At 44.3% G+C, this 72089-nt stretch overlaps 2 protein-coding genes across 3 annotated transcripts; one reads left to right on the top strand and one right to left on the bottom strand.

The window, feature by feature from the left end:
- The first annotated feature begins 26285 nt into the window (after positions 1-26285).
- LOC147990100 (reticulon-like protein B1) lies at positions 26286-28730 on the top strand. Of its 2 annotated transcripts, none has more exons than XM_087547581.1 (6): positions 26286-26439; positions 26777-26981; positions 27074-27254; positions 27588-27729; positions 27829-27898; positions 28224-28730. In XM_087547581.1, exons 2-6 carry the CDS (start codon positions 26789-26791, stop codon positions 28385-28387), a joined length of 750 nt encoding a protein of 249 aa, XP_087403707.1. In that variant the 5' UTR covers positions 26286-26439; positions 26777-26788; the 3' UTR covers positions 28388-28730. The 2 variants fall into 2 exon arrangements, with proteins under 2 accessions (XP_087403707.1, XP_087403708.1); XM_087547582.1 differs by having other exon boundaries at positions 26305-26439; positions 26772-26981.
- A 12382-nt stretch (positions 28731-41112) lies between these two features.
- DGAT3 (diacylglycerol acyltransferase) lies at positions 41113-42923 on the bottom strand. The gene is made up of 2 exons (XM_048711463.2): positions 42586-42923; positions 41113-42244 (listed from the first exon to the last, which is right to left on the bottom strand). The coding sequence occupies exons 1-2, from the start codon at positions 42853-42855 to the stop codon at positions 41306-41308; spliced, it is 1209 nt and encodes a 402-aa protein (XP_048567420.2). The 5' UTR covers positions 42856-42923; the 3' UTR covers positions 41113-41305.
- Positions 42924-72089: the final 29166 nt, after the last annotated feature.

The raw sequence follows: 72089 nt of genomic DNA, 5'->3' as shown, positions 1-72089 counted from the left end.
AGTTTTATTTTTAAGAAATAGATGAACTCTCATGCTTCACTTATATTATTTTGAGAGTCTTAAATAGCATGGTAATTTGCTTAAAATCCTAATATGCTAGGTATTCAAGAATAATAAAAATTCTCTTATGAGTGTGTTGAATACTAAGAGAAGTTTGATGCTTGATGATTGTTTTGAGATATGGAGATGGTGATATTAGAGTCATGCTAGTTGAGTAGTTGGGAATTTGAGAGATACTTGTGTTGAAGTTTGTGATTCCCGTAGCATGCACATATGGTGAACCGTTATGTAACGAAGTCGGAGCATGAGGTGTTTATTGATTGTCTTCCTTATGAGCGGCGGTCGGGGACGAGCGATGGTCTTTTCCTACCAATCTATCCCCCTAGGAGCATGCGCGTAGTACTTTTTTCGATAACTAATAGATTTTTGCAATAAGTATGTGAGTTCTTTATGACTAATGTTGAGTCCATGGATTATACGCACTCTCACCCTTCCACCTTTGCTAGCCTCTCTAGTACCACGCAACTTTCACCGGTACCATAAACCCACCATATATCTTCCTCAAAACAGCCACCATACCTACCTATTATGGCATTTCCATAGCCATTCCGAGATATATTGCCATGCAACTTTCCACTATTCCGTTTATGACACGCTTCATCATTGTCATATTGCTTTGCATGATCATGTAGTTGACATTGTATTTGTGGCAAAGCCACCATTCATAATTATTTCATACATGTCACCTTGATTCATTGCATATCCCGGTACACCGCCGGAGGCATTCATATAGAATCATCTTTGTTCTAGTATCGAGTTGTAATTCTTGAGTTGTAAATAAATAGAAGTGTGATGATCACCATTCAATAGAGCATTGTCCCAAAAAAGGCAAAAAAAAAGGAAAGGCCCAAAAAAAGAAAATAAATAAAAAGGGCCAATGCTACTATCCTTTTTTCCACACTTGTGCTTCAAAGTAGCACCATGATATTGCGAGTCTCATATATAGTGCTTCAAAGTAGCACCATGTTCTTCATATAGAGAGTCTCATATGTTGTCACTTTCATATACTAGTGGGAATTTTATGTTATAGAACTTGGCTTGTATATTCCAATGATGGGCTTCCTCAAATTGCCCTAGGTCTTCGTGAGCAAGCAAGTTGGATGCACACCCACTAGTTTCTTTTGTTGAGCTTTCATACATTTATAGCTCTAGTGCATCCGTTGCATGACAATCCCTACTCACTCACATTGATATCTATTGATGGGCATCTCCATAGCCCGTCGATATGCCTAGTTGATGTGAGACTATGTTCTCCCTTTTTGTCTTCTCCACAACCACCATTCTATTCCACCTATAGTGCTATATCCATGGCTCACGCTCATGTATTGCGTGAAGATTGAAAAAGTTTGAGAACATCAAAAGTATGAAACAATTGCTTGGCTTGTCATCGGGGTTGTGCATGATTTAAATATTTTGTGTGGTGAAGATGGAACATAGCCAGACTATATGATTTTGTGGGGATGAACTTTCTTTGGCCATGTTATTTTGAGAAGACATAATTGCTTTGTTAGTATGCTTGAAGTATTATTATTTTTATGTCAATATTAAACTTTTTTCTTGAATCTTATGGATCTGAACATTCATGCCACAATTAAGAAGAATTACATTGAAATTATGCCAACTAGCATTCCACATCAAAAATTATCGTTTTATCATTTACCTACTCGAGGACGAGCGGGAATTAAGCTTGGGGATGCTTGATACGTCTCCAACGTATCTATAATTTTTGATTGCTCCATGCTATATTATCTACTGTTTTGGGCAATATTGGACTTTATTATCCACTTTTATATTACTTTTGGGACTAACCTATTAACCGGAGGCCCAGCCCAGATTTGCTGTTTTTTTTGCCTATTTCAGTGTTTCGAAGAAAAGGAATATCAAACGAAGTCGAAACAGAACGAAATCAACTGGAGAAGTTATTTTTGGAAGGAAAGCAACCCAGGGAACTTGGAGTGCACGTCAGGGGAGACACGGGCTGCCCACGAGGGTGGGGGGCGCGCCCACCCCCCAGGGCGCGCCCCCTGCCTCATGGGGCCCCCGTGGCTCCTCCAACGTACTTCCTGCACCCATATATATCGTCGTACCCTAAAACTTCCAGAACGCAAGATAGATCGGGAGTTCCGCCGCCAGAAGCCTCCGTAGCCACCAAAAGTCAATCGGGACCCTATTCCGGCACCCTGCCGGAGGGAGGAACCCTCACCGGTGGCCATCTTCATCATCCCGGCGCTCTCCGTAACGAGGAGGGAGTAGTTCTCCCTCGGGGATGAGGGTATGTACTAGTAGCTATGTGTTTGATCTCTCTCTCTCTCGTGTTCTTGAGATGATACGATCTTGATGTATCGCGAGCTTTGCTATTATATTTGGATCCTATGATGTTTCTTCCCCCCTCTTCTCTCTTGTAATGAATCGAGTTTCCCCTTTGAAGTAATCTTATCGGATTGAGTCTTTAAAGATTTGAGAACACTTGATGTATGTCTTGCCGTGGATATCTATGGTGACAATGGGATACCGCGTGCGACTTGATGTATGTTTTGGTGACCAACTTGCGGGTTCCTCCCATGAACCTATGCATAGGGGTTGGCACACGTTTTCTTCGTGATTCTCCGGTAGAACTTTGGGGCACTCTCGAGGTCCTTTGTGTTGGTTGAATAGATGAATCTGAGATTGTGTGATGCATATCGTATAATCATACCCACAGATACTTGAGGTGACATTGGAGTATCTAGGTGACATTAGGGTTTTGGTTGATTTGTGTCTTAAGGTGTTATTCTAGTACGAACTCTAGGGCTGTTTGTGACACTTATAGGAGTAGCCCAACGGATTGATTGGAAAGAATAACTTTGAGGTGGTTTCGTACCCTACCATAATCTCTTCGTTCGTTCTCCGCTATTAGTGACTTTGGAGTGACTCTTTGTTGCATGTTGAGGGATAGTTTTATGATCTAATTATGTTACTATTGTTGAGGGAACTTACACTAGCGAAAGTATGAACCCTAGGCCTTATTTCCACACATTGCAATACCGTTTACGCTCACTTTTATCACTTGCTACCTTGCTGTTTTTATAATTTCAGATTACAAATACCTTTATCTACCATCCATATACCACTTGTATCACCATCTCTTCACCGAACTAGTGCACCTATACAATTTACCATTGTATTGGGTGTGTTGGGGACACAAGAGACTCTTTGTTATTTGGTTGCAGGGTTGCTTGAGAGAGACCATCTTCATCCTACGCCTCCTACGGATTGATAAACCTTAGGTCATCCACTTGAGGGAAATTTGCTACTGTCCTACAAACCTATGCACTTGCAGGCCCAACAATGTCTACAAGAAGAAGGTTGTGTAGTAGACATCAGTCGTCACATTCCAACTCGGAGTACCAGCCCAATGTGTGGAACAAAGAGTGAAACAGCTTCCATTCTCTTATTACAAGCCCTCATGCAAGCACTAGTAGAAAAAGGGCCATTTGTCCCAGTTCATAAGGCCCATCTGTCCCGGTTGGGGAACCGGGACTAAAGGTTCGTTACTAATGCCCTAGGCCTTTAAGAACCGGGACAGATGGGCCTCCACGTGGCCTGTGCTGCGAGCCCAGGAAGGAGGCCCTTTAGTCCTGGTTGGTGGCACCAACCGGGACCAATAGGCATCCACGCGTCATCTGTTCAGGGGCTAGGGTTTTTGTTTTTTTTCTGAAGAGGGGGGGGGATTTGGGGGTTTTGTATAGTTAATTAAGGTGTTTCATATATTGTGTTAGGTAGCTAATTAATTAATAGAGAGAAGTGTCCTCTCTTTTCTCCGTGCTTGGTCGACGCTACGTACTATACATATAGAGAGGCCCTCGACACGCTAGCTAGTAAGAAAATGAAGGAAACCATTAAGTACAGAAGTTTGTCATGCATACCGAGAGAAGTGATCGACCTCTCCTTCTCCGAGAGATTGGTCGAACAACAAGTTTTTGTATATCTATCCGACGCTACTGGCTACATATATACAATATAAGATCTCTTACAATATAATCCCCTAATTATATATGAACTCAGGGTCCACATGGTATTCTCCGGCTTTATTGATGACGTGGTCAAGAAAGAATCCCGCTAATTCCTCTTGAATTGCTTTCATGCGATCTTCTGGTAGGAGTTCTTCCGCTTCTCCCACGTCTAATTTGAAGAAGGGGGTTAATACATATATATGAATGAAACTCAACAGAAATGATGGTGTAATAAAATGAAATTGTGAATATTATTGCTTACGCACATCAAATTGTCTTTTAGAGTAGCCCCGCTTATATTTGCAAGTCGCGTTGTAGATGAACTCGCACACGTAGTATCCACAGTAATCATTCCCTTGTTCCTGCCACAAGCACTTTACGAGAAATAGAGGTCAATCAAACTGATAATGAAGCATTATAAATGGCATTGATGAAAGTAGCTACAATCAACAGGAGATGCGCGGAACTAGCTAGCTAGTAGTACTTACTTTCAGGTATGTATATCGCAGCTCCTTTGGCAGTCCCGGAGCTTCTTCGGTGAACTTTTTCCAAACCCTGCAAGTCAAAGAAAATAATTATTACTTGAGATATCAGGAAATGAACAAAAAGTTGCCGATATGGTGCGATAATGATCGATTGAACTTACTTGTTGAGAATTTTAGTCATGTCCGCATAGGTCTCGGGATCTTTTCGTCTCGAGTCTAAGACGGTTACTAGTCCCTGCTCAAGCTTAATCTCCAAGAGAATATAGTGGAATCTGCGCATGCATGCATAACTCATCAATTACATTACTATAACCTCGCTCGAGTAATAAGGGAAATCGAATATGCACAAGACAGTAACACTCACTCGAAGTTGTAAGGAAAGAGTATTTTATCTTTGTTTTGATTTATTATCAATGATTTGAGCAAGTTGGCCTCAGCATCATCGGCGTTCTTTTTAACCTGAAATTCATCTATGAGATTTGTGTTAATGAACCCAATATCATACTTTTCTGCTTTTCTACACTCGATGATCTTCAATCTGCATAATATAGTGAGGATAATCATATATACATGCAATGAAAGAGCTGAGCTATATATAGAGACTTAATGACAGAAGTAGTACTTATAGACAGTAGCAAGTGACCGTTAATTTATCGAGGGCCTTTTGATTGAAGCACTGGAAGAACTCCTCAAATGGAACAGTCAACAAATCAATTCCAACGAGGTCGTGCTCCTCTTTAACTCTTAGATACAAAGTATCTGTCCCCCCAGACTCTCTGCAGGTTTTCATGTACCAATCATGGAATCTTCACATCATCGTTGTTAGAGATTTTTCATCTTTGACAAGAGACTTCCCGTAATGGTATTGGTGTTCTTCCACCTCTAAGAAATCATAATGTACATCGTCGGGCAGGTAATCTTCAAGATTGCTATAACCAGGCACCATCCTTGGATCATTACCGACGATATCGCTAGATACCTTGAGCGGGGGGCACGATTGGTCCGCTTGTTCTCCGAGCTGGGCAATTTTTTCCCAACTCGTCGTTCTGCTAACCTTCGATCACTGATAGTATTTCCCGACTGCTCCGCTTCGATATATACTGATATGTCTCCAATGTATCTATAATTTTTGATTGCTCCATGCTATATTATCTACTGTTTTGGACATTATTGGGCTTTATTATCCACTTTTATATTATTTTTGGGACTAACCTATTAATCGGAGGCCCAGCCCAGAATTGTTGTTTTTTGCCTGTTTTAGGGTTTCGAAGAAAAGGAATATCAAATGGAGTCCAAACGGAATGAAACCTTCGGGAACGTGGTTTTCTCAACGAAGACCCAGGAGACTTGGACCCTACGTCAAGACACAAAAGAGGAGGCCACGAGGTAGGGGGCGCGCCTACCTCCCCCAGGCGCAGCCTCCACCCTCATGGGCCCCCTGTTGCTCCACCGATGTACTCCTTCCTCCTATATATACCTACGTACCCCCAAACGATCAGAACGGGAGCCAAAACCCTAATTCCACCGTCGCAACTTTCTGTATCCACGAGATCCCATCTTGGGGCCTATTCCAGAGCTCCGTCGGAGGGGGGCATCGATCACGGAGGGCTTCTACATCAACACCATAGCCCCTCCGATGAAGTGTGAGTAGTTTACTTCAGACCTACGGGTCCATAGTTAGTAGCTTGATGGCTTCTTCTCTCTTTTTGGATCTCAATACAAAGTTCTCCCCCTCTCGTGTGGAGATCTATTCGATGTAATCTTCTTTTTGCGGTGTGTTTGTTGAGATCGATGAATTGTGGGTTTATGATCAAGTCTACCTATGAACAATATTTGAATCTTCTCTGAATTCTTTTATGTATGATTGGTTATCTTTGTAAGTCTCTTCAAATTATTAGTTTGGTTTGGCCTACTAGATTGATCTTTCTTGCAATGGGAGAAGTTCTTGGCTTTGGGTTCAATCTTGCGGTGTCCTTTCCTAGTGACAGTAGGGGCAACAAGGCACGTATTGTATTGTTGCCATCGAGGATAACAAGATGGGGTTTTCATCATATTGCATGAGTTTATCCCTCTACATCATGTCATCTTGCTTAAGGCGTTACTTTGTTTTCATTAACTTAATACTCTAGATGCATGCTGGATAGCGGTCGATGAGTGGAGTAATAGTAGTAGATGCAGGCAGGAGTCGGTCTACTTGTCTCGGACGTGATGCCTATATACATGATCATACCTAGATATTCTCATAACTATGCTCAATTCTGTCAATTGCTCAACAGTAATTTGTTCACCCACCATAGAATACTTATGCTCTCGAGAGAAGCCACTAGTGAATATGGCCCCCTGGTCTATCTTCATCATATTAATCTATCATTACTTAGTTATTTCCTTTTGCTTTTATTTTACTTTGCATATTTATTATAAAAATACCAAAAATATTATCTTATCATATCTATTAGATCTCACTCTCATAAGTGGCCGAGTAGGGATTGACAACCCCTATTTGCGTTGGTTGCGAGGATTTATTTGTTTTGTGCAGGTACGAGGGACTCACGCGTAGCCTCCTACTGGATTGATACCTTGATTCTCAAAAACTGAGGGAAATACTTACGCTACTTTGCTGCATCATCCCTTCCTCTTCGGGGAAAACCAACGCAGTGCTCAAGAGGTAGCAAGAAGGATTTCTGGCGTCGTTGCTAGGGAGGTCTACGCAAAAGTCAATATACCAAGTACCCATCACATACCCTTATCTCCCGCATTACATTATTTTCCATTTGCCTCTCATTTTCCTCTCCCCCACTTCATCCTTGTCGTTTTATTCGCCCTCTCTCTATCCTCCCTCTCTTTCTCTTTTTTCCTCTTTTTGCCCGCTTGCTTCTTGTTTGCTCGTATGGTTGGAATAATTGTTTATTTATTACTATACAGAGAACCTAAGATCTATGGATCCTCATCCGCTTGCTAATCTTTTTAAGAGATCCAATTATGATGAAGCAATTACTAGTGAGTTTCGTGCACTAGACTATCTTTATGAGGTTTTGCTTCAAATTCGTGAATATGAAAAGTGTGATGAATTACTTTATGAAGCAATTCACGATAGATCTTTGAATAAAAAGCATGATTGCAATGATTTTATTATAAATTGTATTTATGTAAGTTGTGCTAATAATATGCAAAACCCTAAGCTTGGGGATGCTAGTTTTGTTGTGTCCTCTGCTTGTTGCAACGATCATGATTGGGGTGATTCTTCTTGTGATCTTCATAATTTATTTAAGCCCCATGATGAATATGAGATTGATAATAGTGTTTGCAATATTATTGAAAGTGGGTTTGGAAGAGTGTCAACTTTAGATCCCACATATTTGGAGAATGTTCAATCTTATGAAATTTTTGATAAAAATGGGTTTGGAATGGTCATGACTTTAGTTAATGTTAATCCCACTATTTTGGAAGAGTGTCAACTTTGCATGCATGTGGATCGTGTTGAAAATATTTTATGTGATAGCTATTTTGTTGAATTTGCTTATGATTCTACATGTAATTATTACGAGAGAGGAAAATATGGTGGTAGAAATTTTCATATTACTAAATTCCCTCTCGTTATGTTGAGATTGCTATTGTTTCTTTCCGCTTCCTTGCATATGCTAGTTTTTGCTTGCCTTGGTAATTTCTTTGCCTATAAGATGCCTATGCATAGGAATTATGTTAGACTTAGATGTGTTTGTCACGTGTTTTATGATGCTCTCTTTGTGCTTCAATTCTTGTCTTTCATGTGAGCATCATTGAAATATTATGCCTAGCTATAAGGCTTTAAAGAAAAGCGCTTGTTGGGAGACAATCCAATATTTTTCCTTGCTGTTATTCAATAAATAATTTATATAGCCTCTGTTTTGGTTGTGTTTTTGTGTTTAATTAGTGTTTGTGCCAAGTAGAACCATTGGGAAGACTTGGGGAAAGTCTTGTTGAACTTGCTGTAAAAAACAGAAACTTTAGCGCTCATGAGAACTGCTGTCATTTTTATTTGTAAAGTGCTATTTAGTTAATTATTTTTGCATATGATTAATAGATAAATTCCTCACGTCCAGAAATTTATTTTAGAATTTTTGGGGTTCCAGATCTTGCGCTAGCTACAGAGTACTACAGACTGTTCTGTTTTTGACAGATTCTATTTTTCGTGTGTTGTTTGCTTATTTTGATGAATCTATGGCTAGTAAAATAGTTTATAAACCATAGAGAAGTTGGAATACAGTAGGTATAACACCAATATAAATAAATAATGAGTTCATTACAGTACCTTTAACTTGAAGTGGTCTTTTGTTTTCTTTCGCTAACGGAGCACACGAGATTTTCTACTTTGAGTTTTGTGTTGTGAAGTTTTTAAGTTTTGGGTAAAGATTTGATGGATTATGGAACAAGGAGTGGCAAGAGCCTAAGCTTGGGGATGCCCATGGCACCCCCAAGATAATCTAAGTACACCTAAAAGCCAAAGCTTGGGGATACCCCGGAAGGCATCCCCTCTTTCGTCTACTTCTATCGGTAACTTTACTTGGAGCTATATTTTTATTCGCCACATGATATGTGTTTTGCTTGGAGCGTCTTGTATGATTTGAGTCTTTACTTTTTAGTTTAACACAATCATCCTTCCTTACACACCTTTTGAGAGAGCCATACATGATTTGGAATTTGTTAGAATACTCTATGTGCTTCACTTATATGTTTTGAGTTATACAGTTTTGCTCTAGTACTTCACTTATATCTTTTAGAGCACGGTGGTGGATTTGTTTTATAGAAACTATTGATCTCTCATGATTCACTTATATTATTTTGAGAGTCTTAAATATCATGGTAATTTCCTTAAAATCCTAATATGCTAGGTATTCAAGATTAATAAAATTTTCTTATGAGTGATTTGAATACTAAGATAAGTTTGATGCTTGATGATTATTTTGAGGTAAGGAGGTAATAATATCAAAGTCGTGCTAGTTGAGTAGTTGTGAAATTGAGAAATGCTTGTATTGAAGTTTGCAAGTCCCGTAGCATGCACGTATGGTAAACGTTATGTAACAAATTTGAAACATGAGGTGTTATTTGATTGTCCTCCTTATGAGTGGCGGTCGGGGACGAGCGGTGGTCTTTTCCTACCAATCTATCCCCCTAGGAGCATGCTCGTAGTGCCGAGGTTTTTGATGACTTGTAGATTTTTGCAATAAGTATGTGAGTTCTTTATGACTAATGTTGAGTCCATGGATTATACACACTCTTACCCTTCCATCCTTGCTAGCCTCATCGGTACTGTGCATTTCCCTTTCTCACATTGAGAGTTGGTGCAAACTTCGCCAGTGCATCCAAAACCCGTGATATGATACGCTCTTTCACACATAAACCTCCTTATATTTTCCTCAAAACAGCCACCATACCTACCTATTATGGCATTTCCATAGCCATTCCGAGATATATTGCCATGCAACTTTCCACCATTCCGTTTATCATGACACATTCATTATTGTCATATTGCTTAGCATGATCATGTAGTTGACATCGTATTTGTGGCAAAGCCACCATTCATAATTCTTTCATACATGTCACTCATGAATCATTTCATATCCCGGTACACCACCGGAGGCATTCATATAGAGTCATATTTTGTTCTAGTATCGAGTTGTAATCATTGAGTTGTAAATAAATAGAAGTGTAATGATCATCGTTTTCTAGAGCATTGTCCCAAGTGAGGAATAAAAAAGGCCATAAAAAAGAGAAGGCCCAAAAAAAGAGAAAGGCCATACATAAAAAAAGAGAAGGCCCCAAAAATGAGAGAAAAAGAGAGAAGGGACAATGTTACTATCCTTTGCCACACTTGTGCTTCAAAGTAGCACCGTAATCTTCATGATAGAGAGTCTCTTGTTTTGTCACTTTCATATACTAGTGGGAATTTTCATTATAGAACTTGGCTTGTATATTCCAACAATGGACCTCCTCAAGTGCCCTATGTCTTCGTGAGCAAGCAAGTTGGATGCACACCCACCAGTTTCTTTTGTTGAGCTTTCATACATTTATAGCTCTAGTGCATCTGTTGCATGGCAATCCCTACTCCTTGCATTAACATCAATCGGTGGGCATCTCCATAGCCCATTAATTAGCCTCGTTGATGTGAGACTTTCTCCTTTTTTTGTCTTCTCCACATAACCCCCCTCATTATATTCTATTCCACCCATAGTGCTATGTCCATGGCTCGCACTCATATATTGCGTGAAAGTTTATAGGTTTGAGATTACTAAAGTATGAAACAATTGCTTGGCTTGTCATCGGGGTTGTGCATGATGAGAGCATTCTTGTGTGACGAGAATGAAGCATGAATAAACTATATGATTTTGTAGGGATGAACTTTCTTTGGCCATGTTATTTTGAGAAGACATAATTGCTTTGTTAGTATGCTTGAAGTATTATTATTTTTATGTCAATATGAACTTTTGTCTTGAATCTTTCGGATCTGAATATTCATACCACAATTAAGAAGAATTACATTAAAATTATGCCAAGTAGCACTCCGCATCAAAAATTATTTTTTTTCATTTACCTACTCGAGGACGAGCAGGAATTAAGCTTGGGGATGCTTGATACGTCTCCAACGTATCTATAATTTTTGATTGATCCATGCTATATTATCTACTGTTTTGGACATTATTGGGCTTTATTATCCACTTTTATATTATTTTTGGTACTAACCTATTAACCGGAGGCCTAGCCCAGAATTGCTGTTTTTTGCCTGTTTTAGGGTTTTGAAGAAAAGGAATATCAAACGGAGTCCAAACAGAATGAAACCTTCGGGAACGTGATTTTCTCAACGAACAAGACCCAGGAGACTTGGACCCTACGTCAAGACACAAAAGAGGAGGCCACGAGGTAGGGGGCGCGCCTACCTCCCCCAGGCGCGCCCTCCACCCTCGTGGGCCTCCTGTTGCTCCACCGACGTACTCCTTCCTCCTATATATACCTACGTACCCCCAAACAATCAGATACGGAGCCAAAACCTTAATTCCACCGCTGCAACTTTCTGTATCCACGAGATCCCATCTTGGGGCCTGTTCTGGAGCTCTGCCGGAGGGGGCATCGATCACGGAGGGCTTCTACATCAACACCATAGCCCCTCCGATGAAGTGTGAGTAGTTTACTTCAGACCTACGGGTCCATAGTTAGTAGCTTGATGGCTTCTTCTCTCTTTTTGGATCTCAATACAAAGTTCCCCCCTCTCTCTTGTGGAGATCTATTCGATGTAATCTTCTTTTTGTGGTGTGTTTGTTGAGACTGATGAATTGTGGGTTTATGATCAAGTCTATCTATGAACAATATTTGAATCTTCTCTGAATTCTTTTATGTATGATTGGTTATCTTTGCAAGCCTCTTCGAATTATCATTTTGGTTTGGCCTACTAGATTGATCTTTCTTGCAATGGGAGAAGTGCTTAGCTTTGGGTTCAATCTTGCGGTGTCCTTTCCCAGTGACAGTAGGGGCAGCAAGGCACGTATTGTATTGTTGCCATCGAGGATAACAAGATGGGGTTTTCATCATATTGCATGAGTTTATCCCTCTACATCATGTCATCTTGCTTAAGGCGTTACTCTGTTTTCATTAACTTAATACTCTAGATGCATGCTAGATAGCGGTCGATGAGTGGAGTAATAGTAGTAGATGCAGGCAGGAGTCGGTCTACTTGTCTCGGACGTGATGCCTATATACATGATCATACCTATATATTCTCTTAACTATGCTCAATTCTGTCAATTGCTCAACAGTAATTTGTTCACCCACCGTAGAATACTTATGCTCTCGAGAGAAGCCACTAGTGAAACCTACGGCCCCCAGGTCTATCTTCATCATATTAATCTATCAATACTTAGTTATTTCCTTTTGCTTTTATTTTACTTTGCATCTTTCTTATAAAAAACCAAAAATATTATCTTATCATATCTATCAGATCTCACTCTCGTAAGTGGCCCAGTAGGGATTGACAACCCCTATTTGCGTTGGTTGCGAGGATTTATTTGTTTTGTGCAGGTACGAGGGACTCGCGCGTAGCCTCCTACTGGAATGATACCTTGGTTCTCAAAAACTGAGGGAAATACTTACGGTACTTTGCTGCATCATCCCTTCCTCTTCGAGGAAAACCAACGCAGTGCTCAAGAGGTAGCATATACCTTTGCAGTAATGCGCTCATAGTTGTTTTTCAGCGGAGACTTTGGTGGTTTCCTCAGGGCATCGATAGTGCGCTTTGCTTTCACCCGGTCTACCTTCTCCTCCGGAGGTGGATCTCTCTTTGCTTTCAACCCTTCAAAGAAATCATTCACTTCTTTTTCCATGATCTTCGCGTTTTCTTCCACGGTCCTCTTGTATGGTAACTTCTCTAGAGGCTTGAGAGGTGGACCGAATCTGTATTGCCTCCTGCCTCTGGCTGTACTACTAGACACCGGAGCAGACGGAGCGGCCGCGGCTGTCTTCTTTAGTGCTTGCTTATGAGGCGGAGGAGAAGGACTACGACGCGCCGGAGCAGCCAGGGCGGCGGCGGGTCTCTTCCGCCCTTGCTGGCAAGGCGGAGAAGGAGGAGGCTGGTGGCTGCTCGGGCGCGCCGGCGCAGGTGGAGAAGGAGGCGGAGTGCCGCCACGCGCCGGAGAAGGAGGCTGAGTGCCCTGATCACTCACTGGAGGAGGAGGCGGTGGAGGAGGCGGAGTGCCCTGACTCGCCGGAGGAGGAGGAGGAGGCGTCCAGTTCGGAAGGTTGATGAGCTCCTTCCGCCATAGGCATGGAGTCTTCAGACAAGAACCCAGCCGAGTCTCACCGTCACCCATAGGGTGGTCAAGATGGAGGTCCTCAAATCCTTCTGTGATTTCATCCACCATCACCCTAGCATATCCTTCTGGAATCGGCCGGCAGTGAAAAGTTGCGCCAGGTTCAGGAGGTGCAACAGAGCCAACAACTGCCTTGACTTTAAATTCCATCCACCGCGTCATAAGGTGGCAATTCTGAGACTCCGTGATAGCATCCATGGGGTAGCTAGCATGAGCCGTGAAGACAGGCTCCTGAAGTAGCTCCGTGGAAGCCACACTGCTTCTCCGCTGAGATGGCGAGGTAGCTTCGGGTGTAGCAGCTTCGGCAGGTCGCGTGCTGCGGGCCTCGTCTCATTCCTCTAGCGCTTGTACCCTTGCGTGCAGCGCCTGTAGTTGGGTCAACTCCTTTTTCTTCTTCCTCTCCCGGCGTTTGTAACCGCCTGCGTCGTGAAATCCAGCCTTCCACGAAAGGGAGCCTGGCGTGTCTCGGGTCCGTCCAGGATGCTCAGGATTCCCGAGGGCCTCTGTGAGCTCGCCGTTCTCTCTGTCTGGAACGAACGTCCCTTCCTGCGCCTTTTTGATATACTCCTGAAGCTTCTCGATGGGTGTGTTCAGCTGCTCGTTGGTCCAAACGCACTTCCTTGTTACATGGTCCAATTTTCCCCAACCCCGAAGAACCAAGTACTGCAACGGTCTGGCCAGCGTCGCGTATCTGGTTCGATCCCTTTATCAATGAGGTCATTCTCAGCCTTGTCCCACAACGGCCGGGCTTTCAGGTAGCCACCTGACCCCGTGCGATGGTGATGCTTCTTCTTTGCAGCATTTTTCTTGTTTGTCGCTGACATCTTCGCTGCTCTCTCAGATTTCTTTTTGGTGACAAATGCGGGCCACTGATCTTTGATCTTCTCAAATCGGCCGATGAATTCTGGAGTCTTGTCTTGGTCGACAAGCGATGATTTCAGCTCATTCTTCCACCTCCTGAATAGCTCAACCATCTTCTTAAGAGCATAAGCTTTGATCATTGGCTTTTTAACTGGATTCTCCGGATCCTCCTCTGGCAGGAAGGTGAAATTTTCCTGCAGCGCGGTCCAAAGATCAGCTTTCTGCCTATCACTGACATAAGACACCTGAGAGTCTTTGTCCTTAGGCTTCAACCATTGATCGATGTTGATCGGGATCATGTCCCTAACTAGAACCCCGCACTGAGCATTAAATTTTTGATTGGTCCAAAGGGGTTCAATCGGTTGGCCAGCGCGATCAATTTCGATGATCATGTACCTTTCATCCGCGCGCAATTTTCTTTTTGGGCCTCGTCTCGTTACTGAAGTGTTGCTCGATCCGGAGGGCTAGAAAAGAAGAAAAAGAAGAGAGTTAATATGTGTAAATACCAAAAACAATTAATGCATCAATTAGCTATAGTCAGCACATGCTTAATTAATTAATATATATACCTGGCCGGACTCCGTTCGGTCACCGGAGCCGTCATCACGGTGTCCTTCCCCCTCCATTCGGTCACCGGAGCCGTCATCACGGTGTCCTTCCTCCTCCATTGTTTGATCATCGTCGTCGTAGCCTGCTTCTTCATCCTGTCTTTCCAGACCATCGGTGCATGTGTCGTTGAGAAGCGACAAGACGGCATCACTTCTGTGCGCGATTATCTCCCCCCAACACCGCTTCTGTTGCTTCGTCTCGGGGATGCAGATCCATAGTTTCTGAAAATATTTACAATATGGCAATTGTTATTCAAACATGACAGATGGATATATTAGTGGAAAACGTAGAACTAGCTAGCTAAGCACAATAAGGAATCATATTAGTGGCCTGGCCTCGACGCTTCTCTAGGGTTTGGGGTGGCCTCGGCAACGCTTCGAGGGTCCAGGGTGGCCTCAACAATGCTTCAAGGGTTTGGGGTGGCCTCGACGACAACGCTTTTTAACTTGGTAAATTTGGGTGGCCTCAAGAGAGTTTGTCGATCGGGTAGGGGCGCGGCGGGAGGGGGTAGGAGACCGACATCGTTTTTTTCTAGGGTTTGGGTGTCCTCTGGAGTTTTGGTCGAGCGAGAGGGCCGGGGGGTGCTCCCGACGCCCCCCTCACTTTAACAAATAACTACCTTAAAAAAAGACTTGCTTCGCCGCGGGTGCTCGATCGGTGCGATGTGGACTCATCGGTGGAAACACTTTATGAAAATCCGGTGGTGGCCGGGCCGGGCGGTTTTCTTTTCCTTCTTCATTTTTCCTTTGTTTTTTCTTATATGTTTTTTTTCGTTTTCATTCTACATTTTCGTACATATGAAAAAAATAAAGTTTCTATACAAAAGTGCACAGAATTTTATGAACAAATTACAACATCTAAATTAACTATACATCTAAATAAATATAACTACACATCTGAAATTTTCCTAATCTTAAAACTAAACTAAACATAAACTAAAATAATATAACTACACATCCATCCATACATACATACACTACATATACATCTACATTATATATGGAAAAAAATCTAACTTTTGCATATTCATTTATGAACAAATTATAACAACTCAATTAACTACACATCTAAATTAGGAAAATTCATATGAGCTCACTAAGGGGGTGGCGATCGACGAGGAGGTAGGGCATGCACAGGGGCGACGGTGAGGGGCGCGGCGATGGCGACGGTGAGGGGCGCGTCGACAGGCGACGAGGAGGCAGGGGGCGGCGACGGTGAGGGGCACTACGGTGACGGGCGATGATTAGGCAGGCCGGGGGCGGGTGGGGCGCGGCAACGGGCGACGAGGAGGAAGGGGGCGTGGGGCGGCGACGGCGTTTGGGCGGCATGGGATGGCGTCAGAGGCAGGGGCGACGACGGCGACGGCGAGGCGCAGAGGGGCAGCCTGGCGGCGTCGTCGGGGCGAACCGGGATGAATGCGACCTTTAGTACCGGTTGGTGCCACCAACCGGGACCAAAGGCCTCTTTTCAGCAGCCCAAAGGGCGGGAAGCGGCGGCCTTTAGTCCCGGTTGGTGGCACGAACCGGGACTGAAGGGGGGGGGCATTGGTACCGGTTGGTGCCACCAACCGGGACCAATGCACCCCTTTAGTCCCGGTTGGTGCCACCAACCGGGACCAAAGGGATTCTGCTGCCCGGGTCAAAAGTTTAGTCCCACCTCGCTAGTTGAAAGAGCTCGAGAGTGGTTTATAAGCCTGCTATGCCCACCCTCTCGAGCTCCTCTAAACTGCAGGCTTTCGGGCCTAATCCGTCACTTGTGCCTATGGGCCTGCTGGACCAGCCGCGGGCCTGAAACCCGGCCGAATGGGGTTTTTAGTCGTATTCCGGCCGTTGTGGCCCAGTAGGTGGCATTTTTTAGTTTTTTGTTTTGTTTTTTGCATTATTTATTTTCTTTTCTTTTTTTCTTTATTTCTTTAAATTTTTTTGTTGTAGTGTCACTAAAATTATAGACTTTCTGTTAGTGTCATTAATTTTCAAATTTGAATTCTTTTAAATTAGTGTGAATTACTAGTTTGTGAATAAGTTTACTGAAAATAGATTTTTTAGTGATTCTTTTCCAGCTATTTAACATTATTGTGTTTTATCATTATATTAAATTTGGTAATTTTTAGGTAATTTGAAATCTCTGTTTTAATCAAGAACAAATTTTGTTATTTTAGTTTTCTATTAAAGTTTTTAACAAAATAATTTCTTTATGAAAATTCTTTTTGCCATTAATGTTTTGAACAAAAAATACTTTGATAATTTTAGTTGCATAAATTTTATATAATTGTAGTTTAAAAAATACTAGAGGTTTATAAAAACTTTTTAGTTGATTTCTTTTGCTATTAGAGTTTTATAAAAACTTTTTAGTTTATTGTTTTTTCTATTGAAGAATATTATAGTTTTGTTTTAGTTGATCATAACATAATATTATAATTGATTATTTTAAGTTCATTATTTTTGCTATTAGTTCATTCTTTTTGCACTAAATGACCCTAAAATTAAAAGGCATTTCAAATGAACTCTAAAAATGTTGAAAGTTGGCATGGTATCATCATTTCACCCACATAGCATGTGCATAAAAGTTTAGAGGGTTAAGGCAAAAACTAGATGCACTTCGTGGATAAAACAGACAATCTCTTTCGAAGTATAAGAGTTTCATACGGACACTCATCTGTTACAAAGGGATTTTATTTTCTTGAACTTATTTGAACTCCAGACTTTTTGTGTTTTCAAAATGCACCATTCAAAGCCACATCATCAATTTTCAACCCTTTCTGACTTCATTTGTTATTTTTCATGCATTTACTGATTTTTTTAGCTAAATGACCTTGATATTGAAAAGCACTACAAATGAACTCTAAAAAGGTTGAAAGTTGGCATGGTATCATCATTTCACCCACATAGCATGTGCTAAAAAGTTGAGAGGGTTACGGAAAAAACTGGATGCACTTCGTGTACAAAATGGACAATTTCTTTTGAAGTATCAGGGGTTTGGACGAAAACTCATCTGTTACAAAGGGATTTCATTTTTTTGAACTTATTTCAACTCCAGACTTTTTGTGTGTTCAAAATGCACCATTCAAAGCCACATGGATAGATAAGTGACAAAAATAATAGAAGTTCATCATCACATTATGTGTCAAAAACCATTACAGATTCACATGGATAGATAAGTGACCAAATTAATAGAAGTTTATCATCACATTAAAAACAAAGTACATACATAGTTCTCATTGAACAACATATAGCTCTAAAAGCATCTAGTTAAACCATCCATTGAAACTATGTGAAACCTTTCAATGCAACAATAAATGCGATCATAATCACAACCAAGGTAAAAATTGATCCAACGGCATAATGATACCAAGCCTCGGTATGAATGGCACATTTTCTAATCTTTCTCATCTTCAAACGCATTGCATTCATCTTGATCTTGTGATCATCGACGACATCTGCAACATGCAACTCCAATATCATCTTCTCCTCCTCAATTTTTTTATTTTTTCCTTCAAGTAATTGTTTTCTTCTTCAACTAAATTTAACCTCTCGACAATAGGGTCGGTTGGAATTTTGGGTTCAACTACCTCCTACATAAATAAAATCTATGTCAACTTGATGGGAAACATTGTCATAAACAATAAATGAACCAAATAGTTGTAAAAGATAATATATACCACATCCGAATCATAGCCAGGACGAGGGCTGACGGGGGCGGATACCAAAACCATCGCACTATATAATAACAAGCAATAATAAAAGTAAGAAAATTAGACAAGTATATATCTATCTAAAGTAATAATATTTTTCTTTCAGAAGAAGATAAGAGGCTCACCACAGTGGTGCAGGCGACGAGATCGGCGCGTGCGATCGACGGCGGTGAAGACGGGGACGGGACGTGACAAACCACTAAACCTAGACAAATCTCGGGGAAAATGGAGCTTCGAGGTCGAGCTTCGAGAGGAGAAAGCTTAACTAGCGTGGCTCGGGCATTTCATCGAACACCTCGTGTGCATAGGAGGTGAGCTAGAACACCCAAATTCCCTCTCCTCGCCGGCCAGAAAAAACAGAGCACTGTGGAGTGCTCTACTCATGGGCGAGGGGTATATATAGGCAACTCATTTGTCCCGGTTCGTGGTTGGAACCGGGACTAAAGCCCAGCCTTCTGTCCCGGTTCGAGCCAAGAACCGGGACCGATGGTTGTGGACCAGGAGCGAGGACCATTGGTCCCGGTTCGTGCCTAGAACCGGGACAAATGGGTCCATACGAACCGGGACCAATGCCCACGAGGCCCCGGCCGGCCCCCTGGGCTCACGAACCAGGACAAATGCATCCATTGGTCCCAGTTCGTGGAAGAACCGAGACTAATGGGCTGGCCAGGCCCGAACGAAAGCCCCCTTTTCTACTAGTGAAGGGAAGTATGGGACGGCCTGCGCAAAATCTGGTCGCTCCCTCATGAGTCTGCACTTACTGATTCTGGTCAAGATTGGCTACTGCAGTTTCTTTCAAAGTGTTCAGCTCAAACAAGGGATATGGTGATTATGACTATTTGGTGCATATGGCAGTTACGTAATGATTTTGCACATGGCAAGTGTGAGACCCCTGTGGATGTGACTGTTGATTATCTGGACAGTTACTATAAGTCCATCAATTTGGTCAGGATGTATAGTGTGGATGAGATCATCAAAGGAAAGATGTCACTGGGTAACATACATCGTACAGAGAACATACAGTGTTTACAAATTCCCGAGTCGTGGCCTCACCCACCTGAAGGTTGGGTTGCTCTTTCAGTAGATGGTTCGTACTCTCAACAGGATGGACGTGCATCGGCTAGGGTGGTTTTACAGAACGAGGATGGAGCTATGATTTTTGCGGCGTACATGTATATATTTAATTGTAATGATGCACTGGAGTCGGAGATCCATGCTCTTATGCAAGGACTGGAACTGGCCAGTCAGCATTCTGACAAACCGATGATCGTTCAATCAGATTCTATCAACTTGTTGGCTATCCTCTCGGGTGACACTCTTTCTAAGTCTGCATATGGTCATTTAGATGCAGAGATTAAAGCAATTTTGGTTGATAGGGTTTTTGTTCCTATGAAAATTAGTAGAGTATAAAACAGGGTAGCACATCTTTTGACACATTATAGCCGTACCGAGTGTTGTACTGCGGTATGGTTGAATTCAAGTCCTCCGTGTTGTGAGGAGCAGCTGGCTCGAGATTGTAACCCTGTGACAATGGAATAAAGCTCTTTCACCCTGCAAAAAATAATAATCTATATCTATACCTACTATTAAAGGGAATAGGTATTCTTGGTTTGGTTTAATCCTTTTCGTTTGGTTTATACATGCTAAGCAATCTGGCCCAGGTACTTGTATGTTGATGGGCCTCTAATGAGCTTTCGTGAAAAAAATATTTGGGTCAAAATAGATTAACATTGTGAGAATTGAACACATGACCTCATGTCTATAGCTCTTTAATGTAAAAACCAACGACCTATGCGCCTTTCACATTTACTAATCCCAACTCATTCTAAATATACGAGTGGCAGTCGTCATGTTTAGGGTGAGCTAATTAAGAGAATAAGCTAATAAAGGAAGGATTGTGGGCTTAAATAGAATATTTAAATGAATGTGGCTAATTAAAGAAAGGATTATGGGTAAACCGGTGGAATAACTAAAAGAAAGATTGCGGTCTTAATAAATTCTACATGAAGGATTTGAGGTAAAAAGGTAGGATAATTAAAAGGAAGGATCTGCAGGCTTCAATTTGTTGGGGCTACTAAATTAGAAAAGGAAGGATTTTATTCCCGACTAAAACGAGTAAGGACGTCATGGTAATTAATGAAAGAATTATACTTAAATGTAATTAAAAATGATTATAGTTAAATAGAATCAGTGGGAGATTAGGCTCGTCAAAGAAAATATGAACACGGCTAAATTGCAATGTATTTTTTATGTTCATTTTGTAGAAGGATGTTGTGTTGCAGTATGTGTTGGAAATATGCCCTAGAGGCAATAATAACATGGTTATTATTATATTTCCTTGTTCATGATAATTGTCTATTGTTCATGCTATAATTGTGTTATCCGGAAATCGTAATACATGTGTGAATACATAGACCACAACACGTCCCTAGTGAGCCTCTAGTTGACTAGCTCGTTGATCAAAAGATAGTCATGGTTTCCTGACTATGGACATTAGATGTCATTGATAACGTGATCACATCATTAGGAGAATGATGTGATGGACAAGACCCAATCTTAAGCATAGCACAAGATCGTGTAGTTCGTTTGCTAGAGCTTTTCCGAATGTCAAGTATCATTTCCTTAGACCATGAGATTGTGCAACTCCCGGTTACCGTAGGAGTGCTTTGGGTGTGCCAAACGTCACAACGTAACTGGGTGACTATAAAGGTGCACTACGGGTATCTCCGAAAGTGTCTGTTGGGTTGGCATGAATCAAGACTGGGATTGGTCACTCCGTATGACGGAGAGGTATCTCTGGGCCCACTCGGTAATGCATCATCATAATGAGCTCAATGTGACCAAGTGGTTGATCACGGGATCATGCATTACGGTACGAGTAAAGTGACTTGCCGGTAACGAGATTAAACGAGGTATTGGGATACCGACGATCGAGTCTCGGGCGAGTAACGTACCGATTGACAAAGGGAATTGTATACAGGATTGATTGAATCCTCGACATCGTGGTTCATCCGTTGAGATCATCGAGGAGCATGTGGGAGCCAACATGGGTATCCAGATCCCGCTGTTGGTTAGTGACCGGAGAGTCGTCTCAGTCATGTCTGCGTGTCTCCCGAACCCGTAGGGTCTACACTCTTAAGGTTCGGTGACGCTAGGGTTGTTGAGATATTAGTATGCGGTAACCCGAAAGTTGTTTGGAGTCCCGGATGAGATCCTGGACGTCACGAGGAGTTCCGGAATGGTCCGGAGGTGAAGAATTGTATATAGGAAGTCCAGTTTCGGCCACCGGGAAAGTTTCGGGGGTCACCGGTATTGTATCGGGACCACCGGAAGGGTCCCGGGGGTCCACCGGGTGGGGCCACCTATCCCGGAGGGCCCCATGGGCTGAAGTGGGAGGGGAACCAGCCCCTGATGGGCTGGTGCACCCCCCTTGGGCCTCCCTGCGCCTAGGGTTGGAAACCCTAGGGGTGGGGGCGCCCCACTTGGCTTGGGGGGGCAAGCCACCCCCCTTGGCCGCCGCCCCCCATCTAGATGGGATCTAGAGGGGCCGGCGCCCCCCCGCCCCTCCCGGACCCCTATATAAAGACGGGGGAGGGAGGGCTGCGGACCCAAGCCCCTGGCGCCTCCCTCTAACTCCCGTGACACCTCTCCCTCTCGCTGAGCTTGGCGAAGCCCTGCCGAGATCATCGTTGCTTCCACCACCACGTCGTTGTGCTGCTGGATCTCCATCAACCTCTCCTTCCCCCTTGCTGGATCAAGAAGGAGGAGATGTCTTCCCCAACCGTACGTGTGTTGAACGCGGAGGTGCCGTCCGTTCGGCGCTCGGTCATCGGTGATTTGGATCACGACGAGTACGACTCCATCAACCACGTTCTCTTGAACGCTTCCGCTCGTGATCTACAAGGGTATGTAGATGCACTCCCCTTTCCCTCGTTGCTAGATAACTCCATAGATTGATCTTGGTGATGCGTAGAAAATTTTAAATTCTGCTACGTTCCCCAACAGTATGTTCTTCATAGTGAATCCGGTGCTGTGGGACATTATGCTTGCACAAAATATCAATTTTTCCCGTTGCAACACACGGGCGTATGTGCTAGTAATAATAATAAAAGATGATTGGGTTTCGGTCGTCCGTCATGGCATTTTTCAGAAAAGTCCTTGTGTTTTGATGAAATCAATCCGCAGTCTGGATTTAAGTCACACCCGAACAGTTATTTTACAGTTTTCGAAAAACCCCTGATGTTTTAGGTAATTGATCCGCGGATCATATCTAAGTCAAACAAATGCTTTTTTAAATCATCCATATCTTTTAAACCGTAACTCCGATTTGAACATGTTATATATGAAATTTGATTAGAAAAATATGTAGAATATGAATATGAGATTATTTTTACCTATTAGATATTTTAAATATTATTTTGGAATATATTTAAGTCAAACAAATGATTTTCTAAATTATCTGTATCTTTTAAACCGTAACTTCGGTTTGAACATATTATATATGAAATTTTATTACAAAAATGTGTGGAATCTAAATATGTTGTGAATTTTACCTGTTAAATATTTTTTAAATGTTGTTTTGGAAGGAAACTTATAATTTATAGCGCAAGATCCATTTTTCTTTCATACCGGCGGCAATCCGGATTATAAATAAACACCCCACTATAACCATATAGAGAAAAGAAAAATCGATAACTACACATGCATACCTCTGAAAAATGTCACAGGAGAAAACAACATATTTCTCATCGCGGGAGTGAGAGAAAGCGAGAGAGAGAGAGACGCCTTAGGATTAACCATATTCAAACATGTTTTTATTTTATTTTGTGTGAACACCGAGGCCATCGCCGGCGAGGGTGAGAAGGAGAATAAGCGGCAACACAAATATGATGCCTCGCAAAAAATAAAGAAGATGGTCCTATTTATGGTCTTGAGTGATGATTGTTGGGTTAAGAGCATGTGTTATGTTTTCTCTCCCGTTGCAACGCACGGGCTCTTTTACTAGTAATAAAAGATGATGCATTTCTCTGGTTTTTGGTCCGTTCATCCATATAATTATTTTTGAGATTTTTTTCCACGCAAGGTGGTACTAAATATTTTACGCCTCCGTCCTTCCACTTCTACCTCAATCTTATGTTTGGTTCGTGCAGCTGCACCTTCGATAGCTGCCTGGGCTGAGCCCATCGAACCTATCAGCTGGCCCGACTCCATTGGGGCCTGGCAACCCGGGAGTGTAGGCATTAAAGAGATATAAGGATTAATTATCGTTTATTATGTCCACCATGAGATTGAACCAGAATCCACGGACAACGAGTGGTCTGGCGTTGGCTTCCTATCAGTAGTAGACTACTGATAGGAAGTGTTTTCCTTAATTAGCACTACGGCACTACCTGGCTTTGCAGGCTGCAGCTCCACACGGCTCCACGCCAGGCTTTGCTTCACACCATTGTTGCCGACGATGTCAATCAAACCTCTAGTAGTGTTCGGGGAAATATCTGGTACTCCCACCCTTAGGGTGCTTCCAATGCTCCAAACTCGCTAGAATATTTTAAAATGTTCAAAAAGTTCTGAAAACAATCTAGCACATTGACACAACATTAATATATGTTGTTAAAAAAATTCAAATCAAAATTTAAAACATTACTCGAGATACAAAAATGACAAAATGTACACCAATGTGATATGGGCCTGATCTAAAGCCCAACTTATGTTGTGTACTATTTACTGTGGAATTTGTCATTTATGTTTCTGAAGCTATATTTTGAATTTTGATTTCATATTTTTTGACAACATACTTTGATGTTGTGTCAATGTGCTGAATTTTTTTCAGATATTTTTGAACAGTCACAAATGTGCTACCGAGTTTTGGAGCACCGGGAGCACCCTAGGATTGGGAGTACTAAATATTTTCCCAGTAGTGTTCTTCGGTTCTGGTGGTAGTTCTTGCACACAAGGTAGACCACGGACTGTGCCACCAGCGTCACCACCACCACCACGCACAACATTGCTGTCATCGCAGCCGTCGCAGCACAAAATTGTGAATATTCATCACATATGTGTCTACAACCTTTAAAAAATTCAGATCAAAATCCGAAATACACAAAGAGAAACAAAAAAGAGAGATCCAGATGTGACACATCTAAAATAAAAAAAATTCAAACGGTTATCATGGTAGCACTCAAGTGATGGTATTACTTGATATTCTCCCAGTGATAAAGAGCATGAATAAAATTACAGGTATTTCTAAGAAAATATCGGTGAGCAATCTTTGTTCGCATGTAAGAAGCAAGTTGTAGTTTTATAGTTTTCTTTACCATCTATATAATGTGGTACTTAGAGCATCTCCAACGGTTTCCCAAGAACCTTCCCTTATAAGTGCATTTTGGGGCTCTCTCAATAAATTATCGGATTTCTCAGATACAGATACACTGCTATAGCAGATCCCCAATACAAATTTCCCTGCAATTAGCCTGACATGTGTGCCTTATCTGTCTGTGTCTAAAATCTCTCGCGCGCGTGCGTGCGTGCATGCATGGAAGACTCTGGTGGAGCTCCGATGATCTGTGGTGTGCAGCGGCGAGGCCGCGGAGCTTCCGTAGCCGGCGACGTGCGGCAGCAAGGCGGCGGGCTGATGTGGCATGTATTAAAAAAATATAAGGGAAGATGAGGTGTTTTTTTGGGTGAGATTCTAAAAATTATTGGGTTTAGAAAAACTGTCTAAGCATGTTTTTTACGTCAACTTCCCCTATACATTACCTGCAAAAAAAAAAAAATCCCCTATACATGATTTTTTTGGGGAATAGGGGAGCTGTTCGAGATGCTCTTAGTACATCGCTTTGTAACTTGGTTGAGAAGAAACAAAATAAGTTTGTCTTAAATTAACTATCAACTTAACAATCTCCGAAGTACATTTTATTTTTGAAGACAATTCATGTTTACTTGGACGGCAGGTGGTGCGGTCGGCGGCCCGCCGGGGATCGCGATGGAGGGAGGCGGCGTAGCATAGGGATACCACTCGCGGGAGGGAGGGAAAGGAGCGGGATTGCGGACGTGCGGATAGGCATCTTGTAGGGGGTTCAAGTAGGTTTCATCGGCCGGCTTTTTTCGGAGGTTTTCTCCACCGGTTCGTGCGAGGATAGAAAAGATCGGTGGGAGGGTGGGTTTCCATCGATGGGAGGGTAGGGTACTGACGAAATTAGGTACTAACTCCCCTTTTAGTTAACACAATATATCCCTTTGTAACTTGATTGAGAAGAAACAAAACAAGTCTGGCTTAACTTAAACTATCAAAAAAAACAAGACCAACATGGGCTAGACTAACCTGTTGGCATTTTTTTTATAGAAGAAAACTTTATGAGCATCAAATGCTCAAGTCGAGACTTGAACCCTGGTGGACTGGTTGTGAACTCTCGCGCCTTGCTAGCTGAGCTATGTTCAATTCTCCTTAACTTTTTTTTTTGAAACTCCAATTCTCCTTAACTTAAACTATCAACTTATAACAATATCTGAAGTAAATAGTAATTACTACACTTTTTTATGAGACAATTCCTGTTTACCTGGAAGGCCACAGGCCTACATCCCGACCCCAACGAGGCAACGCCGCATGCGAGGTTCACTACCACACGAGTAGTTTTCTCCCGAGTCCCGCGGGCCCCCGTCCACGGCTAATCGTCCTATTTAACTGGACGATCGAGGCGTTAAATAGCGTCCCCGCCTTTGGCTCCCGACCGTTTATATCGGCAGCGCCATCCCTCCCATTTCGGTTTTCTCCCGAAGCAAAACGGAAGGGAAAAAGGAAGAGTTACCGAGAGATAGAGGAGGCAGGGGAGGGGGGTAAAATCAAGAATAAATTATAACCGCACGGCAAGAACAAGGGAGAGGGTAAATAAACCGCCCATCGCCTCACCGTAAGTATCCAACATCGATCTGATTTCCTTTTCCAATGTACTATCCTTGATCTTTGGGTTTCCTAGGTCCATCGAGCAGGTTCTTGCATGATCTCTCTCCATTTCTCATAGATCTTACGTTCATTTAGTGAAGAATATCGATTTCGTCGGAACGACCTGTCTAATCTGCCAAAGCAGAATGTAGATGATGCGTGTTGTACTAGATGTCATTCGCATCATGTGTGATAGATAACCTTTGTGAAATCGCGCTGATCTCAGCGTTAGGGTTGTTGGATGTGATTCGTTAGCCTCTGTGATGATGTCCTGGCCTTTGCTGTGTTTGTGCGACGAAGGTTAGGCCCGGGAGGGGATGATGTCCGAAAGCGAGGAGCACGGGTCGCTCCTGGAAAAGATTGGCGACAAGATCGGCGACAAGATCCATGAGTTCAAGAAGGATTCGTCGTCCTCGGACGACGACGACGACAAGAAGTCGCATAAATCCAAGAAGAAGCACCTGTTTGGCAGGAAGCATCCGCTCCACAACGTCCTTGGCGGAGGCAAAGGTACGTGCAACAATGGAGAACGATGCCTGTGAAAACCGATCGATGAAACGGACACCTGATAATTACTAACTAATGCCTTCTGTTTTGGTCAGCTGCTGATCTTGTGATGTGGAGGGACAAGCAGAAGTCCGGGAGCATCCTGGGCGGGGTGACCGTCATCTGGTTGCTGTTCGAGGGCATCGGCTACCACCTCCTCACCTTCCTCTGCCACTTGCTCATCATCTTCCTCACCGTCAGCTTCGTCTGGTCCAACGCTGCATCCTTCATCAACAGGTCTCGTCTCCTCCGCTGCTTCTTTTGCTCTGCCTCATCCTCCTCCACTCCCCTCTTCTGTGTGCTTTGTTTTAGCATAGAGGATCGACCTTTTCCGGTTGTGAAAGATAATTACTCCCTCCGATCCTTATTACTTGTCGCTGGTTTAGTACAAAGTTGTACTAACTTTGTACTAAACTAGCGACAAGTAATATGGATCCGAGGGAGTACTAGTTTTACGAGGGAACTAATTAATATGCCGTTAGATTCGCCTTCATTCTTTGGCCGTTAGATCATATACAGTATAGATGATTTTTTATTTGAAGGAGATATATAACATCTTAGGATTCGCAGGTCTCCTCCAAAGTTCCCTGAGGTCATTTTATCTGAAACCCAATGCATGATAATAGCTCATGTTCTGAGGAAAGAAATCAATGAGGCTTTCATCACCTTGCAAAGTGTTGCTTCCGGTAAAGACCTTAAAACATACCTCAAGGTAAGTTGAGTTGCGCCATCTGTTCTTTCTGTTACTTTTCTTCTGGTGCATCTTATTTGATTGATGCAGTATTCTCATACCGGCACAATTCTCTTGCAGTCAATTGGAATCCTGTGGTTCATTTCTATAATTGGGGGCTGCTTCAGCTTCCTGACACTGTCTTACACTAGTAAGCCCCTTTCTAGTAATTACAAATTAATTTATTAGTGTCTTCTGAAAGCGTCTGATGTATGTTATTCTGGTTAACCTGAATAATACTTTGAAAACTAAATGACCATTCCTAGGTCTTCTGTGCATACATATGATCGCTTTCACTTTTCAAAATTTGAAGAACTTGATATACATGATATCTCCAATGTGAACTTTAAATGTGTGCTAACAGACTGTCTACTTACATTGCATCAAAAATCATAGGTTCAGAGAAGCATGAAAATAAAGTAAACTTGTCCAAGCAATGTTCTGTCTATCATTCTGAATTTGGCTACCGTCTGCAGTTTTCCTGATGGCATACACGCTCCCCATGCTCTATGAGAAATATGAAGACGAAGTCGATGTTGTGGGTGAGAAGGCCCTGATCGAGCTCAAGAAGCAATATGCAGTGTTCGATGAGAAGGTTCTGTCAAAGATACCAATGTTAGCCGACAAGAAACAGCACTGAAACTGATGCTTTGAAGCGTTCAACACCTCCATCATTTCATCTGCAGCTCAGCACATCAACCAAATAGTCTCATCTGGTTACCTCTGCTGCCATCACCTAGCAACCTTTTAGATGGCATTATTATTGATATTATGCCGACTCTAAAGCATCGGAAATTTGTCTTTTCGAAGCCATAGAACAGAACGTTGTCGATGGTCACACGAAGTAGTTGCCTCTGCTTGTCAGTTTCAGTTTCATATTTGTTTGGTCACAAGATACATATGTCATACTAATTTCTACAACTATTTTCTATGTATGTATGATTTTATACGTTATGATATGGAACCATTTAGGCCATTCTGAAGTTCTGATTGCTATTCATTTGGGAACCTAATGTTGCTAACTGATTAATATTCCGTGATCAGTGTCTACTATAGTTATATGTTGCTCTTGCTCAGACTTTAGGTGTTCATCAAACTTGGGAGTTGGGACATCAGTTTAATTGAACACATTGATCTGAATTTATTTGCTACCTAATTTTGAGCAGCAAGGTAGTACCATGTTCATTCCCTGTTCATGCAGCATGAAATTATTTCCTCTTTTGCTTTAGCTTGGGGAAAATGCTTTATTTTTTTGACGGAGCAACAGCACCCAAAAACTACAGGATTTAGATAAAGAAAGCCGAATTTGTGTTGTTTTCAGGATCACTAAACAACAGAAGCTTGGGAACAATCTTAAAAGAACCTTCACCGTCCTCTAATGAAGCAACTGGTCCAAATAAAATGCAACAATCTAATCCTCTAGCGAAGCAACTGGCCCTAATATAACGCAACAATCTAATCCTCTAGCGAAGCAACTGGTCCTAATATAAAGCAACAATGCTATCCTCTAATGGAGCAACTGATCACTTTCTCGTCTATACATAATGCACCACCATTCATTTGCACGATGATATACAACATACACCGACCGTGTGTGGCAAGCTAGTTAGAACTTGGTCCAGAACTGGCACGGCAAGCACCGCAAGCCAGGCCAACGCACGCTAACACGACGGCGTGGTGCCTAAGCAAGTCAAGAAACTTGACTGTTCCCGTCACAGTCGTCCGCACGGTGAGCTGCTGATGCCAAGATGCTCATTGAAACACTGTTTTCTATGTCCAGACCTCCAACGTGGAAATTGTTGTCTAGGCCTCTTTGGTTGGACTTAGAACTTGTGACGTTACCTTATTGAATGTTGTTCACTTCATGTTGTGTTGGTCTTCATTGGCTGGAACCATCATGAAATCCTTATACATGCCATCTCTGGTCAGACGTGATGACGATGACGCCACGACATTTATTCCCTCTTGAATGTTTTGTTGTAGAAGTAAATTTGGTTGTACTCCCTCCGTAAATTAATATAAGAGTGTTTAGAACACTACTTTAGTGATCTAAACACTCTTAGATTAGTTTACAGAGGGAGTAGGTTTTATTTCACATATTGTAGTGGTTCGGCCCTGATTACATTTGTTTAGCACTTTGCTTAATATTAACAAAAATGGTTGTGTGCACCACAACGATGCAGAGCCCAGAGGTTTTAACCTCCTCAAATGAAAAGAGTGATACGGTCGGCAAGAATTGTGAGACTGACGGTCACCGACTCAGTGCCTCCCACTCCGATGGGTCTGCGTGGCACGTTGGCGTCTAGTCGTCCTCCGGTGTGCGTGAAGGATGTGATGAGGTTGAGATTGCGCACGGAGAGGAAGGCATGGAGTGTTACATTGAGGGAGAGTTCAGAATTCTAAGAGACCTTTTTAGAAGAAGAAAATAGAATATCCTTCTCAAACACCCCCCCCCCCTTTCTAGTCGATTACCTCGATCTTAAAATTATCCATAGTGGTAACACAACTAGAAATCCACATTTTACCTCAATCCATATACCCTAGGTGAAATGCAAAGAACAATAGGGAAAGACTTTACCTAGAGCTCGCCCTAGGTAAAGAACCTTGGGTGTAGTATAATCGGGAAAGACATCTTCCCCTAGGGAAACTCTCTTTACCTATGGGCATAAAACATAGGGAAAGATTGTGGGGTCCATATGAATTGTGCCACCCCACAATTTCCCCTACAATTCTTTCCCTACTAGATATTCGAATAATATCCTAGGGATACATCATATTTATATATTCCATATACAAATACGCAATTCAAATTCAAATTTGTATCCAACATAATTCAAATAATTAAAATTAGAGCCATAATTCAAATATATATTGTAGCCAAAATTCATCATACACATCATATTATCAATGAACACATACATGAGACTCATGGTCAATTTAGGGCCAGAATTAAAAAATAAGCTATTGTTAAATTTGCTACAGCTAGCACTGCTGGAAAGGTGAAGTATCTGCTACTACAAAAGAACTGCAACATGTTATCTGTACACACACCATAGAAGATGGTCTTCAAGTGTCAAGTGTCAAGCCTTGCCCAAGAGGTTGGCTTCCCGAGAGGCGTCACGAATTGAGTGAGGAACTTATAGATACCATGAAAAGAAATCGAACATCTCTGCGGCACCTGCGTCAGGCTCCGGAGTCAAAGCTTGGAAGAAGCATCAAAGTGACATTATGGTCCTGAAATTAGTGATGACACGTAGTTTAGCGCTTAGTTGTGAGTAAAGATTGACTTTAACTTTGTATTACTACAACTTGGCACCATCATAACAGGAAAACATGTGTGACGGACATACTGAAAGTATTCCTTGCGTAACCTAGGAAAGTTCGCTACTGCTCTGCGCTTAAGGTGGCTTTGGCTTGAATGGGATGACCCTCCGAGAGCTTGGTTTGCCTTGGGAACTCCGTGCAACAATAAGGATCGGGACATCTTCGCGGCGGCCACTAAGGTTACAATTGGGGATGGCACAACAGCGAGATTTTGGGAGTCATCTTGGCTTGAGCGGATGAGGCCCAAAGACATTGCACCAAAAAAATTCGAGATCTCGCGGAAAAAGGCAGCTAGGGTGGACAATGCTTTGAGGGATAATGCTTGGGTTAACCACATTGATACCCAACACGGGATGACGCTTACTCACATTCAACAATTCACCACTCTCTAGGAAAAGCTAGCCAATGTCAGCATACAACCTGGGTTCGTGATTCTATCATGTGGAAGTTCACTAATGATAGGACATACACTGCATCGTCGGCTTACAAGACCCAGTTCGCTGGACATCTTCGTTCACCCTTGCATGACATGGTTTGGAAGGTTTGGTCACCCCCCAAATGCAATTTTTTTGCTTGGTTGGTCACCCAAAACAGGGTTTAGACAGCGGATAGACTCCAACGTAGAGGATGGCCCAATTATCTATGCCCTCTTTGTAGCCAAGTGTAGGAATCGGCGGCCCACATGCTCTTCGAGTGTCGATTCGCAACTCGCGTTTGGAAGGAGGTGTTCTCATGGTTGGATCTTCAAGTTGACACGACGAATTGGCATAACTTTCCTACGGTTAAAGCTTGGTGGCAAGGAATCATCAATATTGCTCATCAAAGAAAGGCTCTCTCATCCTTGATCCATTGGATGGGAGATTTGGAAGGAAAGAAGCGTGCGTGTCTTTAGAAATAAAGCGGCACCGGTGGCTGCGATTGTTAGCCTTATTAAGGACGAGGCATCGCTTTGGGCTATTGCGGGTGCCAAGCATTTGAGTAATGTAATGCCACGAGAGTAATTAGTTAGTGTTGTGCCGCTTGAGCAGCGTGTATCTCACAAACTTCTCTCTTAATCAATGAAAATGACAAGTCTTTTGCCTTGTTTCAAAAAAAAATACTATATGAGGTAAGAGTGAAAAAATCCCAGCGTTGAATGTAAACCCAAGAGAAAGAGACCCAACCAAGCTGAGCAAGAAAAAGACTGACCTCGCACCAAATAGTAACATTTTTTTGGTGGGTGCACCAAATAGTAACATGGCCAGTTACCTCGCAGCAGCCTCCTGTCCTTCTTCCCATGTGATGCCGCAAAAGTTTTATCGCATTTGCTTTAGCTTCTTCTTACCTATACACTACACCATAAAGGCCTCCCGTCCATCATCAGAAAAGTACCATGAACAATATAAACACCTGGTAAAATTGAACACCTAGGTGATTGGATATATTTATAAGTCGTAATTAATACACTCACATAACTGCTTTCCTTCTTATATTTCTCTAGATCATATTGATGAGAAAATGAAAAAAAAGGCCATAGGAAAACATTACAACATTCTATCCACTATAGGCTAGCATCTTCTACTCTTGCACATGACTCAAATTTAACAAAAATGTGAAATTATATCAAGGAATTGAACTCTTGCATTGCTGAGCACAAATACAAATCATTTTAGTGACTTAATCTGTCAATATTAAGTGCAACAGTGGGACTCTAGGTGTCTAGAGCCAAGCGTAAGTGATCAGTAATATGACACAACAATAGACAATGTATTGTTATTATCCACGAAGAGTGAAAGATCAAAATAATCTTATTAAACCGTGTTTTTCTACCGAACCAGAAAAATCTAAGCTACATCCTTTCGATGTATGTGGCCTCACATTAGCTGGTTTCATATCCTAGCATTGTGTATGGCAAGTTGATTTTTATTTTTAATGTGTCTTATTTATGCAAAGTCGTCGTCGCACAAAACAGCATAAAAGAACATACTTATATGATTTCGACTGTTGAATGTCACAGCCTATGAGAATTTGGTGCTCTTCAGTAAACTTACGAGAAGGCACCAGAGTATGACGTATAAGCTCCACCCGCGGGAAAGCCTTTCGAAGCCTAGAATCGGTCAAGGCATTGCGTGAAAGTGAAAGATGAAACTTGTTTGCATAAAACTTGTCATTAAAGGTACACTCAGTTGTTCAAGTTGTAAAAAAGAGTGTAGCATGGACTCCTGGGTGAAAGTTCAACTTACCGGTCTTTAAAAAAAAGTGTATAAACAATTTTTTTGGAACAGTTAGCAAAAATGGTGTGCCCCTGAATCTGTTGGAGGGTTGTTGGAATTACTAGGCCAAACCCATTTATTAATTTCCACTAATTCTTAAGATATTATAGGGCCCATATGAGGTTATTCATGCATGACATAGAAAGTGTGGAAAGTTTAGTCCCATCCTGTCGATGGAGGGTGTATTGGACCAACATATAAATTTGGTTTCTCCACATACACTAAGAACTTGGGAAGAGGATGCATATATGCGCGCTCCTTCCCCGTCGGCCGCCTGGCAACACTCATTCCTCTTTCTGGCGTGCACCAAACAGTAGGACAACAGCTGGCCTCCAAACCCCCCGGCTGTTGTGGTCCTATATGGGTGAGGGATGTTTAGGTTTTTGAAGAGCGTGATTGTTGGCATCTTCTCCAATGTGGCTACAAACAACTACTTCCCTAGCGACAGCGCATTCTTCACCGACATGGCTTCACGTGCTGCTATGAATACCTCTTCTTTCACCGCACATATTGCTATGAATGCCTTTTCTCTCACCGCACAATATGTGTTCTTGTCCCTTCTGTGAGAAATCATGTTTGGACTAGTAGTTGTGGCAGTCAACTTGGACATGTTGTTTGTCTCTTATATACCCTATTGCATTACAAGTTTAACTCTTATGTTTATTCATTCAAGCATCATTTATTATGATTATCATGTTTTATTTACTATTTTTTATTTAATATCATGAAAAATTGTTTATATATGTTGGAATTTTGCTAGTAGGCCTTTGGCCCAAAGCCCAACTAAAATTCTGAAATTCTCTTGGCCCATTCATACACACATGTGAGTGGAGTGAGTGAGGCTAAAGTTTAGTCCCACATTGGAAGTTGAGAGAGAGTTGCACCTCTTTATAAGGTGAGCTCTTCTACCACTTGTATGAGCATGAGAAGAGGAGACCTACGCGCGCGCTCCTCCTCCTCGCTCGCCTCGCCACGCCTCGTCGCGACGCGGGTTGCGGGATTGAGCCGAGCCGAGGACAGAGCTATGCACGTTGTCTATATTTTTGCTGCATGGGAAAATTAATGAGTCATTAATTAATAATTAACGGATGCATTAATTACTGAACCGTTTCCGATTCTTTTGGATCGTGATGACTTGGACGTGGGGTTTACTCCCACGACCTACCCGGCCCGCAATATATAGTCAGGCAGACGTCTACCCTAGCCGCCGCTTCGTATGGTTTCTCATCACCGTTCCAGATCATTGCGCCGCCAAGCTAGTCTTCTCCATCCCTCCTTCTGGCGTGCACCGCGAGAAGGGACGGCAGGCCTCCGGAACCCCGCCTCTCGTGATCCTGTACGGGAGAGGGGCGATCAAGTTTTTGGGGAGCGCACTCGCGCGACTGCTGGCAGCGACGACTTCGCGAACGACGACTTCTTCCCCGACCTCGGCAACCTCATCCTCGACGACATGGGCGACAACATCAACGCCGGCGGTGCTGCACCGTATGTGATTCTATCCTTCCTGTTCGAGATCGTGGTAGAATTCATGTTTCTAGTATGTGCCCTAGATGTGATATGTTCATCTGCTATGCTTGTTCGCATGATTAGTTTAATCTCTGCTGCTGTGGTCATGATTTATATTTTGTTTATTCGGATTAAATCTCGTAGTAATTTGCTCATATTTCCAACAATCCAAAAACCTGATTATAGGCAATTTACTCCGAGTGGTTTTGCTGCGCATCTGAAACCGCCTGCCTTTAAGGGGGCGCAATATAAGAGGTGGCGCACGAGAGCAGTCTACTGGTTTCAGACCATGGGCTGCTATGATGCCACCAAGGGCATGCCTGAGAGCGATCTTAATCCAGCACAGCTGGAAGCTTTTGACAAGATCGATACCCTCTTTAAAGGCGCTCTTCTGAGTGTTCTTGATGACTCCATTGTGGATTCGTATATGTCGTTTGACAACGGCAAGGACATGTGGGCTGCGCTCGAGGCCAAGTTTGGTGCCTCGGATGCCGGCAGCGAGTTGTACGTCATGGGGCAATTCTATGACTACAAGATGACTGATGAGCGCCCTGTTGTACAGCAGGCTCATGAGATACAGTCGCTCGCAAAAGAACTTGAGTACTTCAAGTGTGTGTTACCGGACAAATTTGTTGCCGGAGGCATCATTGCCAAGCTTTCACCTTCGTGGAACAATTTTGCTACTTCCCTGAAACACAAGAGACAGGAGTTTTCCGTTGCGGATCTCATTGGTACTCTTGATGTTGAAGAGAAGGCGAGAGCAAAGGACACACGTGCTCGAGTTGCTGAAGGAGGTTCTAGTGCCCACATGGTACAGAAGAAGAACTCCCAGCCCAACAAGTACAAAAACAATAAGAACAAAACTCAGGGCAAAGGCAAGTTTGATACAAAGAACAAGCCATCACATTCTACCAACTTCAAGAAGAATTCTCATAAGAAGGGGAAGGGACTTTGCCATGTCTGCGGTGATCCTAATCACTGGGCTCCAAAGTGTCCTAACCGCTTTGAGGAGCGCGAACATGAGAAGAGCGGCAAGTCCGCTAATGTTGTCATCGGTGATACTGATATGAAGGAATCAGGGTACGGTATTTTTCCTACCATCCTTTCAGTATTTCAATCCCCTGATTGGTTAATTGACACCGGTGCCAATGTACATGTTTGTGCTGACGCCTCCATGTTTTCTTCTTACCAGGCAACAGGGACTTCACCCGTGCTGATGGGGAATGGGTCACATGCCATCGTTCGAGGTGTTGGTACGGTCGATCTGAAGTTTACTTCGGGGAAGACTGTGCGTCTGAAGAACGTTCATCATGTGCCGTCCATTAATAAAAATCTCGTTAGCGGTTCCCGTTTATGTCGAGATGGTTTTAAGTTGGTTTTCGAATCCAATAAAGTTGTAATTTCTAAGTGTGGACAATTTGTTGGAAAAGGCTATGAGTGCGGAGGCTTGTTCCGCCTATCTTTGTCAGATATTTGCACTAAAGTTATTAATAATGTTTGCCACAATAATGAGTCTGATATTTGGCATTCACGACTCTGTCATATTAACTTTGGTTGCATGACGCGGTTAGCCAATATGAATTTAATTCTGAAAATCTCTACTGTCAAAGGCTCCAAGTGCCAAGTATGTGTGCAAGCTAAGCAACCTCGCAAGTCCCATAAGACTGCAGAGGCAAGAGACTTGGCGCCACTAGAGCTTATACATTCTGATCTTTATGAGATGAATGGCGTGTTGACAAAAGGTGGAAAGAGATACTTCATGACGTTGATTGATGACTCCACTAGATATTGTTATGGGTATCTTCTGAAATCAAAAGATGAGGCTTTGACTTTCTTTAAAAACTATAAAGCTGAAGCAGAGAACCAACTTGATCGAAAAATTAAACGGCTTAGGTCGATCGTGGTGGAGAGTATTTTTCCAATGAATTTGATCTGTTTTGTGCGGAACATGGTATAATCCATGAGAGGACGCCTCCCTACTCACCCCAGTCAAATGGGGTAGCCGAAAAAAAGAACCGAACTCTAACTGATATGGTTAACACCATGTTAGACACTTCGGGTCTATCCAAGGAATGGTGGGGGGAGGCGCTAATGACTGCGTGTCATGTCCTAAACCGAGTTCCCACAAAGCATAAGACCATGACTCCATTTGAGGAATGGGAAAGGAAAAGGTTGGAACTCTCTTACCTACGTACTTAGGGTTGTTTGGCGAAAGTCAATATACCAATTCCCAAGAAGCGCAAGCTTGGACCAAAAACCGTGGATTGTGTTCTTCTGGGCTATGCTTTTCATAGCATCGGCTATAGATTTTTGATAATAAAATCTGAGGTATCCGACATGCATGTTGGTACGATTATGGAATCAAATGATGCAACTTTCTTTGAGGACATATTTCCTATGAAGGATATGTCGAGTTCATCAAATCAAGAGATACCTACTCCATCTAGTGAGGAATTCACTGTAATTCCTGAACCCACCATTGCGATGGAACACGTTGAGAATCCTGTTGAGGGTAACAATGGAACTCCTGTGAGGAGTAAGAGACAGAGGACTGCAAAAGTCTTTTGGTGATGATTTCATTGTGTACCTCGTGGATGACACACCCAGGACTATTTCAGAAGCCTATGCATCTCCTGATGCTGACTACTGGAAGGAAGCTGTACGTAGCGAGATGGATTCCATCTTAGCTAACGGTACCTGGGAGATCACTGACCATCCATATGGGTGCAAACATGTAGGATGTAAGTGGGTGTTTAAGAAGAAGTTTAGACCTGATGGTACGATTGAAAAGTACAAGGCACGGCTTGTGGCCAAGGGTTATACCCAGAAAGAAGGTGAAGACTTCTTTGATACTTACTCACCCGTGGCTAGACTGACCACAATTCGGGTGCTACTATCACTGGCTGCCTCATATGGTCTTCTCGTTCATCAAATGGACGTTAAGACGGCTTTCCTTAATGGAGAGTTGAAGGAGGAAATTTACATGGATCAGCCAGATGGTTTTGTAGTACCTGGTCAGGAAGGAAAAGTGTACAAGTTATTAAAGTCTTTATATGGCCTTAAACAAGCTCCTAAGGAGTGGCATGAGAAGTTCGAAAGAACATTAACTGCTGCCGGCTTTGTAGTAAACGATGGTGACAAGTGCGTGTACTATCGCTATGGTGGGGGCGAAGGAGTTATTCTTTGTCTGTATGTCGATGACATATTGATCTTTGGAACCAAACTTGATTTAATCAAGGAGGTTAAGGATTTCTTATCTCGCTGTTTTGAGATGAAGGATCTAGGAGTAGCTGATGTTATCTTAAACATCAAGCTGTTGAGAGATGAGAATGGTGGGATCACACTGCTGCAGTCTCATTATGTGGAAAAGGTCTTGAGTCGTTTTGGGTATAGCGACTGCACGCCTTCTCCAACTCCATATGATGCTAGTGTGTTGCTTCGAAAGAATCGATGGATTGCTAGAGATCAACTGAGGTATTCTCAGATTATTGGCTCGCTTATGTATTTGGCGAGTGCCACGAGGCCTGACATCTCTTTTGCTGTGAGCAAGCTGAGTCGGTTTGTGTCAAAACCGGGAGATGATCATTGGCATGCGCTTGAGAGAGTTATGCGCTATTTGAAAGGCACCGCGAGCTATGGGATTCACTACACCGGGTATCCAAGGGTACTGGAGGGTTATAGTGACTCAAACTGGATATCTGATGCTGATGAGATTAAGGCCACAAGTGGTTATGTTTTTACACTTGGTGGTGGCGCTGTTTCCTGGAAGTCTTGCAAGCAGACCATCTTAACGAGGTCAACTATGGAAGCAGAACTCACAGCATTAGACACTGCCACTGTTGAAGCAGAGTGTCTTCGTGAACTCTTGATGGACTTACCTATGGTTGAAAAACCAATACCCCCTATCCTGATGAACTGTGATAATCAAAATGTGATCGTCAAGATAAACAGTTCTAAGGACAATATGAAGTCCTCAAGGCATGTGAAGAGGAGACTAAAATCTGTCAGAAAATTGAGAAACTCCGGAGTTATTACGTTCGAAAAACTTGGCAGATCCCTTCACAAAGGGTCTATCACGTAATGTGATAGATAATGCATCGATGGAGATGGGTTTGAGACCCACTGCATGAGTTTTCCATAGTGGTAACTCACTCTATGTGATCGGAGATCCCGTGAAGTAGAAGTGGGAGACAAGCTGTTGGTCAGCTGGGAGGAGAGTATCCCTATATTAATTATCCCACTCCGTAAAGATGCAATACTCTCCTGATCTGCATGGCAGGTTGATAATTATCTTAATGTGTTCCAAGTGGCTTATTCGGGTAAGCAGAGATGTTGTCCTGCAGAACATCTTCTGAGGAACACACCTATATGAATTTGACTGTCAACGTCGCAGTCTGTGAGAATTATGTGTTCTCTAATAAATTCATGAAAGGCCCTGGAGTATGACGTATACGCTCCACCCGCGGGAAAGCCTTGCGTCAGCCCAGTATCGGTCAAGAATTTGTGTGAAACTAGTTTTACATAAAACTTGTAGTTCAAGGTATAGTCCACTATTCAAGTTGTGATTTAGTGTAGCATAAATTTCTAAGTGGAAGTTCAACTTCACAGTCTCCACTAAGCACCGATATATAAAACAATATTTTGGAACTAAATGATGAGATGTGCCAATGAGACTTTGTGGGGGATTGTTGGAATTTTGCTAGTAGGCCTTTGGCCCAAAGCCCAACTAAAATTCTGAAATTCTCTTGGCCCATTCATACACACATGTGAGTGGAGTGAGTGAGGCTAAAGTTTAGTCCCACATTGGAAGTTGAGAGAGAGTTGCACCTCTTTATAAGGTGAGCTCTTCTACCACTTGTATGAGCATGAGAAGAGGAGACCTACACGCGCGCTCCTCCTCCTCGCACGCCTCGCCACGCCACGCCACGCCACGCCTCGCCTCGTCACGACGCGCCGCGGGTTGCGGGATTGAGCCGAGGACAGAGCTATGCACGTTGTCTATATTTTTGCTGCATGGGAAAATTAATGAGTCATTAATTAATAATTAACGGACGCGTTAATTACTGAACCGTTTCCGATTCTTTTGGATCGTGATGACTCGGACGTGGGGTTTACTCCCACGACCTACCCGGCTCGCAATATATAGTCAGGCAGACGTCTACCCTAGCCGCCGCTTCGTATGGTTTCTCATCACCGTTCCAGATCATTGCGCCGCCAAACTAGTCTTCTCCATCCCTCCTTCCGGCGTGCACCGCGAGAAGGGACAGCAGGCCTCCGGAACCCTGCCTCTCGTGATCATGTAGGGGAGAGGGGCGATCGGATTTTTGGGGAGCGCACTCGCACGACTGCTGGCAGCGACGACTTCGCGAACGACGACTTCTTCCCCGACCTCGGCAACCTCATCCTCGACGACATGGGCGACAACATCAACGCCGGCGGTGCTGCACCCGCTGCACCGTATGTGATTCTATCCTTCCTGTTCGAGATCGTGGTAGAATTCATGTTTCTAGTATGTGCCCTAGATGTGATATGTTCATCTGCTATGCTAGTTCGCATGATTAGTTTAATCTCTGCTGCTGTGGTCATAATTTATATTCTGTTTATTCGGATTAAATCTCGTAGTAATTTGCTCATATTTCCAACAATATATTCAACTTCTATGAATCACAATCTTGGTTGAGTGATGCCCTCTGACTATGTCGCCAGACGCTCCTTCACGTGTGTGAGGTGGTCGAGTTTGTTCTCTTATGGTGATACTTGAGGTGGTCGAGGTTGTTCTCTTATGGTGATGGGCCCTCAGTACGTGTGTGAGGTGGTCGAGTTTGTTCTCTTATGGTGATACTTGAGGTGGTCGAGGTTGTTCTCTTATGGTGATGGGCCCTCAGTAAGCAGGCGATGTGTTTTCTTCGTGGCCTCAGCGGATGGATACTGACGATGCCATCAACAAATACTAGATAAATATCTTGGGGCTGTTTTCCTTCGTGATGGCCGTCAAGTATGCTGCATGCATTTTCATTTTCATTTTCTTTGGAACAGGCTTTGGTCTCACTTTATAATAAACACATACGATCGAATGGTACACGCTACAAGATGCGAAGGAAATCCTCATACAAACTGACCAACACGACATCAGAAATGCATTGTTGGACGCCGCCAGCGTGCCGCCAAGCATAAGCACGGGAGCGGCAGAACCACGACTAAAAGAAACCTAAGAACCGGAGCGGCAGAACCACAACTAAGAGAAACCTAAGAACCGACAACCGACGAGCTCGCGGCTCCTGGATGAAACAAGGAGTATATATATAGTAAACAGCAGCTCATTAAGCTCAGAACATACATCAGCTCGTCAGGGGCGTGATTATATACAATGTATTATTGTGCAGCAAAGTTTTTGTAGTACATTTGCCAGACAAAACAAGTTGTAGTAGTACAGGTCTGTAAATACCAACCTGAACCTGCTCCAGGTAACCATCTTATCAGTTCATGCCCACGTCGCCATCTCCGATGAAGCCCGCCACTATGGTGCCAACATCATCCAAGCCTACACCAATGCAGATGGGACTGTTCTTCTGTACAGAGCCCTCGCTGCGCAGCCGCACATTTGGGCCTAGCCCGCATTTCCCCAAGCATTTGCAACCGACCACCATGCCGCCGGTGCCAACCTCCGTCTCAAACTCCTGCAGGACGGCGAGCGAGCCCGCCTTCTTGCATTTGCCGCCCATGCAGACCTCGATTCTGTTCTGCACTGGTTTTTCGACAACCGCAATGCTGGTGGCAGTGTGCTGCATTGCATTTGCAGACCCGGAAAAGATCTGAGCATCCAGTGCAACGGAGTCTGGGATTTGAGGCACTATGATGGGGAAAACTGTGCTTGCAGGTGGTGTTCGAGGCGCAGAAATGGTGGCACAGCGGCTCATTCTGACGACTTCCCCTTCACACTCACTGTTGCTGGACTCCGATGAGCATGAGCTGTCTTCATCCTTGCAGGAATTCAGTGTGGCCATCCGCTTCTCTTCCTCCTTTTTCATCTTCATGGCCTTCTTTGCAGCTTTCTTTTGTTCCTTCTCCCTCTTTTTCATGGCCTTCATCGCAGCCTTGTCAAAATCCATTGCCGGAGCTGTTGCGATGTTAGATGCAGCAATTTGGGGCACTGACATTGACATCGCCATTCCTTGGTCAACTGCAGGCATCGATGTGGTGGCAACACAGCTCATTTTCATGGATTGCTCTTCCTCACACTCACTCTCGCTTGATTCAGAGGAGGCATCCCCACAGTTCATCGCGGCCTTCTTGGCTTCCTTCTGCTGCTTCTTCAGTGCTTTCATCGCAGCCTTCTCCTCTTTCTGCTTCTTCTTCAGCTCGTCCTCTGCATCCTTCATCTGATTCAACTCCTGCAGCAGCAGCTCAGTTGCTTCCTGTATTCGTAATCCCGGGCAAATCAGAGCTTGACTTTATCATAAGTCGCATAAAAAGTACAATAGAAAACCAGCCAGCTAATTTACCACCAAATTCATGTTCAATCAAAGCACTGTGTTTTCTGGATTTACGAGGAAACATAACACAAATCTAAATCTATTTTTATGTTTAGCTTCATGGGGAGATGAGTAGTGTTTATGTTTGATACCAAATCAAGCATTGTCAACGTCATTCAAATCCTTGCGCGACAAATAATCAAGACTTGTCAACCCAAATCCGAAGCATAAATGAAGAATAGAACCACATAATCGATAGGTGAAGAGAGACGGAGAGGGCTCACCGAGAGGATCTTCTCCTTGGCCGGGTCGCCAGCGACAAGGCCCATGGCCCGAAGCTTGGTAAGGTCCCTCGCCGCCGCCTCCACCGCCTTCCGCGGCGCCGCGTCGTAGAACCTGAGGTGCGCTTCGTCGGCGAATCCCCCGCATCCGCCTCCGCGGCCAACGCAGGACACCCTGGCCGGCATCCCCCTCCTCCTCTCCCTCGGGACAACCGGACACGCCGACGCCAACGATCGCCGGAGGGCAGCAGCGCCGGTTGCGGAGAGCTCCATGATGCGTTGCGACGAGATCCCTTTTCCCGTACCCGCTGCCCTTTCTCCACCACCCAAATCCGTCTGCGCGTTTAGATGCTTCTTCACGCCTCCTTGCATACGAATTTACAGTTATACCCTTCGGGCATACGTGGCGTGTTGTGTGTGGAGGAAGTGGCGATGCATTGCTTACGTGGACAAATGAGGAGGTCTTCAGTCCACGATTGCTGCTGACTGCAAGAGTCAAGACTTGCATCAAACCCTCTATGCTAATCCTATAGGATTTAAATGGACATGCCATTCAAATTCTGTGTTTTTCTATCTAGAGGATTTGATGTCACAGAAAAAACAAAAAAATTGTAAAAAAAGGTTGGAGTGGATGCTTGATTTCCAATGAAATGTGGTACACTTGATTCCATAGGAAAAAATCCTATAGGATTCAATCCTTTGAATCAAAGGACAACTGTAGGAAAAAGTCCTAAGGATTCTAACTCTCCAAATATCCTATGTAATTCCTTTGAATCAAAGGAGCCTTTATTGTTGGAGACTCTATTGTGTGAAAATGCCCCTTACCCCCGCGTCACTCCACAGGGGCAGCTCGGGCGAAGAAAGCCTAGCCGCCACCCCCTTCCTTTTGTGCCGCCGCTGGCACATGTCGTCGGGCAAAGCCCCGCCAACGACTGGCGAGGGCGGGCCTCGGTCCTCCACGCGGTTAGTGCTCTCGCGCGCAAGAGCGGCACCGGTGGGGCGTGTGCGGCGGTCTTCGAAGCTCCGGCAGCGCTCTGCGTGTGCGGGTGGCGTGTCGTCTCGGTCATCCTACTACCCTACAGCGGTGGGATGGGCCGGCGGCGAAGGCCTCTGCACAGCGTAGGAGGACGTCGCAGCGGCGCTCCTTCCTGGGCTCGCCCCGATTTGTCGTCGTTCGGGCGTGTTGTGGCATTCACGGCCAGACCCGTTGGGGTCGCCCATTCCAGCGTGCCTCTGCTGCAGATCGGACTCCCCGTTGGCTTGGCGCATGAATTGTGTGGTGGCGCTCTCTATGGCGCTTGGTGGTGTTGGGGGCTCCCCGGTGTGGCCCTGGCCAACTGCTTCGGCTGCGTTGGTTAGCTCTAGGTGGACTAGCAGGCTACGGAGTTGGGGCAGTGACATTGTCGGGGAAGTTGGGCTCCGGCTTCAGTTGTGGACAACGACGGCGGTACATGTGGGTGCCGTATCCTTGCTAAAGGTGTCATGCTGTGGTGCTCGTCTTCCCTCCCGTGATGCTCCGAAGGAAACTTCAGATCCCGAGTCTTCCAGATCAGGCGATGGCGGCGCTCAACGTCGCGTTCCCTCATGAGTGCTTGGTCTTAGAGCTTGCCTTAGCTAGGGGACCAGTGGCTCGAGGTGGCTCTTGATAACCCACAAGTATAGGGGATCGCAACAGTTTTCGAGGATAAAGTATTCAACCCAAATTTATTGATTCGACACAAGGGGAGCCAAAGAATATTCTCAAGTATTAGCAGCTGAGTTGTCAATTCAACCACACCTGAAAACTTAGTATCTGCAGCAAAGTATTTAGTAGCAAAGTAATATGATAGTAGTGGTAACGGTAGCAAAAGGTAACATTAGTAAAAGTAATGTTTTTGGTATTTTGTAGTGATGATAGCAATAGCAACGGGAAAATAAATAAGCGAAGAACAATATATGGAAAGCTCGTAGGCAATGGATCGGTGATGGAGAATTATGCCGGATGCGGTTCATCATGTAACAGTCATAACCTAGGGTGACACAGAACTAGCTCCAGTTCATCAATGTAATGTAGGCATGTATTCCGAATATAGTCATACGTGCTTATGGAAAAGAACTTGCATGACATCTTTTGTCCTACCCTCCCGTGGCAGCGGGGTCCTTATGGAAACTAAAGGATATTAAGGCCTCCTTTTAATAGAGGACCGGAACAAAGCATTAACACATAGTGAATACATGAACTCCTCAAACTACGGTCATCACCGGTAAGTATCCCGATTATTGTCACTTCGGGGTTAACGGATCATAACACATGATAGGTGACTATAGACTTGCAAGATTGGATCAAGAACTCTCATATATTGATGAAAACATAATAGGTTCGGATCTGAAATCATGGCACTCGGGCCCTAGTGACAAGCATTAAGCATAGCAAAGTCATAGCAACATCAATCTCAGAACATAGTGGATACTAGGGATCAAACCCTAACAAAACTAACTCGATTACATGATAAATCTCATCCAACCCATCACCGTCCAGCAAGCCTACGATGGAATTACTCACGCACGGCGGTGAGCATCATGAAATTGGTGATGGAGGATAGTTGATGATGACGATGGCGACGGATTCCCCTCTCCGGAGCCCCGAACGGACTCCAGATCAACCCTCCCGAGAGGTTTTAGGGCTTGGCGGCGGCTCCGTATCGTAAAACGCGATGAATTCTTCTCTCTGATTTTTTTCTCCCCAAAACACAATATATAGAGTTGGAGTTGGAGTCGTGTGACGTCCGGATAATTAGGCTACAGAAAAACTCTGCTAATGATGCCACGTCGCCTCCGTTACAATTGCTAATCCCTTGTTAGTTCAAAAATAAATTCAAAATTCAAATTCCAAATATGGCATACAACAAAAGTTTTCAAACATTAAAACAAAAATGTTAGGTTTGTGCCAACTAATCATAAGTAACAGTGGTGGATAAACCAAGTCTTTATAAAAAGTTTAAATGCACTTAACTAAATAAAATAGTAGCAAAACAATTATTTGAATGCTTTTAAATTAATAAACAAATGTTAAACTAGTTTATATAGTCACCAAACTTTTTAAGGCAGTGGGTTATTTTGAAACACTATTTTTGGATCTATTGTCATATTTTACTAAACTAAAAATAAAGTGTAACTAAAAATAAAATAGAAAAGAATGAGTAAAAGGAAAAGAACAAATAAAGAAAAAACAAAAGAAATTAAAAGCCCCCCCCCCTCACTGGGCCTTAGCTCAGCTGGTCATCCAACCATGCCGGCCCACCTAACCCTTGCTTAACCCCCCTGCCTCCCCCCGTGACCTAGCCACTACCCAGTCAACCCCCCCCCCCCCCCACGATCCCCTTCTTCCCTCCCCGCGCGGTCTGGATCAGGCGCACGCCCTGCCCCCGACGCGGTCGCCCCCGTCCTTATTGGAAATATGCCCTAGAGGCAATAATAAGTTAGTTATTATTATATTTCCTTGTTCATGATAATCGTTTATTATCCATGCTATAATTGTATTGATAGGAAACTCAGATACATGTGTGGATACATAAACAACACCATGTCCCTAGTAAGCCTCTAGTTGACTACCTCATTGATCAATAGATGGTTACGGTTTCCTGACCATGGACATTGGATGTCATTGATAACGGGATCACATCATTAGGAGAATGATGTGTTGGACAAGACCCAATCCTAAGCCTAGCACAAGATCATGTAGTTCGTATGCTAAAGCTTTTCTAATGTCAAGTATCATTTCCTTAGACCATGAGATTGTGCAACTCCCGAATACCGTAGGAGTGCTTTGGGTGTACCAAACGTCACAACGTAACTGGGTGACTATAAAGGTGCACTACGGGTATCTCCGAAAGTGTCTATTGGGTTGGCACGAATCGAGACTGGGATTTGTCACTCCGTGTGACGGAGAGGTATCTCTGGGCCCACTCGGTAGGACATCATCATAATGTGCAAAATGTGATCAAGGAGTTGATCACGGGATGATGTGTTACGGAACGAGTAAAAGAGACTTGCCGGTAACGAGATTGAACAAGGTATCGGGATACCGACGATCGAATCTCGGGCAAGTATCGTACCGCTAGACAAAGGGAATTGTATACGGGATTGATTAAGTCCTTGACATCGTGGTTCATCCGATGAGATCATCGTGGAACATGTGGGAGCCAACATGGGTATCCAGATCCCGCTGTTGGTTATTGACCGGAGAGTCATCTCGGTCATGTCTGCATGTCTCCCGAACCCGTAGGGTCTACACACTTAAGGTTCGGTGAAGCTAGGGTTATAGAGATATTAGTATGCGGTAACCCAAAAGTTGTTCGAAGTCCCGGATGAGATCCCGGACGTCACGAGGAGTTCCGGAATGGTCCAGAGGTAAAGAATTATATATAGGAAGTGCTATTTCGGCCATCGGGACAAGTTTCGGGGTCACCGGTATTGTACGGGGACCACCGGAAGGGTCCCGGGGGTCCACCGGGTGGGGCCACCTGCCCCGAGGGGGCACATGGGCTGTAGGGGGTGCGCCTTGGCCTATATGGGCCAAGGGCACCAACCCCAAGAGGCCCATGCGCCAAGAGAAGGGGAAAAGGAAGAGTCCTAAAGGGGGAAGGCACCTCCGAGGTGCCTTGGGGAGGAGGGACTCCTCCCTTGGCCGCACCCTTCCTTGGAGGAAGGGCCAAGGCTGCGCCCCCCCTCTCCCTTGGCCCTATATATAGTGGGGGAAGGGAGGGCAGCACAAACCAAGAGCCCTGGCGCCTCCCTCTCCCTCCCATGACACATCTCCCTCCTCCCGCAGCGCTTGGCGAAGCCCTGTTGGAATCCCGCTGCTTCCACCACCACGCCGTCGTGCTGCTGGATCTCCATCCACCTCTCCTTCCCCCTTGCTGGATCAAGAAGGAGGAGACATCGCTGCTCCGTACGTGTGTTGAACGTGGAGGTGCCGTCCGTTCGGCGCTAGGATCATCGGTGATTTGGATCACGACGAGGACGACTCCATCAACCCCGTTCTCTTGAACGCTTCCGCGCGCGATCTACAAGGGTATGTAGATCCACTCCTCCCTCGTTGCTAGATGACTCCATAGATAGATCTTGGTGACACGTAGGAAAATTTTGAATTTATGCTACGTTCCCCAATAGTGGCATCATGAGCTAGGTCTATGTGTAGTTTCTATGCACGAGTAGAACACAAAGTAGTTGTGGGCGTTGATTTTGTTCAATATGCTTGCCGTTACTAGTCTTATCTTGATTCGCCGGCATCGTGGGATGAAGCGGCCCAGACCAACCTTACACGTACGCTTACGTGATACCGGTTCCACCGACTGACATGCACTAGTTGCATTAGGTGGCTGGCTGGTGTCTGTCTCTCCCACTTTAGTCGGATCGGATTCGATGAAAAGGGTCCTTATGAAGGGTAAATAGCAATTGGCATATCACGTTGTGGTTTTTGCGTAGGTAAGAAACGTTCTTGCTAGAAACCCATAGCAGCCACGTAAAACATGCAAACAACAATTAGAGGACGTCTAACTTGTTTTTGCAGGGTATGCTATGTGATGTGATATGGCCAAAAGGATGTGATGAATGATATATGTGATGTATGAGATTGATCATGTTCTTGTAATAGGAATCACGACTTACATGTCGATGAGTATGACAACCGGCAGGAGCCATAGGAGTTGTCTTAATTTATTTATGACCTGCATGTCAACATAAACGTCATGTAATTACTTTACTTTATTGCTAACCGTTAGCTATAGTAGTAGAAGTAATAGTTGACAAGACAACTTCATGAAGACACGATGATAGAGATCATGATGATGTAGATCATGGTGTCATGCCGGTGACAAGATGATCATGGAGCCCCAAGATGGAGATCAAAGGAGCTATATGATATTGGCCATATCATGTCACTATTATTTGATTGCATGTGATGTTTATCATGTTTATGCATCTTGTTTACTTAGAACGACGATAGTAAATAAGATGATCCCTCACTAAAATTTCAAGAAGGTGTTCCCCCTAACTGTGCACCGTTGCGACAGTTCATTGTTTCGAAGCACCACGTGATGATCGGGTGTGATAGATTCTAACGTTCACATACAATGGGTGTAAGACAGATTTACACACGCGAAACACTTAGGTTGACTTGACGAGCCTAGAATGTGTACAGACATGGCCTCGGAACACAAGAGACCGAAAGGTCGAGCATGAGTCGTATGGTAGATACGATCAACATGAAGATGTTCACCGATGTTGACTAGTCCATCTCACGTGATGATCGGACACGGCCTAGTTGACTCGGATCATGTAATCACTTAGATGACTAGAGGGATGTCTATCTGAGTGGGAGTTCATAAGATGAACTTACTTATCCTGAACATAGTCAAAAGGTCTTCGCAAATTATGTCGTAGCTCGCGCTTCAGTTCTACTGTTTAGTTATGTTCCTAGAGAAAATTTAGTTAAAAGTTGATAGTAGCAATTATGCGGACTAGGTCCGTAAACTGAGGATTGTCCTCATTGCTTCATAGAAGGCTTATGTCCTTAATGCACCGCTCAGTGTGCTGAACCTCGAACGTTGTCTGTGGATGTTACGAGCATCTGACATACACATTTTGATAACTACGTGATAGTTCAGTTAAACGGCTTAGAGTTGAGGCACCGAAGACGTTTTGAAACGTCGCGAAACATATGAGATGTTTCGAGGGCTGAAATTGGGATTTCAGGCTCGTGCCCATGTCAAGAGGTATAAGACCTCCGACGATTTTCTTAGCCTACAAACTAAGGAGAAAAGCTCAATTGTTGAGCTTGTGCTCAGATTGTCTGAGTACAACAATCATTTGAATCGAGTGGGAGTTGATCTTCCAGATGAGAAAGTGATGTTTCTCCGAAGTCATTACCACCAAGCTGCTAGAGCTTCGTGATGAACTATAATATATCAGGGACATATATGATGATCCTTGAGATATTCGCGATGTTTGACACCACAAAGTAGAAATCAAGAAGGAGCATCAATTGTTGATGGTTGGTGAAACCACTAGTTTCAAGAAGGGAAAGGGCAAGAAGGGATACTTCATGAAACGGCAATTCAGCTGCTGCTCTAGTGAAGAAACCCAAGGTTGAACCCAAACCCGAGACTAAGTGCTTCTGTAATAAGGGGAACAGCCACTGGAGCAGAATTACCCTAGATACTTGGTAGATGAGAAGGCTGGCAAGGTCGATAGAAGTATATTGGATATACATTGTGTTGATGTGTACTTTACTAGTACTCCTTGTAGCACCAGGGTATTAGATACCGGTTCGGTTGCTAAGTGTTAGTAACTCGAAATAAAAGCTATGGAATAAACGGAGACTAGCTAAAGGTGAGCTGACGATATGTGTTGGAAGTGTTTCCAATGTTGATATGATCAAGCATCGCACGCTCCCTCTACCATTGAGATTGGTGTTTGCGTTGAGCATAGACATAATTGGATTATGTCTATCGCAATACGGTTATTCATTTAAGGAGAATAACGGTTACTCTGTTTATTTGAATAATACCTTCAATGGTCTTGCACCTAAAATGAATGGTTCATTGAATCTCGATCATAGTGATACACATGTTCATGCCAAAAGATATAAGATAGTAATGATAGTACCACCTACTTGTGGCACTGCCACTTAAGTCATATCGGTGTAAAACGCATGAAGAAGCTCCATGTTGATGGATCTTTGGGCTCACTCGTTTTTGAAAGGTTTGAGACATGCGAACCATGTCTATTGGTGTATATGCATGAAGAAACTCCATGCAGATGGATCGTTTGGACTCACTTGATTTTGAATCACTTGAGACATGCAAATCATACCACATGGGCAAGATGACTGCAAGCCTCGTTTTTCAGTAAAATGGAACTAGAAAGCAACTTGTTGGAAGTAATACATTTTGATGTGTGCAGTCCAATGAGTGCTGAGGCGTGTAGTGGACATCTTTATGTTCTTACTTCACAGATGGTTTGAGTAGGTGTTGAGTACATTTACTTGATGAATCACGAGTCTGAATTATTGAAAGGTTCAAGTAATTTCAGGGTGAAGTTGAAAGATCGTCGTGACAAGAGGATAAAATATCTATGATATGATCATAGAGATGAATATCTGAATTACGAGTTTGGCACAAAATTGAGACATTGTGGAAATTGTTTCACAACTAATACAGCCTGGAACACCATAGTGTGATGGCGTGTCCGAACATCATAACTGCACCCTATTGGATATGATGCATACCATGATGTCTCTTATCGAATTACCACGATAGTTTATGGGTTAGGCATTAGAGACAACCACATTCACTTTAATAGGGCACCACGTAATTCCGATGAGATGACACCGTATGAACTATGGTTTAGAGAAACCTAAGCTGTCATTTCTTAAAAGTTTGGGGCTGCGACGCTTATGTGAAAAAAGTTTCAGGCTGATAAGCTTGAACCCAAAGCGGATAAATGCATCTTCATAGGACACCCAAAACAATTGGGTATACCTCCTGTCTCAGATCCGAAAGCAATAAGGGATTGTTTCTAGAATCGGGTCCTTTCTCGAGGAAAAGTTTCTCTCGAAAGAATTGAGTGGGAGGATGGTGGAGACTTGATGAGGTTATTGAACCATCTCTTCAACTAGTGTGTGGCAGGGCACAGGAAGTTGTTCCTGTGGCACCTACACCAATTGAAGTGGAAGCTTATGATAGTGATCATGAAACTTCAGATCAAGTCACTACCAAACCTCGTAGGATGACAAGGATGCGTACTACTTCAGAGTGGTACGTAATCCTGTCTTGGAAGTCATGTTGCTAGACAACAATGAACCTACGAGCTATGGAGAAGCGATGGTGGGCCCGGATTCCGATAAATGGCTCGAGGCCATAAAATCCGAGAGAGGATCCATGTATGGAAACAAAGTGTAGACTTTGACAGAACAGCTCGATGGTCGTGAGGCTATTGAGTACAGATGGATTTTAAAAGGAAGACGGACAATGATGATGGGTATCACCATTAAGAAAGCTTGACTTGTCGTTAAGATGTTTTCCGACAAGTTCAAGGAGTTGACTGCGATGAGACTTTCTCACTCGTAGCGATGCTAAGAGTCTGTTGGAATTATATTAGCGATTACTGCATTATTTATGAAATCTTGCAGATAGGATGTCAAAACATTGTTTCCTCGACGATTTTCTTGAGGAAAGGTTGTATGTGATACAACCGGAAGGTTTTGTCAATCCTGAAAGATGCTAATAAGTATGCAAAGCTCCAGCAATCCTTCTGAGGACTGGAGTAAGCATCTCGGAGTTAGAATGTATGCTTTGATGATGATCAAAGATTTTGGGTTTATACAAAGTTTATGAGAAACTTGTATTTCCAAAGAAGTGAGTGGGAGCACTATAGAATTTCTGATAAGTATATGTTGACATATTGTTGATCAGAAATGACGTAGAATTTCTGGAAAGCATATAGGGTTATTTGGAAAGTATTTTTCAATAAAAAGCCTGGATTAAGCTACTTGAACGTTGAGCATCAAGATCTATAAGGATAGATCAAAACGCTTAATGGTACTTTCAAATGAGCACATACCTTGACATGATCTTGAAGGTGTTCAAGATGGATCAGTCAAAGAAGGAGTTCTTGCCTGAGTTGTAAGGTATGAAGTTAAGACTTAAAGCTCGACCACGGCAGAAGAAAGAGGAAGGACGAAGGTCGTCCCCTATGCTTTTGTCATAGGCTCTATACGGTATGCCATGTTGAGTACCGCACCTGATGTGTGCCTTGCCACATATCTGGCAAGAGGGTACAAAGGTAATCTAGGAGTAGATCACCAGATAGTGGTCTAAATTATCCTTAGAGGAATAAGGACATGTTTCTCAATTATGGAGGTGGTAAAAGAGTTCGTCGTAAAGGGTTACGCCGATGCAAACTTTAACACTAATCCAGATTATTCTGAGTAGTAAACTGGATTCTTATAGTAGAACAGTTATTTGGAATAGCTCCAAATAGAATGTGGTAGCTGCATCTAGGAGATGCCATAGAGATTTGCGAAGTACATACGGATCTGAATGTTGCAAACCCGTTGACTAAAACCTCTCTCACAAGCAACATGATCAAACCCAGAACTCATTGAGTGTTAATCACATAGTGATGTGAACTAGATTATTGACTCTAGTAAACTCTTTGGATGTTGGTTACATGGCGATGTGACCTGTGAGTGTTGATCACATGGCGATGTGAACTAGATTATTGACTCTAGTGCAAGTGGGAGACTGTTGGAAATATGCCCTAGAGGCAATAATAAATTAGTTATTATTATATTTCCTTGTTCATGATAATCGTTTATTATCCATGCTATAATTGTATTGATAGGAAACTCAGATACATGTGTGGATACATAAACAACACCATGTCCCTAGTAAGCCTCTAGTTAACTACCTCATTGATCAATAGATGGTTACGGTTTCCTGACCATGGACATTGGATGTCATTGATAACGGGATCACATCATTAGGAGAATGATGTGATGGACAAGACCCAATCCTAAGCCTAGCACAAGATCATGTAGTTCGTATGCTAAAGCTTTTCTAATGTCAAGTATCATTTCCTTAGACCATGAGATTGTGCAACTCCCGGATACCGTAGGAGTGCTTTGGGTGTACCAAACGTCACAACGTAACTGGGTGACTATAAAGGTGCACTACGGGTATCTCCGAAAGTGTCTGTTGGGTTGGCACGAATCGAGACTGGGATTTGTCACTCCGTGTGACGGAGAGGTATCTCTGGGCCCACTCGGTAGGACATCATCATAATGTGCACAATGTGATCAAGGAGTTGATCACGGGATGATGTGTTACGGAACGAATAAAAGAGACTTGCCGGTAACGAGATTGAACAAGGTATCGGGATACCGACGATCGAATCTCGGGCAAGTATCGTACCGCTAGACAAAGGGAATTGTATACGGGATTGATTAAGTCCTTGACATCGTGGTTCATCCGATGAGATCATCGTGGAACATGTGGGAGCTAACATGGGTATCCAGATCCCGCTGTTGGTTATTGACCGGAGAGTCATCTCGGTCATGTCTGCATGTCTCCCGAACCCGTAGGGTCTACACACTTAAGGTTCGGTGACGCTAGGGTTATAGAGATATTAGTATGCGGTAACCCGAAAGTTGTTCGGAGTCCCGGATGAGATCCCGGACGTCACGAGGAGTTCCGGAATGGTCCGGAGGTAAAGAATTATATATAGGAAGTGCTATTTCGGCCATCGGGACAAGTTTCAGGGTCACCGGTATTGTACCGGGACCACCGGAAGGGTCTCGGGGGTCCACCGGGTGGGGCCACCTGCCCCGGGGGGGGCACATGGGCTGTAGGGGGTGCGCCTTGGCCTATATGGGCCAAGGGCACCAACCCCAAGAGGCCCATGCGCCAAGAGAAGGGGAAAAGGAAGAGTCCTAAAGGGGGAAGGCACCTCCGAGGTGCCTTGGGGAGGAGGGACTCCTCCCTTGGCCGCACCCTTCCTTGGAGGAAGGGCCAAGGCTGCGCCCCCCCTCTCCCTTGGCCCTATATATAGTGGGGGAAGGGAGGGCAGCACAAACCAAGAGCCCTGGCGCCTCCCTCTCCCTCCCATGACACATCTCCCTCCTCCCGCAGCGCTTGGCGAAGCCCTGTTGAAATCCCGCTGCTTCCACCACCACGCCGTCGTGCTGCTGGATCTCCATCAACCTCTCCTTCCCCCTTGCTGGATCAAGAAGGAGGAGACGTCGCTGCTCCGTACATGTGTTGAACGCGGAGGTGCCGTTCGTTCGGCGCTAGGATCATCGGTGATTTGGATCACGACGAGTACGACTCCATCAACCCCGTTCTCTTGAACGCTTCCGCGCACGATCTACAAGGGTATGTAGATCCACTCCTCCCTCGTTGCTAGATGACTCCATAGATAGATCTTGGTGACACGTAGGAAAATTTTGAATTTATGCTACGTTCCCTAACAGTCCTCGCCCGGGGCCTCCGCCGGCGCACACCGTCGCCGCCTCGTCCCGCTAGTGCTTCGCCGGAGCCGTCCCATCGCCGGAGCACCTCCTTGTCATCTTCCCCGCCGGATCGCCCCGAGCCTGGAGCCGCTCGACCCCGACGCGGGCACCTCCCCTGAACGGCGCCGCCCTCCGCCGCGCCCCCATCACTGGCGAGACTGCCGCCACCTCCCCGAGCCCACTGCCTTCCCCCCTGCAGCTCCCCTGTGAGGAACCCCCCTCCTATCCTCCTTTCCCTCCTCCCGTATGGCCACTGCCGGCCACTCGCGCGCGTGCGTCGGCGCGCACCACGGCGCCCCGCGCGCCCCCCTGCTCTGGCCGCTGAGGCTCACGCTCGCCGTGGCCTCGCCCCGCACCGTCACCTCTCACTCCCTGCGCCCGGTTCGTGCACCGGCCTCCCCCTGCACGTCACTGGCCACGCCCCGACGCCTCACGTGCTCTCCTACCATGGCCGCGTCTTGGCAGCCCCCTGCCGCCGCTCTCCCTCCTCTGAGCAGCTCTGCTGCTGCGCTCTACTGCGGGTGCCGCGCGTCCGTGTCGTTCCGCCACCGCATCGCCGTGTGGCCCCGCACCGGCCCGGCCGCGCCCCCACCTCCAGCCCGCGCCGCCCTGCTCCGATCCGTCACCATGGCCGCGCCCGGTGCCGCCTGGCCACCCCGGCCGGCGCCCGGGGCCAACCGGGTTACGCCCGTAACCGCTGGCGCTTGTCGCCCGGTTCTGCTGGCGCCCGCGCCCGCTAAGGCCATGAGCCACTGGACAACGGTCCCATGCCCAGAACGTATTTAATAAAATAATAAATAAAATAATAAAATTAATTAATTAATTAAGGATTTAATTAAGTTAAACAACTAATTAAACTAATCACACATTAGTTACCTAATTAATCTGCTTAGTAAATTAATTAATTAGTCAATGACAGTGGGGCCCACCCTCCTAATTAATCCTGATTAGGTTAACTAACGTGTTTAATTAAAATGGGTCACTGACAGGTGGGACCCACCTGTCAGGTTGACCAGGTCAACTGCTGACGTCATGATGACGTCAGCAAACACTATTCTGGATAATGTTGATTTAAATAATTAAATAAATCTTAAAATTGATTTAAATCTTTTAAAATTAATATAAAATAAACCGTATCTCGGATGAAAAAACTTTGTACATGAAAGTTGCTCAGAACGATGAGACGAATCCGGATAAGCAGCCCGTTCGTCCGCCACACATCCCTAGCATAGCGAACACGCAACTTTCCCCCTCCGGTTCATCCGTCCGAAAACGATAAACACCGGGGATATTTTCCCGGATGTTTCTCCCCTTCACCGGTACCACCTGAAACCGTGTTAGAGCACACCTAGCATCACGCTTTGTCATGTCATGCATCGTCATGCATTTGTTTGCATTATATTTATTGTTTCTTCCCCCTCTTCTCTCGCTAGACACCGAGACTGACGTCGCTGCTACCCAGTACGACTACGGTGTTGATGACCCCTCTCTCTTGCCAGAGCAACCAGGCAAGCCCCCCCTTTGATCACCAGATATCTCCTACTCTTCTCTCTACTGCTTGCATTAGAGTAGTGTAGCATGTTACTGCTTTCCGTTAATCCTATTCTGGTGCATAGCCTGTCATTGCTGCTACAACTGTTGATACCTTACCTGCAATCATAAATGCTTAGTATAGGATGCTAGTTATCATCCGTGGCCCTACATTCTTGTCTGTCTTCCATGCTATACTATCGGGCCATGATCACGTCGGATGTTGATCACGGGTATATATTATACCTACTACACATGATATATGTTGTGACTAAAGTCGGGTCGGCTCGTTGAGTACCCGCGGTTGATTCACGAATTGGGGGCTGGAAGGACATACTTTCCTGACGGCCCTCTGTGTGGATCTTTGTGGCGGAGCGACAGGGCAGGTTGAGACCACCCAGGTGAGAGGTGGGCCTGACCCTGGTCGGCGTTCGCGGTTACTTCAGGATAACACGCTTAACAAGACCTTGGTATTTGATCTGAGTCTGGCTACTGGCCTATACGCACTAACCAACTACGCAGGAACAGTTATGGGCACTCGACGTCGTGGTATCAGTCGAAGCCTTCGTGACGTCAGCGACTGAGCGGCGCGCGGCGGGTTGGACCGCGTAACGCAACTTCCTTTGTAATGGAGGTTGCTAGGTCTGCTTGTCGGCTGTGTTCGCAACGTGCAGGTGTGCAATGGGCGATGGGCCCAGACCCCTGCGCGCATAGGATTTAGACCGGCATGCTGACCTCTCTGTTGTGCCTAGGTGGGGCTGCAACGTGTTGATCTTCCGTGGCCGGATATGACCCAGAAAAGTGTGTCCGGACAAAGGGGATCGAGCGTGTTGGGAAATGTGGTGCACCCCTGCAGGGAAGTTAATCTATTCGAATAGCCGTGATCTTAGGTAACAGGACGACTTGGAGTTGTATCTTGACCTTATGACAACTAGAACCGGATACTTAATAAAACACACTCTTCCAAGTGCCAGATACAACCGGTGATCGCTCTCTCACAGGGCGACGAGGGGAGGATCATCGGTTAGGATTATGCTATGTGATGTTACTTGGTGAACTTACCATCTACTCTCTTCCTCTGCTGCAAGATGGAGGTTACCAGAAGCGTAGTCTTCGAAAGGACTAGTTATCCCCCTCTTATTCCGGCATTCTGCAGTTCAGTCCACATATGATACCCCCTTTTCCATTTGATACCAATGCATACATGTGTAGTGTAGCTCCTTGCTTGCGAGTACTTTGGATGAGTACTCACGGTTGCTTTGCTCCCTCTTTTCCCCCTTTCTATACCCGATTGCTGCGACAAGACAATGGAGCCCAGGAGCCAGACGCCACTGTCGATAACGACTACTACTACTCGGGAGGTGCCTACTACTACGTGCAGCCCGCTGATGACGACCTGGAGTAGTTTAGGAGTATCCCAGGCAGGAGGCCTGCGCCTCTTTCGACCTATATCCCAGTTTGTGCTAGTCTTCTTAAGGCAAACTTGTTTAACTTATGTTTGTACTTAGATATTGTTGCTTCTGCTGACTCGTCTATGATCGAGCTCTTGTATTCGAGCCTTCGAGGCCCCTGGCTTGTAATATGATGCTTGTATGACTTATTTTATTTGTAGAGTTGTGTTGTGATATCTTCCCGTGAGTCTGTGATCTTGATCGTACACATTTGCGTGTATGATTAGTGTACGATTGAATTAGGGGCGTCACAAGTTGGTATCAGAGCCGACTGCCTGTAGGAATCCCCCTTCCATACTCCTTGGCCAAAGTTGAGTCTAGACATTACAAAAACTTTTACTAACATGGTTGTGTGCCTTACGGGCCCACGTCGCCATCTGGGTGGTATTAGGATCTTTTACTCCTCGATCTATACTCTGGGACTCTGATCTCTCTTCTATTTGGGTTAAATGATTTTGCGAAAATCTAACTCTAGGTTCTTTTACCACTTCCTGCCGGAGAGTCCCTTCATTCCAGATGATCGACTGCTTCAACAGAAGATTCTGACAATACTCTCCGATGTTCTCCTGAGACTTTGTGCCATCGATTTTGTAATTCCCTTCCATCGATAAACCCTATGGATAACCATGTACACTTGCCATTCATACAATGATTCCCTGTTGATCTTGTTATTACAAGATACCTTGAAATTCTCTCTATTGTTTTGAGAATCCTTTAAGCTTACTGACATAAAGTTCTTTGCCACAAGAATGCCCCTACATATAATTCCTTGCACTTATTGAGTATCCTCTCATTCTCAGTTGTTCAGGTGTTTTGCATAAGCCTTCGAAATACTATTTGATCTTTCGAAATCCTCAGCAGCCTATTGATCTCGAAATTCTTGCTTGCTTGCATTATGGGTAATGCCACAAGTCTGGTAATCTTATTGGCATCCCTTGACATTATCATTTTGAGTCTGCTGATTCACTATGTCGCGAATGCTCGCAATCTTCAATCAGGTCCTAGAATTCATCCTTCCAGCTCAGACGTCGTTTTAAAAATGAGCTGGATCTAGACCAATCAAATGGCCAGCGATTGTACCCCTAAGCCTACTCAACATATTCATCCTTAATCAGAGCGTTTGCTTCTGATCCCTTGAATTGGAAATCATAATTCATTTGCATTTGAGCTTTGAATTAGTCAGTTGTTTCTATAATCCGACCTCCTTGCATTCTTCCTTTGGTTGAGTACCGATGCTCACATCAGATCCCTAGAGGACCGTCAGATCATTTGTTGAAATATCATCCAACAGTGTCCTTCGTATACAAAATCCTTGAGAAATTCTTTCCCTGATACATAATGCCTTCGGTAAATTGTATCCTCTCGTTTTGTCACCCATGCTCTACTATCGAGCTTGTGTTATTTACTATTGAATCTTGTGGTATAAGTTCCCAAGATGCCCCTAAGGGTCGAACCTATATGCCTTCCCAGATCCGGGTAAACCCGAGAGTTATCACGAGTCATACTCTTCTGGTGTTTTGCTAGATAAAATTTAAACATTACAACTTCTTCGAAAAATGAGAAGTGAATGAAAGGTTAAGCATTGGAGAAGTGGGAGTCGACCTTGAACTTTGTGTTCACGCCCATGGACACGATGTAGACCCTATCATAGAAGCTTCTTGTAATAATAACTATTTCCTTGATATGATATCATCTGGTATCTATGTATTGATCCTTTGCAATAGTGGTCCCGACCACATTTTCTCCTTGATTCCATTTCTCAGACAAGTTAAAGTACTTGTCTTTTGCAGATCAATACATATGTTCAACCTTTACTTTGATCTACCATTGAGTATTACACACTGGTATCCTGAGAATATCATGGAACTGCATAACTTCTTATGGGTTCTTCATCAACTGTTATTTCTCACCGATTCCAATTTTCCTGGGTCCTGGGTTGTCGTTAACCGAGAACACCGAATAGTGAATTGAGCCCGCACTCCGATTCGATAACCCTAAGTAATTTTTGTTTCTTATGAGTTTAATAATCCTTAAGTCATTCCTAGCCTAATCGGCTATATCATTATCATGCTAAATTTTAACTGTGCTACTTGGTCCTTCTTCACGGAGCAAAAATTTCGACCCGTGAGCTAATCTTACGTCGATCTTCCTTGTCATATCATTTATCCTTGTATAGCAAACTTGATTTCGAGTTTTTTTCATACCCATGGTTCTCATAACTTTCGCTTCACCCTCCCTTTTGCTTGCTGTCATCGATGATCGATTACATCTTCATGAAATCTTCCGACCACTGTGTCGTGATCATCTTCAACATCCTAAGCTCTTCCAAGATATATATTGAATTCATGATGAGAAATACCATCTTTGCCCTCGATGATTTGTGTTATCATCGACCACTTGATTGCCTTCCGTTCAACACAAACTTGTTCATGTTTTGTATATACCTTGAGATCCTTGCTATCCAGCATTTGTTCTCCGTTACCTTGAAGTATTACCATCTTTTATGTCAAGAATGTCGTGGGAATTTCACCACCTCTTTAAGAATTCTTGATACAAGTGATACTCCTCGCCATCTCCGTTCATTTCTTGGCCCCCGTGTAGTTTCTAACCGGAATTCTGACAATTGAACTTTGATGTGTGAATTCAGAACTTCTAGCAACCCTATTGCTTTGAAGTGAATGGTCGATAGTGTCATTCTAATTCTTTTGTTCATTAAGTCACCATTCTAACATTGATCGTGCAACCCAACCCATATTGTGGGTGCACCTTTCAACCAATGTTTAATTGTGTATGTTTTCCTCGAGCATACATCATTATATCATTTGATCTGACTAATGTTATCTCCTTGTTCACATAATTGTGGAAACCCATCTTTTTGAAGTCTCGATGAATTGTCGCTGAGTTCATTAGCTACCTCCTTAACCCTTCATTGGTTTAATGATGAGCTTTTGTTTCGGAACTCGCTTCCGTAGTCAATTTCCCGAGAATCTTACAATATCATCTCGTCAATTTGTTTTGCAACTTTTCTTCTCAGGCGTCCTGAGTCTAAGGTATCCTAACACCGATCAGATCAGAATCTCGGTCAGATATGATGATTGGAACATTTTACCAAGAGTTATAACACTGGTCTTTTATGACCTGGTAAAGTGATGGCATGCCCAGCACACCTGGCCGGATGACCTGCTGTTATAGTTTCCTTATTAGTACGGTTATCCATTCTTCCATGAGGAAATTGTAAGACTTATTCTACAAGTTGTTCCTGATGGATCCTTCCTGTATCCAGAGTCTGGCCTTTGCTTGAAGGCCATGTCAATGCTATCTCGAAGCATGTCTGTCGTAATCCGATTTTCAATAAGAGCATTTGAAGCACAATGCTAAATGTTTCTTGATCAATTATCCAAACATTGTTGTATGGGTAATGTCATGAAATTTCTCTCCCTTTTCCTGAAGGGTTTTCTACTTAATATCCTACCCTGGATATCATGCTCTGCTTGTCCTTGGGAAGGGTATACCCCTGGTATATGTGTCAAACACATTTTTCTTTCCATTGTTCTGATTAAATCTGATTGACATTTTTTCCCTTTCCATTGGTTTGTTTAAACCCTTTCTATGATCTATATGATATAAGAAGTAATAATTCCCTGCTTATGCAAACATCTCGGTGTACAATTCTGTCAGCAAGGCCCTGTTACTATTGTTGACGACATTCCGGTAGCCGCCGATGGATGAGAACTTTGCCTATTGGTCTGCCTCGTTCAACAAGCAGGAAAATGGTTCTCTTCGTCCCTCGCCCTTGGTACCAACGATGCTGCCAACATAACTGACGGTTATTCTCTGACATGCCCTGCTTACAGGATGGTGCAAGGCGTCACCCCTCTTCCTGCTTTTTACCCACATGGTGGGCCCATAACCCACCATTCCACTGGATCGAAACCTGACTCTTCTGTACACCCCCTGTTCGCAAGGTTGTTCCTCGCGCGTGGCCTCATAGTTAATTCATGGACCACCTTCCTAGTGATCTATTCTCGTATCAGACACAATGCTTGTACCCTTTGTTCTAAACCCCTTTCACACTTCGCTTCAGGCAATGAACGATTGTCTGCCCGATCGTAACCTTGTTGGGGAACGTTGCAGAAAACAAAAAAATTCCTACGATTTCACCAAGATCCATCTATGAGTTCATCTAGCAACGAGTGATCGGATTGCATCTACATACCTTTGTAAATCACGCGCGGAAGCGTTCAAAGAACGGGGATGAGGAAGTCGTACTCGACGTGATCCAAATCACCGGAGATCCTAGCGCCGAACGGACGGCACCTCAGCGTTCAACACACATACGGTCAGCGTGACGTCTCCTCCTTCTTGATCCAGCAAGGGGAAAGGAGAGGTTGATGAAGATCCAGCAGCACAACGGCGTGGTGGTGGATGCAGGGGTCACCGCAGCAGGGCTTCGCCGTTCTACTACGAGAGGGAGAGGTGTTGCAGGGGAGAGGGAGGCGCCAAGACTCAGGGTGTGGCTGCCCCCTCCCTCCCCCCTTTTATATAGGCCCCCTAGGGGGTGCGCCGGCCCTAGGAGATGGGATCTCCTAGCGGGGCAGCGGCCAAGGGGTGGAGTGCCCCCCAAGCCAGGTGGGGCGGCCCCCCACCCTAGGGTTCCCAACCCTAGGCGCATGGGGTGGGCCAAGGGGGGCGCACCAGCCCACTATGGGCTGGTTCCCCTCACCACTTTGGCCCATGGGGCCCTCCGGGATGGGTGGCCCCACCCAGTGGACCCCCGGGACCCTTCCGGTGGTCCCGGTACAATACCGGTGACCCCCGAAACTTTCCCGATGGCCGAAACTGCACTTCCTATATATAATTCTTTACCTCCGGACCATTCCGGAACTCCTCGTGACGTCCAGAATCTCATCCGGGACTCCGAACAACTTTCGGGTTACTGCATATTCATATCTCTACAACCCTAGCGTCACCGAACCTTAAGTGTGTAGACCCTACGGGTTCGGGAGACATGTAGACATGACCGAGATTGCTCTCCGGTCAATAACCAACAGCGGGATCTGGATACCCATGTTGGATCCCACATGCTCCTCGATGATCTCATCGGATGAACCATGATGTCGAGGATTCAAGCAACCCCGTATACAATTCCCTTTGTCAATCGGTACGTTACTTGCCCGAGATTCGATCGTCGGTATCCCAATACCTCGTTCAATCTCGTTACCGGCAAGTCACTTTACTCGTACCGTAATGCATGATCCCATGACCAGACACTTGGTCACTTTGAGCTCATTGTGATGATGCATTACCGAGTGGGCCCAGAGATACCTCTCCGTCATACAGAGTGACAAATACCAGTCTTGATCCGTGTCAACCCAACAGACACTTTCGGAGATACCCGTAGTATACCTTTACAGTCACCCAGTTACGTTGTGACGTTTGGTACACCCAAAGCATTCCTACGGTATCCGGGAGTTACATGATCTCATGGTCTAAGGAAAAGATACTTGACATTGGAAAAACTCTAGCAAACGAACTATACGATCTTGTGCTATGTTTAGGATTGGGTCTTGTCCATCACATCATTCTCTTAATGATGTGATCCCGTTATCAATGACATCCCCATGTCCATAGCCAGGAAACCATGACTATCTGTTGATCAACGAGCTAGTCAACTAGAGGCTCACTAGGGACACATTGTGGTCTATGTATTCACACATGTATTACGATTTCCGGATAATACAATTAAAGCATGAATAATAGACAATAATCATGAACAAGGAAATATAATAATCATTTTATTATTGCCTCTAGGGCATATTTCCAACAAACCTCTCATGTTACCTTCTTACTTTGCTCTCGAAATTTTCTTCAGTTACAATTCGAGAGTTACTTTTTGCCACCTTTCCTGGTGTTATCTACCATATAAGCGACCTTCTAGAGGTCAGTTCTTCCGAAGTTACCCATTATCCTTTTTCGTAAGTACGATGGAAACCCCGAAGAAAGGATGATGACTTCATCATGATGCCCTCAAGCAGAGGAATGAAGAAAGCAACATAATGGATCGACCTCTTCGAGAAGAGCAACCAAGACCAAGGACACCCGTTAAATTTCGTAAGAACTTTCCCCCTTACTCCCCTCTTAAATCTCGGGACGAGATTTCTTGTAGTGGAGGAGAATTGTGACGCTCGGACAATTAGGCTACAGAAAAACTCTGCTAATGATGCCACGTCACCTCCATTACAATTGCTAATCCCTTGTTAGTTCAAAAACCGATTCAAAATTCAAATTCCAAATATGGCATACAACAAAAGTTTTCAAACATTAAAACAAAAATGTTCGGTTTGTGCCAAATAATTCATAAGTAATATTGGTGGATAAACCAAGTATTTATAAAAAGTTTAAATGCACTTAACTAAATAAAACAGTAGCAAAACAATTATTTGAATGCTTTTAAATTAATAAACAAATGTTAAACTAGTTTATGTAGTCACCAAACTTTTTAAGGCAGTGGGTTATTTTGAAACACTATTTTTGGATCTATTGTCATATTTTACTAAAATAAAAATAAAGTGTAACTAAAAATAAAACAGAAAAGAATGAATAAAGGGAAAAGAACAAATAAAGAAAAAACAAAAGAAATTAAAAGCCCCCCCCTCACTTAGCCTCGGCCGAGCTGGCCATCCAACCATGCCGGCCCACCTAACCCTTGCTTAACCCCCTGCCTCCCCCCGTGACCTAGCCACTACCCAGTCAACCCCCCCGATCCCCTTCTCCCCTCCCCGCACGGTCTGGATCGGGCGCACACCCTGCCCCTGACGCAGTCGCCCCCGTCCTCGCTCAGAGCCTCCGTCGGCGCACACCATCGCCGCCTCGTCCCGCCAGTGCTTCGCCGGAGCCGTCCCATCGCCGGAGCACCTCCTTGTCACCTTCCCCGCCGGATCGCCCCGAGCCCGGAGCCGCTCGACCCCGACGCGGGCACCTCCCCCGAATGGCGCCGCCCTCTACCGCGCCCCCATCGCCGGCGAAACTGCCGCCACCTCCCTGAGCCCACTGCCTTCCCACTGCAGCTCCCCTATGAGGAACCCCCCTCCTATCCTCCTTTCCCTCCTCCCGCATGGCCACCGCCGGCCACTCGCGCGCGTGCGTCGGCGCGCACCAAGGCGCCCTGCGTGCCCCCCTGCTCTGGCCGCCGAGGCTCACGCTCGCCGTGGCCTCGCCCCGCACCGTCGCCTCTCACTCCCTGCGCCCGGTTCGCGCACCGGCCTCCCCCTGCACGTCACTGGCCACGCCCCGACGCCTCCCGTGCTTTCCTGCCATGGTCGCGTCTTGGAAGCCCCCTGCCGCCGCTCTTCCTCCTCTGAGCAGCCCTGCTGCTGCGCTCCGCTGCGGGTGCCGCTCGCCGCGCGTCTGCGTCGTTCCGCCACTGCATCGTCGTGCGGCCCCGCACCGGCCCGGCCGCGCCCCCACCTCCAGCCTGCACCGCCCTGCTCCGATCTGTCACCGTGGCCGCGCCCGGCGCCCCCTGGCCACCCCGGCCGGCGCCCGGGGCCAACCGGGTTACGCCCGTAACCGCTGGCGCCCGCGCCCGCAAAGGCCATGAGCCACTGGACAACGGGGCCCACGCCCAGAACATATTTAAAAATTAATAAAAATCTTTGTACATGAAAGTTGCTCAAAACGACGAGACGAATCCGGATACGCACCCGTTTGTCTGCCGCACATCCCTAGCATAGCGAACACGCAACTTTCCCCCTCCGGTTCATCAGTCCGAAAATGATAAACACCGGGGATATTTTCCAGGATGTTTCCCCCCTTCACCGGTACCACCTCAAACCGTGTTAGAGCACACCTAGCATCACGCTTTGTCATGTCATGCATTTGTTTGCATTGTATTTATTGTTTCTTCCACCTCTTCTCTCACTAGACACCGAGACCAACGCCGCTGCTACCCAGTACGACTACGGTGTTGACGACCCCTCTCTCTTGCCAGAGCAACCAGGCAAGCCCCCCCTTTGATCACCAGACATCGCCTACTCTTCTCTCTACTGCTTGCATTAGAGTAGTGTAGCATGTTACTGCTTTCCGTTAATCCTATTCTGATGCATAGCCTGTCGTTGTTGCTACAACTGTTGATACCTTACCTGCAATCCTAAATGCTTAGTATAGGATGCTAGTTATCATCAGTGGCCCTACATTCTTGTCTGTCTGCCATGCTATACTATCGGGCCGTGATCACTCTGGTGTTGATCACGAGTATATATTATACCTACTACACATGATATATGTTGTGACTAAAGTCGGGTCGGCTCGTTGAGTACCCGCGGTTGATTCACGAATTGGGGGCTGGAAGGACATACTTTCCCGACGGTCCTCTGTGTGGATCTTTGTGGCGGAGCGACAGGGCAGGTTGAGACCACCCAGGTGAGAGGTGGGCCTGGCCCTGGTCGGCGTTCGCGGTTACTTCAAGATAACACGCTTAACGAGATCTTGGTATTTGGTCTGAGTCTGGCTACTGGCCTATACGCACTAACCAACTATGTGGGAATAGTTATGGGCACTCGACGTCGTGGTATCAGTAGAAGCCTTCGTGACGTCAGCGACTGAGCGGCGCACGCCGGGTTGGACCGCGTAACGCGACTTCCTTTGTAATGGAGGTTGCTAGGTCTGCTCACCGGCCGCGTTCGCAATGTGCAGGTGTGCAATGGGTGATGGGCCCAGACCCCTCCGCCCATAGGATTTAGACCAGCGTGCTGACCTCTCTGTTGTGCCTAGGTGGGGCTACGACGTGTTGATCTTCCGAGGCCGGATATGACCCAGAAAAGTGTGTCCGGACAAAGGGGATCGAGCGTGTTGGGAAATGTGGTGCACCCCTGCAGGGAAGTTAATCTATTCGAATAGCTGTGATCTTCGGTAACAGGACGACTTGGAGTTGTATCTTCACCTTATGACAACTAGAACCGGATACTTAATAAAACACACTCTTCCAAGTGCCAGATACAACCGGTGATCGCTCTCTCACAGGGCGACGAGGGGAGGATCATCGATTAGGATTATGCTATGTGATGTTACTTGGTGAAGTTACCATCTACTCTCTTCATGTGCTGCAAGATGGAGGTTACCAGAAGCGTAGTCTTCGAAAGGACTAGTTATCCCCCTTTATTCCGGCATTCTTCAGTTCAGTCCACATATGATACCCCCTTTTCCATTTGATACCAATGCATACATATGTAGTGTAGCTCCTTGCTTGCGGGTACTTTGGATGAGTACTCACGGTTGCTTTGCTCCCTCTTTTGCCCCTTTCTATACCCGATTGCTGCGACCAGACGATGGAGCCCAGGAGCCAGACGTCACTGTCGATGACGACTACTACTACTCGGGAGGTGCCTACTACTACGTGAAGCCCGCTGACGATGATGAGGAGTAGTTTAGGAGGATCCCAGGCAGGAGGCAAACTTGTTTAACTTATGTCTGTACTCAGATATTGTTACTTCCGCTGACTCGTCTATGATCGAGCTCTTGTATTCGAGCCTTCGAGGCCCCTGGCTTGTAATGTGATGCTTGTATGACTTATTTTATTTGTAGAGTTGTGTAGTGATATCTTCCCGTGAGTCCCTGATCTTGATCATACATGTTTGCGTGTATGATTAGTGTACGATTCAATCGGAGGCGTCACAAGTCGGAGGAGCTCCAGGGGGCCCACGAGGTAGGGGGCGCGCCCCCCACCCTCGTGGACAGGTGGTGGGCCCCTGGCCTTCATCTTTTGCAGGTATTTTTTATATTTTCCAACAAGTTGCTCTGTGAAGTTTTAGGTCTGATATGTCTCCAACGTATCTATAATTTTTGATTGCTCCATGCTATATTATCTATTGTTTTGGACTATATTGGGCTTTATTTTCCACTTTTATATTATTTTAGGGACTAACCTATTAATCGGAGGCCCAGCCCAGAATTGTTGTTTTTTGCCTATTTCAGTGTTTCAGATAAACAGAATATCAAACGGAGTCCAAACGGAATAAAAATCTTCGGAAACGTGATTTTCTCACCGAATGTGATCCAGGAGACTTGGACCCTACTGCAAGGGATCAAAGAGGTGGTCATGAGGGTGGGGGGCGCCCCCCCTAGGGCGCGCCCCCTGCCTCGTGGGCCCCTCGGTGCTCCACCGACGTACTCCTTCCTCCTATATATACACACGTACCCCCAAACGATCAGAACAGGAGCCAAAACCCTAATTCCACCACCGCAACTTTCTGTATCCACGAGATACCATCTTGGGGCCTATTCCGGAGCTCCACCGGAAGAGGGCCGTCATCACGGAGGGCTTCTACATCATCCTAGCCCCTCCGATGAAGTGTGAGTAGTTTACCTCAGACCTTTGGGTCCATAGTTAGTATCTTGATGGCTTCTTCTCTCTCTTTGAATCTCAATACAAAGTTCTCCCCTCTCTTGTGGAGATCTATTCGATGTAATCTTCTTTTGTGGTGTGTTTGTTGAGACCGATGAATTGTGGGTTTATGATCAGTCTATCTACGAATAATATTTGAATCTTCTGTGAATTCTTTTATGCATGATTGGTTATCTTTGCAAGTCTCTTCGAATTATCTGTTTGGTTTGGCCAACTAGATTGGTAGTTCTTGCCATGGGAGAAGTGTTTAGCTTTGAGTTCGATCTTGCGGTGTCCTTACCCAGTGACAGAAGGGGCAGCAAGGCATGTATTGTATCGTTGCCATCGAGGATAACAAGATGGGGTTTATTTGATATTGCATGAATTTATCTCTCTACATCATGTCATCTTGCTTAAGGCGTTACTCTGTTTTTAACTTAATACTCTAGATGCATGCTGGATAGCGGTCGATGAGTGGAGTAATAGTAGTAGATGCAGAATCGTTTCGATCTACTTGTCACGGACGTGATGCCTATATACATGATCATGCCTAGATATTCTCATAACTATGCTCAATTCTGCTAATTGCTCAAAAATAATTTGTTCACCCACCGTAGAATACTTATGCTCTTGAGAGAAGCCACTAGTGAAACCTATGGCCCCCGGGTCTATTCTCATCATATCCATCTCCATTACTTTAATCTTGCTTTGCTTTTTACTTTGCTTTTACTTTTTACTTTGATCTTTATACCAAAAATACCAAAAATATTATATCTATCAGATCTCACACTCGTAAGTGACCGTGAAGGGCTTGACAACCCCTAATCGCGTTGGTTGCGAGTAGCTATCGCTTTGTGCAGGTACGAGGGACTTGAGCGTGGGCTCCTACTGGATTGATACCTTGGTTCTCAAAAACTGAGGGAAATACTTACGATACTCTGCTGCATCATCCCTTCCTCTTCAGGGAAAACCAACGCAAGCTCAAGATGTAGCAAGAAGGATTTCTGGCGCCGTTGCCGGGGAGTCTACGCAAAAAGTCAATATACCAAGTACCCATCACAATCCCTATCTCTCGCATTACATTATTTGCCATTTGCCTCTCGTTTTCCTCTCCCCCAATTCACCCTTGTTGTTTTATTCGCCCTCTCTCTCTATCCTCCCTCTCTATTTGCCTCTTTTTGCCCGCTTGCCTTTTGTTTGCTCGTGTGTTAGATTGCTTGTTTGTCGCGATGGCTCAACCAAAATTTGGTGATCTTCACTTTAAAAGGTTAGAGGAGATCGAAAACAATGTTAGGAAGTTTATGGTTTTGCAATTTGAGCATAATAATTTCTTTAGAAACGAGCTTAAGGAACAAAAAAGTTTTATGAGTTATATGAATAAAGAGCTTGATGATATGTCTAAAGAATTTGAGAGTATAAGATCCCAGATAGCTCGTCTAGAGAAGATGACTGCTGAAATTTCGGATATGCAAGCCACCTTAGTCAATAAGATGGCCGCTAAACCGAATACCTATGAAAATCAAGATGAAGATCTAAAAGTTATTGATGTGTCTCCAATTAAATCTTTATTTTGCAATATGAATCTTGATGAAACTTAATATGATCTTCCTTTACCTAGAAGGTGTTCTAAAAATTCGGTGTATTTAGATCTTGCTGATGAAATTGATGAAAGTGGGATTGAAAGAAATAAAAATCTAGATGTTGCTAAACCCACTATATTGGATTTCAAGGAATTTAATTATGAAAGTTTCTCTTTGATTTATTGTATTTCCTTGTTGCAATCCGTGCTAAATTCTCCACATGCTTATAGTCAAAATAAAGCCTTCACCGAACATATTGTTGATACCTTGATGCAATCTTATGAAGAAAAACTTGAGTTGAAAGTTTCTATCCCTAGAAAACTCTATGATGAGTGGGAACCAACTACTAAAATTAAAATTAAAGATCATGAGTTTTATGCTTTGTATGATTTGGGTGCTAGTGTCTCTACTATTCCCAAGACTTTGTGTGATTTACTAGATTTCCGTAATTTTGATGATTGCTCTCTAAACTTGCATCTTGCGGATTCCACTATTAAGAAACCTATGGGAAGAATTAATGATGTTCTTATTGTTGCAAATAGGAATTATGTGCCCGTAGATTTCATTGTTCTTGATATAGATTGCAATCCTTCTTGCCCTATTATTCTTGGTAGACCTTTCCTTAGAACGGTTGGTGCGGTTATTGATATGAAGGAAGGGAATATTAGATTTCAATTTCCATTAAAAAAGGGCATGGAACACTTTCCAAGAAAGAAAATAAAATTACCATATGAAACTATCATGAGATCCACTTATGGATTGCCTACCAAAGATGGCAATACCTAGATCTATTCTTGCTCGTTATGCCTAGCTAGGGGCGTTAAACGATAGCGCTTGTTGGGAGGCAACCCAATTTTATTTTTATTCCTTACTTTTTGCTCCTGTTTATTAATAAATAAATTATTTAGCCTCTGTTTTGGTTGTGTTTTTGTCTTTAATTAGTGTTTGTGCCAAGTAGAACCGTTGGGAAGACTTGGGAAAAGTCTTGTTGAACTTGCTGTAAAAAACAGAAACTTTAGCGCTCACGAGAACTGCTGTCATTTTTATTTGAAGAGTGCTATTTAGTTAATTCTTTTTGAAGATGATTAATATATAAATTACTCACGTCCATAATTTTATTTTAGAATTTTTGGGGTTCCAGATCTTGTGCTAGCTACATATTACTACAGACTGTTCTGTTTTTGACAGATTCTGTTTTTCGTGTGTTGTTTGCTTATTTTGATGAATCTATGGCTAGTAAAATAGTTTATAATCCATGGAGAAGTTGTAATATAGTAGGTTTAACACCAATATAAATAAAGAATTAGTTCATTACAGTACCTTGAAGTGGTCTTTTGTTTTCTTTCGCTAACGGAGCTCACGAGTTTTCTACTTTGAGTTTTGTGTTCTGAAGTTTTCAAGTTTTGGGTGAATTATTTTGATGGATCATGGAACAAGGAGTGGCAAGAGCCTAAGCTTGGGGATGCCCATGGCACCCCCAATATAATCCAAGGACACCAAAAATTCAAAGCTTGGGGATGCCCCGGAAGGCATCCCCTCTTTTCGTCCACTTCCATCGGTAATTTACTTGGAAGTATATTTTTATTCACCAACATGATATGTGTTTTGCTTGGAGCGTCTTGTATTATTTGTGTCTTTGTTTGTTAGTATGCCAAAATCATCCTTGCTGTACACACCTTTTTAGAGAGCCATACATGAATTAAAATCTGATAGAATACTCTATGTGCTTCACTTATATCCTTTGAGCTAGATAATTTTGCTCTATGTGCTTCACTTATATCCTTTGAGATAGATAATTTTTCTCTATGTGCTTCACTTATATCCTTTGAGCTAGATAATTTTGCTCTATGTGCTTCACTTATATCTTTTGAGCTAGATAATTTTGCTCTGTGTGCTTCACTTAGATCTTTTAGAGCACGGTGCTGGATTCGTTTTAAAGAAACTATTGATCTCTCATGCTTCGCTTAAATTAATTTGTGAGTCTCTTAATAGCATGGTAATTTGCCTAATAATAATATGCTTGGTATTCAAGATTTGTGAAACTTTCTTTTGAGTGTGTTGAATACTAAGAAAAGATTGAAGCACGATAATTCTTTTGAGATATGGAGGTGATAATATTAAAGTCATGCTAGTTGAGTAGTTGTGAATTTAAAGAATACTTGTGTCGAAGTTCGTGATTCCCATAGCATGCACGTATGGTGAACCATTATGTGATGAGGTCGGAGCATGATTTATTTATTGATTGTCTTCCTTATGAGTGGCGGTCGGGGACGAGCGATGGTCTTTTCCTACCAATCTATCCCCCTAGGAGCATGCGCATAATACTTTGCTTTGATAACTTCTAAATTTTTGCAATAAGTATATGAGTTCTTTATGACTAATGTTGAGTCCATGGATTATACGCACTCTCACCCTTCCACCCTTGCTAGCCTCTCTAATACCGCGCAACTTTCGCCGGTATCATACACCTACCATATCCTTCCTCAAAACAGCCACCATACCTACCTATTATG

Source organism: Triticum urartu, chromosome 1A (genome assembly GCF_056163025.1).
Source record: "Triticum urartu cultivar PI428250 chromosome 1A, HENAU_Tu73, whole genome shotgun sequence".
Taxonomy (NCBI): Eukaryota; Viridiplantae; Streptophyta; class Magnoliopsida; order Poales; family Poaceae; genus Triticum; species Triticum urartu.
The sequence above is the reverse complement of the archived record's forward strand: the minus strand, read 5'-3'. Positions and strand labels throughout refer to the sequence as shown.

Bases quoted from the DNA above. Each gene is read 5' to 3' on its own strand.
- LOC147990100 (XM_087547581.1), top strand. From the start codon at position 26,789: ATGATGTCCGAAAGCGAGGAGCACGGGTCGCTCCTGGAAAAGATTGGC. The intron at 27,730-27,828 runs GTAAGTTGAGTT...ATTCTCTTGCAG, and splicing joins ACCTTAAAACATACCTCAAG to TCAATTGGAATCCTGTGGTT. The intron at 27,899-28,223 runs GTAAGCCCCTTT...TACCGTCTGCAG, and splicing joins CCTGACACTGTCTTACACTA to TTTTCCTGATGGCATACACG.
- DGAT3 (XM_048711463.2), bottom strand. From the start codon at position 42,855: ATGGAGCTCTCCGCAACCGGCGCTGCTGCCCTCCGGCGATCGTTGGCG. The intron at 42,245-42,585 runs GTGAGCCCTCTC...TTACGAATACAG, and splicing joins CCAAGGAGAAGATCCTCTCG to GAAGCAACTGAGCTGCTGCT.